General features: G+C 47.7%; 1 protein-coding gene and 1 long non-coding RNA gene across 2 annotated transcripts; both read left to right on the top strand.

Annotated features, from left to right (window-relative positions):
* The first annotated feature begins 2,716 nt into the window (after nucleotides 1–2,716).
* Nucleotides 2,717–3,810, top strand: LOC146193507 (uncharacterized). Its single transcript, XM_084600567.1, is given in 2 exon segments — nucleotides 2,717–3,040; nucleotides 3,607–3,810. Coding segments are annotated over 2 exon segments (528 nt in total).
* Nucleotides 3,811–5,305: 1,495 nt separating this feature from the next.
* Nucleotides 5,306–24,774, top strand: LOC146193506 (uncharacterized). The gene is made up of 3 exons (XR_014706466.1): nucleotides 5,306–5,384; nucleotides 6,996–7,028; nucleotides 24,490–24,774. It is a non-coding gene; the product is annotated as an uncharacterized LOC146193506 (long non-coding RNA).
* Nucleotides 24,775–65,802: the final 41,028 nt, after the last annotated feature.

Below are 65,802 nucleotides of genomic sequence, written 5' to 3'. Positions count from 1 at the left end.
TACAAATAAAATGAACCAAGATCCGATCGAAAGATTCTTTGGCAAGATAAGACTTGCTGGAAGCCAGAATGACCATCCTTCAATGCCAACATTTTTGCAACTGTACAATACAGTGTCCATTTACAGCCTTCTGAGGCCTCCCGAGTTTGGGAATTGCTGCGTGGTCGATGAGAAGCCATTACTAGACGCATCAGACTTCAGAGCCCTGATCGAACTAGCCAGTACAAGCAACTCTTCGCCTGGCTTCATTGATCCGCTAAAAGAAAAGCTTGATAAACTGATTCTTGCTGAGGACTGGGAATGTGAGGATGTTATCGCAGTAAACGGAAAGGATAGAGCGCAAGTCGTTGACTGCATTCTTCACTATGTGGTTGGATTCTTGAGCCGAAAGTTGATGAAAGCCACAAGTACGATTGTTGCCGGTCTGCTTTTACCATTCCGGAAAACAGCTCTGCTGAAGCATTCCTGACCAACACAAAGAGCAGGGGTGGACTGTTGCACCCCAACGTGAATCTCTTTGAGCTGTTAAGAGCAGCTGAGGAGCACTTTGCAAAAAATGCCGACAGTCAGTCTGTATTCTGGGAAACAGTGGAGCGTGTGCTTGACACAAAGACCTTGACTTTTCCATGTGCACAGCACAAAGAAGAGGTCATCGCACAAATTCTGCACTATTTCTAAACCATGAGAATGAGGCAGCACTGCAAAGCTGCAACCATGAACTTGAAAAAACAAGCTCAAGAGAAAAAAAAAGCTTGCAAAATTTTGTTCATCCTGAATCCTGTTGCCAAGTTTACAGAATGTACTAATTTTTATTAGATTTTTTGTGAATGTATGTTTTAAACAGTTTTTGCCATGTAATGTATAGTTTTGTGACAGAATAAAGTATACGTTCAGCCCCCCTTTCAGCATACCATTCCTAATATTCTACACAAATGTAAGAGCACTGTACACAACACCAGACCTACTTCAGCTCGGACATTTTTTTTCTGATATAAGAGCGCGCATTGTTCTCTTGAAATGACAGAGTAGGATAGAAAAATTATGCCCATTCATGGGCAACTAGCACAAGATATACCGCTTTGAGAGTTGCGATGGATTTAACCGTGTGACAAGCCCTTCATGCACACGGCTTGCTGTACTGGCGCAAAGTGTAACCGCCATGGCCTTAACACTGAGCAGAAGTCTGCGTAGGGGTTGCGTGTCGAGAGAAGTTTGTAACCGAGTACATGTGTAAGCTAGAGGTGCAATGGTTCAAGGTGCTTTGAGGACGTTTATTTTGTAAAGAGGAAGATGAGCAGCGGCGGCAGCCGCACCGCCAGCGCACAGCGCGAGATCACTGGGTTGACGACTGAAGCTCGGAACGGCATTTTGGCTAGCTGTCCTTAGGCTATTTCCCCGAAAATCCTGTTACAATTTATTTTTGCTTTAATTAGCTAACTTTGCTGGGCACAACTAGAAAATACGATTGATATACTGGCTTCAGCGTATGCTAGCTATCAGAGCAATTACAAAAACGCCGTCGAGAAATCAGTTGCACATTCATTTAGATAATCAGTCTTGTTACTGCAGAATCCCGTTGTATTCATGCCTGTGCATACTTTTCTATATACCCCGATATCGAGCGCGACAAACGAGCAACGCTTAGCATCGATAACCTACGCAGCGTGAATCCGAGAGCCTCCACCTACTAGCGCCACCTATCGCCGGGAAACGGAAGCAGCGCCGGCGGCGAACACAACCAGGACGGCACGCCGGCTGAAGTGTCATCACCTAAATTATTCTTACACCGTGGCCTATGCCCATTTCTTCTTCTTAATTTCGACTAGAATGTCGGTAACTTGACTTATTTCCCTGACTTACTCTGCTCGCTTCCTATCTCTTAATGTTACCCCTACCATTTTTCGTTCCATAGCCCTCTGGGTTGTCCTCAACTTAAGTAGAACTCTTGGTTAGCCTCCACGTTTCAGCCCCATAGGTGAGTACAGGTAAGATGCAACTGTTGTATACTTCCCTCTTGAGCGATACCAGTAAGCTGCTACTCATAAACTGCGAGTGCTTGCCAAATGCCCTCCATCCCAATCTCATTCTTCATTTCATTTTCACGGTCTGGATCTGCGTTGACTACCTGTCCTAAGTAGACACATTCGCCTACTACTTCCAGTACTTCGCTACCTAATGTAAACTTTCCCGAGGCTGTTGAACATTACCTTAGACTTCTGCATAATCATTTTCAAGCCTACCTTTCTACTTTTCCTGTCTAGGTCATCAATCATTATTTGCAGTTCACTCCCGGAGTTTATTAGCAAGGCAAAGTCATCAGCAATATTTGGATGATGGCAGCACAAATCCAATCGCCTTCGCATTGCGTACCTTGACCGATGTCAAAAAGATATAGTACCAGTTAAAGAAAGAGACTATTGCGATAATATTTGGTGTTAAGAAGTTTCATTTCTATGTTTACGGTCTTTCGTTCTCATTATTCACGCTCCGTAAACGATTTAAACAATCTTGGGCCCAACAATCGGCGTTTCAAATACCGCAGCAGCGAGTTTGCAGCGCTGGGCTGTCACATTGTCATCCTATCGATGTTAGCTTACCAGCAGAAAATCTAGCGAGAATGCTGAAGCCGATTTCTTTTCGTGCCTGCCGTTATCAGTGCTGAAAGACGGAAAAACAAGAAAGCGAGGAAACTTTTATTTCATTGCGGTTGCAATCAATGCCGGCTTCAAGCCAGGGCATTGCTCGAACAACAGCTTGGGACTCCTTGCTTTGTATAGTGATAGATTTTATAAATGTCGGTGGCCGGCATCTGTCACTTAAAACGATTGGCAGTCTTTTTCACAGACTCAACGAGCTCATAGTTCACAAAGACTGCAGCATGTCTGGGATGCGAGTGATCGTGCCGGCAAATTTGCGACACTTGCTGCTAGACGCACTCCACGAAGGGCACCCAGGCATCGTGCGCAGCAAGCATCTAGCGCGCAGCTACGTTTGGTGGCCGTCCATCAAGGCGGACCACGAGCGCCGAGTCAAGTCCTGCGTAAGTCGTCAAGAGCAGCGTTGCGAGCCGCGCAAAGCACCCCTGCCTCCTTGGTCTTCGCCAACAGCACCATGGAAGCGCGTACATATAGATTTTGCTGGTCCCTTTTTGCACGCAATGATTCTTGTAGTCGTGAACGAGACCTTCGAGCGGCCGGAAGTGTTTGTTATGCACTCTACTACTTGGGATGATACAGTTGACAAATTGAGATAGCTGTTCAGGCACTTAAAAATGCTCGTAGAAATCTACCGGAGCGGACAGCATTACACCTGAGGCTTAACAAGCTTTTGTTGCATATCGCAACTCGCCCCATGATACAACAAGTGCGCCATCAGCAAACTTGTTACTAGGACGACGGCTGCGAAATCGACTCTATGTTGTGAGGCCAACGGTGGGAGGAAGGATTGCATATAATCAGTTTAAGCAATCCGTGGCTCGCCCACGTCGTGATCGTGGCAGCGCAGTCGATCTCCAAAAGATGGCTCGCAGTTATCGAGGAAGACCAGTCTGGGTCCCTTGTGCTGTTGTGGGGCAGTCCGGCCCTTTGTTCGGGCTGCCACACCCAGAGGCAGTTTCACCTGGCATCGTCAGTAGACCCAGCTGCTCGCGCGGACCACAGATCTGGAGTTCGAGGCATCTGACCAGCATGAATACAAGTTCCTGGCGTTTTCCCCAAGCATCGACCCGGCGACATCCGCCACTCCTACCCCCAGTGGTCCTGCCATTTCACAAGAACTCCAGATGACAGGTGCAAGACGGTACCCGACTAGAGACGGTCGACCACCGGGCAGATATCAAGCTGGAGTTTAAGTTGGTAAATTAGCCAATATAAAAGGGGAGGGAGGTGGTGTCCAACGTATCGCCGCAGTCCCTAATGCGCAGGCGCAAAACGAATAAAAGGCGCGCTCCGCAACCTGCTATTGGGCTCATTTCGGCCAGCTACGCACCGACGAACATGTGGCAATAAACGTCGCTTAGCGCCTAAAAACTTGTCTGGTCCTTCGCATGTGAACCACGCAACACGACAGAGGCCGCTAGTGTTATTCTGCGGAAGCAGAAATTAGGACTCACAGCCTCAGCCTTTAAGTATTTGACCTGTTGATTCATTTGTGATGTTCTTCCTGCGAATGGGTATTCCATCTATGCAATTGGTGCTAGTCGTTTCACCGTTAAGCTAAGCTAAACTACGCAACCAAGTTATGCAAAAGACCAGGTGACATAGATATAAAGCCCGCTGTAGCAAAGCCTTAAGAACTTGCCTGCTCGCAATTCCAGATTCTTCTCTGTGTCCCCACCTCTCTTATCTTCTCGCAGTGGCTGCTCGAGTCTGCAGATCCTTGCAATGTGGCTATTCATTTATTGTAAACCTCATCGTCATAGAGGCAGTCAACACTTTTCGCTAACGTCGGCACAAGATCACCTGCATATTATGGCATTTATCTCAGTGGCGTTAAACACTTCTAGCAAAAAATACTTAAGTCAGAAAGCCTAACCGTCGATATCTAGGGTCCTTAATAAAAAAATAATTTATCTGCAGTCTGGACGTGTTATATTGAAAGCAGATGCAAAAATGTGGACCCCGAAATTACAATTTCTGCATCAAATAGGGCTAGTTCGAACGAGGCGCTACTAAAACAGAGCTAGCGATACTACCACGTTCGCAATAATTGAGCTCGACCATGTGGCTTCACAGTCTCAGCCTCTTTAGTTACTCACAGGCATTTCGGTTAGACAAAGAATTAGGAGGACGGATGCTTTAAGCGAAGCGATGTGATCTAATATTTCTCTTCGTATTTTAAGCTTCCGAGGTCTTTCATCTAATAGCATGATGTATTCCGGTATTAAACTATTATAGATTAAAATATATTCCGGTATTAAACGATTATATGTATTATATATTAAAAACAGGGTTAGTCACCATTTCTCATTAACGCTTGCAGGAATAACTTCCGTATTTTATTTTCTTGGTTACCATAATATACTTTGCTGAAGCGTTATTTTTAATGCATATTATTGCCATTACTCTGCCGAGTACTATTTTGCATTTCATGACCTTAAGGCACATTGCATATCTTTAAATTCAATGTCTACATCGTAAAGTCTTATGAAATAAAAGCACGAATGTGTCTAATAATGTTTCATGCATGGGCATTGGTTTGTTTTCAAAATTCCAAGAAAACAAGTTTCTGCTGTGACGTCTTTGCATTTTGAATGAACATGTAAGGTGTGTATAAAAGATATGTGAATTCCGTCTCCAACTAAGGGCCCCAAGACTGTTCAGTTGAGCAGAGATGGAACGTGTCACATTTTCTGCAGTACGACTTTCGCTTTTCTTGCTCTTACTGTGAGTATCAAGCTTTTCACGGGACGAAGACGCATTTTGCTTTAATTTTACACTTCCACGTTTTCGCACGTTTACCTAAACCAGCAAACTAAAAAGGCACTTCTAAAGTGGCGGTGTTTGTTTGTCAAATGGCAGATTAATTTCATTGAGTGAATCATGCACTATCCACTGTAAAAAAGATAATCCAGGATGGTATTGCACGGAAATGTTTATGAAGGATACCTTAACGCTGCAGTCGCAGAAGGAGTAAACAAGCCTACATAAAGCGCCTAAAATGAGCCTGCAGTGTGAGTTCGTAGTTCTCTGAAATCATTAAAGCAGCATAATTTCTTACTCTGACCAAATATGTACTTATTTCTAATACCGACAGTAAATAATTGCGAATAACGATGGGAGAGGTACCTTCTCAGAAAGGCTTCTACCCAGCAACTCCAGTATTTTGCGTATTAAATGCTGTTTGAAGGGGAAGGTCACGCATAATGCTTTTATGAGCATGAAACTAAAATACGTGAAGTGTTTTTCCGAAAGTTAGTATGAATATGCAGGTAGTTTTGATGTTCTATCATATGTATTCGTAAAAACGTTTTGCTTAAGAGAAATTATACCTATCAAAACAGGAATGAAATAGCTCCCGAATAGGCAAGCTGTGTTATTGAATGCATCAATAAGAGCTGAGCTTAAGATAACAGATTGGGCACGTAGAAGTGCACACAATGTAGTGGCAAAATGCAGCTTAAGAAAAATGAAGCAATAGTACGAATTTCGCACAAACAATGCGTGAGCGGCGCACTTCAGGTAAGATAGCAGAAACAGAACAAATGCTTTCAGTGTTTTTTATCGCAGACGCGTTTTATCCTCTAAATGTACAGATGTGCTCGTTGTCTGGGGATCATCTTAGCAAAGAGTGTGAAGGACGGACTAGAAAGAAAACAGCGGAAGTGCTTACCAGCAGCGTTGTGCATAAGTTGGGTTGTGAAAAGCATGAGAGACGTGAGGAATTAATGGGCCCGATGTAGAGAAACATGGAGCAAAATGGTAAGCAGTCGAGCTTACTTAAGCAGGGTGATCTTAACAATCAGCACTGACGACCCCTAGAAGCGAAAGCGACCCTACACCAACAAGCCGAATTGTCTACTTCTATGCATTAGATTTCTTCTACATTGAGCCCTTTCATTTCTCTGGTTTCTCATGCACTTGACAACTTAGGATGTTGCGCCGATGGCGAGTGGCTACTCCCGCAATTCCATAACCATAAATCCGCCCAGAAACCCGTATGTGGCCCATTAGTGCAACTATTTGGTTCTTGACCTCTTTTTCAATCGTTTAACCCCAGACGAGCGGCGTACAATGCCGGGGAAAAGCTTTCGCTCATATAAATTCGCTGGATACCCATGTGGCGGTGGGAATTGAACCTGGCAGTTCAATAAAGCTTCAACTGGGGCACAACGCTGATTGTCACCGCTTGTTTCGTTGTATTTGTTCCCAGTCCTTTGCGTCACCTATGCAGACTTGGCTGTATTTTGATCTATTGGACCATACTGCCTCTGCCGTTTTAGAATTTATGTAGAGTGGATGCCAGAAACTATATCATAGTTTGTTTTGATACTGCAGGACAATCGCCTGGTGCCATCATCACGCAAATGGGTAAGACTGCGCGTATCCGGTAAACATACAATATTTTTTAACCTCAACTTTCTGGCTTCAAAATTTCAGAATTACAACAGTTGGTGATTAGCTATCACAAGGGAACTAAAAACACGCACCAATGTATCTAACCGATACGTGTAGAGTAAACACGCGGTTTGTGGTGTGGCCAGGCCTGATCTGAGCATCAGCAGATGCTTAAGCTTTCTCCGACGCTCGTGAATGCATCACATTTAAGTAGTGGCAGACGTGGATCATACTGAGTATGATAACAAAGACTTTCACATCCTTTGAAGAAAGCTACCAGGTAACAGTAAATATCAGTTGCTTTTTTATATCAGATGAAGATGATGCAAACATTATAAAGATAGACGCAAAAAGGGTTTTATGAAAGAGGTTGGCGTCTCTATAGAAGTCCCCATTGACTATATTCTATAAAAACAGGGATTGTCGTTCTGTTTAGAAAACATGTGCCCGGTCACATTGAGATGTTCTTACACAGTCATTTACAAGTAGCCTGCCATGTGATACACGAAAAACAGTTTTATTTGCGCCATCATCGTAAATAGAACAACCCAAAAAGACAAAATGAACGGAGAAGAGGAAGGTTGCGGTGGTGCCATATGTACAAAGAAATTCACTTGGCCTCAAAAATGTTGGCAAGAGGTATTGATGCAGCATTGACCACACCACTCAAGATGAAGAGGATTTGCCCGGCTATTTAAAGGGAAAGAGAATCGAAGAAGCAAGAATATGGAGTGAAACATAGAGGCCCATTTGTTGGTGTTGTGGTGTTGTGTACAGGTTCCACTCTCTTATGGAGCCTGTTATATCGGACAAACAGGGCGCTGTATTAACAAAATACTACTGGAACACCGGAACGACTTGGAAAGTGGCAAGGATAAAACATTTCTGGTCTCCCATTGCCATTCCTGTAGAACAGTGAAGGAGAAGTGTACTCCCCTATTTGACCAGGATAGGATTTTGTATCACCACAAAGAAACCTTTGACGAGTGAAGTAGTGGAAGCATATTTTATTTCAAGGAACATTAAGTGCGTCAGCAACACTCTATTGCTCTGTCAAGCAAAAATATTTTTTTGAGTAACGTTTTGTGTAGCAGGGGAACCCAGGGGTTGTTTGACATGAATACTTTGTTTTCGTCATATTTGTTTTATCTGGGCCTTGGAGTAAAGGCTTAGGCTGAGTTGTGAGTAAGCGCTGGTCCTGGGGATTCCTTTTATCTTGTCCTGTGTGTAACTGTTCGCGCTGTTTATATTAGCAGTAGTCGCAAAAGCCTACCTCTCTCTCTCTCTCTCTCTCAGCGCTCTTTCCGTATAAGCGTACCTTATTTAAAAATATGGCACCGGCAGAAAAACGGAACCATCCTGGTGACTCAAGGAGACAGAAAGATAGCAGTATCCTAGTGGGGTCGACGTGAACGCCCTCACGCCCTCGGCGGCGAAGGTCGGTAGAAGTGGCTAGCGGTTCAGCTAGATAAATTACGAGAGACGCCTGTTGTAGCACACGATAGTGTCCGTGATACATGGCGATAAGCTTGCTGGACAGACCAGGTGGTGTCGATTAGACCCAGAGCCATACGTAAGCACCGGGAAAGAACTTGTGGGCAGAATGGCTGCTGTCGCTATGCGCTTGCTTCTGGGCTTGCTCTTTGATGCAACCGAAAGAACTCACTGGCTGAATTGTTCAGCATGCCTGGCAGCTGCTGAAAGTGGGATATACTATCAGATATCAGTATGGTAAGGGAGGATGGTGTCTAGGGTAGACGAAGGTTCTCGGGCATACAAAAAATGGTGAGAATGGGATAGCTGCTTGAACAGTGATGCTGTAGACAAATGTTAGATATGGCAGAATTTTGCCCCAATCTCAGTGAGCGGAGGCTATGTGCTAAGACATGTCACCCAGTGGTTTATTGGAGCGCTCTGTGAGGCCGTTGTTTTGAGGGTGGTAAGCGCAGGCAACCCGGTGGATTATCTGACATTTGTGTAGAAGCGCCTCATTATTCGTAGGTAAGAAAGATTAGCTTCGATCACTTACAAGTTGACGGGGTGCCCATGCCGCAGAATGAAGTGGTGAAGAAGAAAGGATGACATTGGGTGTGTTAGCATCCGGAAGTGCTTCTGTTTCCGCGTAGATAGTAAGGTTATCGATGACCACGACAATCTAATGATAACCTGTTGGTGCGTGCGGCAGAGGTTCACATTATTCAATGCCGATTCGATCAAAGGTTCGGTCTGGGCATGGAAGAGGCTGTTGTGGGGCCGGCTGATGGTGGGAAGGAGGCTTGCGATGCTGGCAATCCATGCACGAGCCCACATACCTCCTGACGAAGGTATACACACCACGCCAGTAATAGTGGTGTCGAAACCGTTCATAAGAGTAGAATGCACCCAAATGGCCACAACGGGCGTCATTATGGTAAGTTGCGCAGATTTCCTTGCGGAAGTGGTCAAGAATGACCAGCAACTTGCGACCATGGTGTCGAGAGAGGTCGGTCATGAATGGCGAAATGCTGCGCATTTGAGAACAAAGTGCGCGAGCGGCCGACTAAAAGGACAAGTTCGTGAGAAGATCGATGAGCAATGCCAGCCACGGGTCCTTGCTATGTTACGATGGCATGTTGTCGGTGGACAAGAAAGACAAGGTTGAGTTGAAGGCAGAGGGCAACGGAACGTCAGACAGCACAGCTGAGTGAAATAAAGCGTCTTCGTCTGAATATTGCGCCCTGTGCGACGGATCACTCGGATATCATACTATTGTATAAGCCGCAGCGACCAGCAGGCGAGACGGCTGGCGGGACCGTTCAGTGAAGACGACCAGTACAAAGCGTGGTGGTCTGTAATAACATCGATTGGGCTCTTCTACCAGCTTGGCCGAAATATCTGAAGTGCCCAAACAAAGGCTAAGCATTTCTTTTCTGCCATCGAGTAATTTGTCTGTGCCTTGATCAACGTTGGATGTGCGTTGCCAGAAAGTATTTACCAACACCGGGTTTTTGTTGGGCAGGGACATCCCCGAGGCCGGCGTCGCTAAAATCAGTGTGCACTTTGATAGGAGCAGCCGGATCAAAATGGCGCAATGCAAGGAGTGAGGTAAGTATGGTACGAAATTTTTTGAAGGCAGTATCGCAAGCCGGCGACCAGTCAGAAAGATCGTTATGAGCGTCAAGAAGTCTCGTCAGAGGGGCAATGATGGTCGCAAAGTTCAGAAAAAGAACGCCTAAAACACAAACACAAGCCTATAAAGCTCCGTAGCTGCTTGATAGAAGTACGTTTCGGTAACGTAGCGACAGCTCGGAGTATAGATGGATCAGGAAGGACACCATATTTCGACACTGAAGTCTCTAAAATTTTGAGTTGGCGAGCGACGAAATGGCACTTTTTTAGACTGAGCTGCAGTCTGGCGTCCCTAGGACATTTCATGAAAAACTGAACTTGGGTCAAGTGAATAGCGAAGTGTAATCAAAATGCGGCGATATCATCTAAGGAGCTTCAAGTAGCGGAGGATATTGTCTCTCATGCCTTCAAAGGTGGCGGGCACGTTACACAGACCAAACTACAGGACGTTGAAGTCATAGTGCCCATCTGGAGTGAAAATATCGCCTCCTTCCTACCATTCTTAGCCATTGGAACTTGCCAGTAGCCAAACTGTGAATTGATTTAGGAGAAAACTTGCCCCCTATGTAGACTTCAGCATACTGTCTATGCCGGGTAGAAGATAGATGTCCTTTTATGTAATCACATTCAGGCGGCGGTAGTCCACATAAAATCAAATAGACCCGTCTTCTCGACTAAAACGACCGGCGACGCCCAGGGGCTACTGGAGGCCTGAATGACACCACTTCTGAGCATCTTGTTGACGTGCTCATCAAGCATGCGCGCTCCGAGGCTACGACACGATAAGGAAGTTGACTTATTGGGGCGTGCGTACAGTGTAAATGTGATGGGCCACAGCTGACGTCCAACCCAAAGATCGCTACTGAATGTCAAAAGAAAAGCAGAATCGGTTCAGCATGTCGAGGAGCTTGGTGCGTTGGTCAGGAGATAAAGCACTGTCAACGGCTTCGTCAAAGATAGCCGGAATTAATAATGGGGACGAGGAAAGAGGTGGGCTAAGGGCACAGAGGTTGTCGGAGGTTGTATCCACATAGGCTGAAAGAGGTAGAGTTACAGAAATAAATATCTGAAACGAAGACGTTCGGCGTGCCCACCACACTCACAAGGTCGCCGAGTGGGTTGAAATAATCGATACTGGTGGCTAGTTCAGTACTGCCGCTTGGTACACTAAGGATGGTGCAGGGCAGGGCAAGTTATATTCGCGAGACAAAAAGGAAGATGGTATTGTGATCGAACGAGCTGCGGAGAGAGCCGCGCCGGATCTTAAGAACGGCGACAACGGATCGAGACTGGAAGCAGGCGCCTCGGACCACCCAAGCAAGAGCTGGGGATTGTCCGGATGTGAGCGACCAGCATCGGCGATGGTGAGACGCCCTTGAATGCACCTGACACGGGCCAGCCGAAGGGAGCAGTTCGTCACCCGGCGGCAATTACCGTGTTGGGTCCCGCCAACAAGTCGGCGACCGGACAAAGGAGAGGAAATGACCAACGTCCGGTCCCTTCAAGTGTGGAACGCCGGTACGGACAGCGGGAGCGCATTCTTCCTTTTCATCCCATGGTCGGTCAATAGGACAGCTTTCGGCTTGTTTGCCTCTTTGAGTGCCTGCCGCCCACTTCGGGACTGATACCCCCAGGTGCAAGAACGCACAGCGACCACCAGCTCATGACATCTTGCCGTCTGGTCGACCACCTCCTCACCTTGAAGCCAGGAGAAGTAAAAGATGTTTGCGAGTGTGTGAGAGTGTGTGAGAGTGTGGAGCAATGAGGTGACGGAAGCCACTCCCTCGAATTCTGGCCCGCCCCTCATCTAAGGAACATAGGAAATCGACCCTATATAAACTTGCGACAAGTGTGCTTCGTGCGTCGTAAAAAGGAGTCTCCTCCTCTAGTCAGTCTCCGACTAACCAAACGCTACCATATACTTATTGTATATAAAGTTCTCCCTCTCGCGTAAAGTCCGTTTTCTACCACCCCGTCCTTGTTCCTGCCTCGACAAATTAACCGGCCCTACCACACGCATCCTGAGTAATGAGAACTGGATAGCAGCTGTGAGATGGTCTGCGTGGTGTCCTTTCTTCGGCTTGGTGAGTGTGTCGCCTTCTGTGCTTAAGTTTTGCCAGGCTTAACGTAAGGTGTTCGTCCTGGTAAGGAAACTTGGTTGTAGAGGTCTGTTCGATTTTGAACCCTGCTTTACACCAACTTACTTCTGAGAGACTTGTCACAAATAAGGGCTGTCATGGATAGAAGAAATCTGCGAATAACGGAGTTAACTGTGATATATGAGGGTATGTGGATGGATTGTGGTAAAAGAGAAAAAAACAAAATTGGCAGCGCGATTGAAACCAACGGTTATGAAGACCAGAGTACTGTGAAATGCTGGGGTGACATGAACCGAAAAGCGCAGGAGGAAATTGAGGAGCGAAAAAGAAAAGAAATAGAGGGAACAAAGTAAAGAGGAAATGAAGCCAGAGACAAAGCGATTGGAGGTGAGACGAGCGGAAGCACGGGCACAAGTGGCGAAAGCGGACAGGGCAGCTGCTGGGAGCCGTCAGACGTCTAAGCCGCCTAAAACAAGACCTATTTTGCAGCTGTAACAATACGTAAAAATGTACTTCGAACGCATATGTGAGAAAAATGAAATTCTTCGTTCCTCCTGGCCCCAGCACCTCTTGAAAATTTATCCGTGCGAGGCGGCCAATGGGCTTGCTCTGCTTACCAAGGAGGAGGCGGACGATCACGATAAAGTAAAAGCAACTTTTCATAAAAAGTATCTCCTCTCAGCCGAATTCCCTCTGTCGGCGGTTCAGAGAAGTAGTTAAACAGTCTTCTGAATCTTTTCCGGATTTTGCTTTGCTTACTATCTCAAGGCAAATCTTATTGAATAGCTCAAGGCCCCTGAGGTTAAAAAGGTCGTCGACCAGATCTGTTTAGAACAATTTTACGATTGTCTGGATGAGTAAATGCTGCTGTGGGTGAAAGACAGGCCGGAAAAGAAAAGCTTGGAAAGCGCCGCCGAACTCGCAGAAGAGTTTCAAGTCAGATGCGACGCAGGGAGAGAGGGCGCGCGGGCAGTCTAAAACCTCACAAATATTTCGCGAGGCATCCATCGCGGAACGAGAGCCTGGTATCTCCCACGCGGAGAGGGAAAGGGACAAGACACGGCGACCTCGAAAATGGCGCAGCTTTGAGAAATGACGTTTGCAAAGAAAGAAGGGAGAAGGACCGTGATATAATCTTTGAGCCGAGGAAACCGGCCGCTTGCTTTCGCTGTAAGGAACCGGGCACATCGTGAGCAGCTGTCGAAGGGCAAAGGTAGTTTTTTCGCTCACCACCCTAGACGAGGAAAACATGCTCTTGTTGACGCCGTACATGCGTGAAATGACCGTAAAAGGGAAACATTGTCATGTTCTGCGCGACCCCGCCGCTACGATGGATATGGTGCACCCCGCGCTCGTTTCCCCACAGGATTTCACCGGTGAGTGCGCGTGTGTTAGACAGGTGGCGCAGGCAGACAGCGTTTGCCTGTCTGTTGCACGCATCAAAATTGAGAGTCCGTTTTGGGGTTCTGCATACAGAGGCGGCGGTGTCAGTGGCTTTGCCAGAGCAGTGCCCGTATCTTTTTTCTAACCACTCAGAGGGCCAGCTAAAGAAAGGGGGCTTGAGCTACGGGGACTATTCTGTGCAGGTGCTTAGGTGTACTTAAGCCCGCGAAATCACAGCGCAGTTAGATGATTCGGATGAAGGTAAAGAGCATGCACTCTGCGAGAGAAATTCTGACGTACATGCCTCGGCGTTTCTTTTCAAGAATGTGATGCCTTCTGCGCCGCTTAGTGAGTCCAGTGAGAAATTTGAAACCTCTTTGTTGCCTCCGCCATTGGACGGCTTCTCTGACCTTATGAGGGTGCACCGAGATCCTATAGCGGTTGAGCAGGCGAGCGATGACACTCTCGAAAAGGAAATGTCAGGTCAGTGAAGGATCGGCGAGAAAGCAAATTGTTCTGAAGGAACGCGTAGGTATGTTCTACAGGCAGTACAAAGACGCCAAACGCGTGCACTGCGAGCAGCCAGTGGCGCTACAGAACTTTTGGGAAGTATCCTAAAGCTGTGTCAAAAGAGGCGGCTGGTCCGGTAATCTTGGCTTCAAGAGAACAAAGGCTCTGCTGTTGAGAGAATGTTATTAGCCTTGGAGTTTTAGGAATCTTGAGTGGTTTGTGCAGACACATGACACTTGTCGAAGGGTGGGAAAATCACAGGATAAATAGAAGGCACCTCTGAAGCTCGTGCCACTGATCAGTGAGCCGTTCTAGCGTCTTGTGGTAGATGTTGTCGGTCCACCACTTGCGATCGCTTCGGGCCATTTCCACATCCTAACGATCATCTGCCCAGCGACGAAGTTTCCTGAGGCGATTCCCTGAAGGAGTTGAACTCTGCAGGAATTGTGGATGGTCTAACAAAGGGGATGCCTTTGGTGGGTTTCCCCGCTGAGCTGCAAAGCTACCGAGGCAATGCTTACACGAGTGCGCTGACTAGCACCTTCCTGGAGAAATGCGGCATTTGCATACTACACAGCTCTGTAAGGCACCCTCAGAATAACAGCATAGAGGCGTACCATTCAGTGTTCGAAAGAGTCCTCAGGGCATTGTGCTACGAAAATCGCAGAGAGTGGGAAGAGTGTTTGCCGGCTACCATGGTTGCACTGCGCTCGGTGCCGCATGGAGCGACAGGGGTTAGTCCACCTGAACTGGTATGCGGTCGATTGCTCATGTCACCCCTTCGCAAGCTACGCGAATCCTGGGAGAGGCAGGGCGGCGACCCCAATGTTCTCGAATATGTAATTGACCTGCTGGAATGGCTTCAGTCTTGTAGAAAACTTGTCGAAGCTAACGTGAGGTCGACCCAGAAGAAAGCGAAAGTCTATAACGACCGTGGCGCGTGGCAGCGATCGTTTTTGGCAGGAGACAAGGTAATCCTGCTGGCCGCGTCCAAAGCAAACAAGCTTGATAGGGTTGTGAATAAAATTTTGGAAGCCAACTATGTGGTAAAGATGTCCGGTAGGCAAAAAGGGTAAATATTTACCACTGCAATTTCATGAAGCCGTATTGACAAAGGGAGGCGGTCGTTCAGCTATCCTGAATGCACTCAAAGAGGCAGAGACAGATTTTGTATTTCCCGTTAGGGGTACAACCTCTTTCAATGAGGTTCTTAAGGGTGTATCTAGTGATTGAGATCTCGTCCTGCAGTAGCATAATTTTTGAGGTGCGCTACCGTAGGGGCAAGGAAAACGGCAATGTTGACGGTATCAGCCAAGAATGTTTCCTCGGGCCAACCAGATACCGTCCACGCGCTCCTCTGAGTGTACCTTTCATGCTTAAAGGGGTCTATTTTCTTGGCCATATTCCTTTCAGACTTTTTTTTCTTTAACAACACTTAATCATATAGATTAGTATATGCCTAGTTTAGTTTTACGATGTAAATTTATCTCTCTATATTCACGTTATCAGCTGTTGTCCGGAGATCGCGACGGCAGCTGCGGTCCTTAGTTGTTACCAAAATTTATCCAAAAGTGCAAGGACTGGCTAAATAAATCGCCCGCGTAGGTCTGGTCAGCACCTCTTTTCACAGGACACCCGTAGAGTGACCAGAAAGGGGAGGCAATTCTTGGGCCTATAGTTGGGCCTATTCTTGGGCCTTTGGTCGCATGGCACAGCTAAGGAGATGGCGGTGCTCCTGCCTCGGCGGGGTGGGGGGGTTGTGCAGACATCATCAATGATGCCCTACTTGAGACCTTTGGCCTGCAAGCATCTCACTTCTGGATAAAAGAGGGAACCGGAGACTAGCCCAGCTTATGCAACCTCTTTAGAGGAGATACTTAGTGGCTCGATGTGCAGTGCAGAGTCGGTGCGCTGTGAAACTCCAGTAAGCGGCAGGGCGACGTTTTGTAGTAAGCGACAAAGTCGAGATTCAATAACGGACACAGCAGCACCACTGTCTATAAGCGCAAGGGCACAAACATTTTCAAAGGCAGTTGAATTAAATTGTACGGTGTGGAACCATGAATTTCAGTGGTCGACGAAAGTGCAGTTCTTGTTTGCGGAAGTACGCCTAGTGGTTTTCCGGCGAAGGTGAGCCAGGATTGCGATGAAACAGCGACTGCGAGCGAAGACGCGAAGAGGTTGAGCGGTGCGCAGGCAAGAACTGGTAACATTGGGATAAGGGTTGGCGTGGGCCTCAGTGATGGGGCGACAGATGAGCATAGGTTGTCAGGCTCTGTTCGGCAGTGAAGGAAATACGCAAGCTGGGGCGAATCCTACGTAGGAGGGGGTGTTCATGCGGCGACTTCCGCGTAAGATAGTGGAGTGCGTCCTGATGTCGGGACAGCGTCAGCATGAGTGAGCGGAGTTGTATAAGGAGTTGGTTGGCCAGCAGACGGAAGTGATTTGGCAACATGTTCCTTAATAACCTGAGGTACTGTTGGACCTAGGTGTTAGGTGGTTGCGGAATGTTTGGAAGTAGGGACTATTGCCAGCAATCTCTTCCCGCACGAGGTCTGATCACTTGAATTATTGTGTAGCGGAATGTGGCATCAAAGACGCTATTGTGGCTTCAAGTTGTCGAACGACAACCCGTTGGCGACGAAGGTCTTTGTAACTTTGGCACATGGTGACCACATCAGTTACAGTACGGAGACGATTGGCCAAAAGCATTTGGGATGCGCCTTGGTTGACTGCGTTCATGACGAGGCGAGTCTTGCAGGTTTCAGGCATTGATGCAATGACACGATGTCACAAATATAAAAAGTCCTCGATGTAGCTGGTGAACATTTCTTCTGTTTGCTGAACCCCTACAACGGTGCCCTTGAATTGACTGATCCAGCTACCCGGGCCCGTGGTTGGTACGGGCTATGCAACCGGGTGTGTTCTCGAGGGGTCCAAGATTCGCCCTCCCCCCTTTCTCCCCGTTAGGATTTCTCCCATCTGTGGGTCGGTGCCCGAGTGCGCCCGGTGGATGAATGGCATTCCAGCGAGGGGGGGGGGGGCGTATTGGAAGACTCTTGGTGCTCTTCCTGACCTGGCCAGGGAGAAACAAATGAGAGTCAGGCCTATCAGGATCATATGGCACAAACTCGCTGTCCCCGTTTCCTATCTAAACGCCCATAACCTATTCCTCAGCCAAAATCCCAGTTCTTTTATATCATCCCGCACCGCTGCTTCTAGGGGAGATCAGAAAAGTCTCACCGGGTTCTCTCCCCGGTAGTGGGTTACTATAGGAGCAGATCACATATATTTATTAACTTCCTTACGAAATAGTTTCTTCGTTTGGACCTGTTCTTTTATATCTATCATTGAAAAATCTTTCTCTACCCGTTATACATATGTGGTACGGGCGGAGTCTGTCTATGACCTCCAACATACTGTCTGCTGCACCCGCTCGCGCAAACGACCTTCAGCGCGCAGCTTGTGGTTCGCTGGCGACCGAAGACATCAACGAAGTGAGATTTGAAGGAGGCCAAAGTTGGGACGTCAACCTTGGGATATCTTTATTGGCGTACCATAAAATGGCTACTTCCCTAAGATAGGAGAGTACGTTATGGAGTTTAAAGACGTCATACTATTTATTGTCGGCGTTTACGCGTTCCACAACCAAAGCCAGTTTTCAACGTCTTGTTCGTCAGTGCAATTGAAGATCGGTGAGTCCCGCTGGCGAAGCACCTCGGAGCGTAGAACTGAAGGGGCCGAGGACGCGAGGATGTATAGGTGCTGTAGTCAATCATCGTGACAGGATTACAGTGGCTGCGGAGCTCCAGCACGAGGAAAGGGAATATAAACACCTGAGACAAGTGTTAAGCAGGGGGTCGGGCTAGTAGCGGGTAGGACTAAGCGGTGGTGGTTTATCTTGACGACATCTAGCCCGCAATAATACTTCTTATTTTTCTCTCTCAGCAATCTGTCCTCACAAACATTACTTCAATAAATGCAAAGCTGCATTAGGGGCTAGTTGGTTAAATAGTTCAAAACACTTGCGCGCTACGCAACACACACACACACACACACACACACACACACACACACACACACACACACACACACACACACACACACACACACACACACACACACACACACACACACACACACACACACACACACACACACACACACACACACACACACACAAGAAAGCAGGAAACACGTACACAAGACAAGCGCCCCATGTGCGCGCTTGTCGTGTGTACGTGTTTCCATGTTTCCTGTGTTTCTGAGCATAGCGTAGCGCGCAAACTTCCTAAATTTTTGTTTTCATTACATAGCCATCATCATCATCACCAGCAGCCTTACTATACCAACTGCAGGGCGAAGGCCTCTCCCATATTTCTCCAATTTACCCGGTTCTGTGCTAGTTGCATCCACTTGACCCCTGCGAACTTCTTAACCTCATCCGCCACCTAACTTTCTGCCGCCCCCTGCTACGATTTCCTTCCCTTGGAATCCAGTTTGTTACCCTAAGCGAACATCGGTTATCCTCTCTTCGCCCTACATGTCCTGCCCATGTCCATTTCTTCTTCTTAATTTCCACTAGAATGTCTGTAACTTGAGTTATTTCTCTGACCCACTCTGCACGCTTTCTATCTCTTAATGTTACCCCTACCATTTTTCGTTCCATAGCCCTCTGGGTTGTCCTCAACTTAAGTAGAACTCGCTTGGTTAGCCGCCACGTTTCAGCCCAATAGGTGAGTACAGGCAAGATGCAACTGTTGTATACTTTCCTCTTGAGCGATAGGTATCAGTAAGCTGATAGTCTTAAACTGCGAGTGCTTGCCAAATGTGCTCTATCCCAATCTTATTCTTCTTGTTATTTCCTTTTCATGGTCCGGATCTGCGGTTACTACCTTTCCTAAGTTGACATATTCGCCCACTACTTCCAGTACTTCGCTGCCTAACGTAAACTGCTGTTCCTTACCGAGGCTGTTAAATATTACCTTAGTTTTCTGCATATTGATTTTTAAGCCTACCTTTCTACTTTTTCTGTCTAGGTCATCAATCATTATTAGCAGTTCATCCCCCGAGTTACTTAGCAAGGCAATGCCATCAGGAATTCGCAAATTACTGATGTATTCTCCGTCTACCTTCATCCCTAACTGCTCCCATTCCAAGTCTCTGAATACTTCCTCTAAGCAAGCTGTGAATAGTAGTGGAGAGATCGTGTCTCCTTGACTAACACCTTTCTTTATAGGAATTTTGTTACTTTCTTTATGCAGAACTATGGTTGCTGTGCAATCTCTTATATATCTCTCAGTACTTTCACGTACGGCTCGTCTACCCCCTGATTTCGCAATGCCTGCATCACCGCCAACGTTTCAACATAGTAAAATGCGTTTTCGTAATCAATGAATGCTATGTATAAGGGCTGCTTATATTCTGAACATTTTTCTATCACCTGGTTGATGGTATGACTGTCATCGATAGTAGAGTATCGTTTCCGTAAACCTGCTTGATCCTTTGCTTGATTGCAGTATAAGGTGGTCATGATTCTATTAGCAATTTCCTTAGTAAATACCCTATACGTATTTGACAGTATTCTATTTGGTCTGTAATTTTTAAGGTCCTCAGAGTCCCCTTTCTTATGAATGAGGATAATGTTTTGCATTCTTCCATGGTTCCGGTAGCGTAGATGACACCAGGCACTGCGTATACAGGGTGGCCAGTTTTTCTAGAACGATATCGCCCCCGTCCTTTAAATAATCTGTAGTTATCTGATCCTCTCCAGCGGATTTCCTTTTTTTCATAGTTTCTAATGCTTTCTTGACCTCGTGCTTCGTCACTGGTGGAACGTCTGACTGTTTTTCCTTAGCGGCAATCTCATTACGGTCCTGACTACTTTGGCTACTGTAGAGATCTGTATAGAACTCCTCGGCTACCTTGACTATCTTGTCCATATTAGTGATGACGTTGCCCGCCTTGTCCCTTATCGCATAGATCTGGGTTTTGCCTATGCTCAATTTCTTCTTTACCGCTTTAAGGCTTCCCCCGTTCTTTACAGCATGCTCAATTTTCTCCATGTAATACTTCCTGATATCGGCCACCTTGCGCTTATTGACTAGCTTTGATATATCGGCAAATTTTATCTGGTCTGTTGGATTGAAATCTTTCATATTATGGCGTTTCCTAAATCTTTCGTCTCCTTAGACAGCTTACCGCTATCCTCTCTAACTGTCATACCGCCTACTTCTACAGCGTACTCAGTAATGATATCTCTGAAATTATTGTTAATTGCTTCTAGGGTAATGTCGCCATCCTCGGTTAGAGTTGAATATTCTGTAGCTAGATCCTGAACTCTTCTGCTCTCCCCCTCACCGCTAATTCGTTGATGGTTTCTTACTTACCACCGTACGCTGGAGCATCTAGATGGACGCCCATTCAGTGAAATTAAGATTTTAGGCCCCCGGCCACGGCGATCGTCTACGCTGAAGGCCTTCCAAGCACTGCTCCGCTTTATGAGATGCACAGGCCTAATCGAAAGACTATGAGTGTGCTGTGACATGACTGTGACGTGATGTGATGTGGCGTGTCTATAATGTGACTGCACTAACTTCAACTATCCCTCTCTCACAACTTTTATATCCACTTATCCCCTTCCCCCAGTGCAGGGTATCAAACCGTTTGCTTTCACTGGTTAACCTGCCTGCCTTTCCTCCTCCTCCTTTCTTCCATTTTTCTAATTAATCTGTTGCGTTCCTTCTTCAGATTTAGGCTAATTCGAGACGTCACCATCCTGTGGTCACTGCATCGCACTTTCCTGATTACCTCTACATCTTGCATAACGGCGGGGGTTGAACACAAATGAAGTCAATTTCATTTTTAGTCTCCCCGTTAGGAGTTTTCCATGTCCATTTCTGGTGCTTCCGTTTGCTGAAGAAAGTATTCATGATTCCTAACTTATTGCGCTCTGCAAACTCAACTATAGTCACTCCCCCCTGCTATTCCTAGAACCAATGCCATAGTCACCTACTGCCTGGTCTCCTGCCTGCTGTTTCCCTACCTTGGCATTGAAGTCGCCCATTAGTACATTATACTGCGTCTTTACTTTTCGCAATGCCGATTATACATCTTCGTAGAAGCATTCAACTGCCTGGTGATCATTAATACAAGTGGATGCATAAGCCTGTACAACCTTAGTTTATAGCGCTTATTAAGCCTAAATACGATGCCTGCCACCCTCTCATTTATGCTATAGAATTCATCTATCGGGTCTTGAATATTTGGGGGCTGGGATTTAAAAAATTCCTGTGCAAAATCTACTAACCCATTCGAGCTGAAATAACGTTCACAAAGTAGCAAAACATAGTCTACGTTATCTGATAAGTGATTCAACATCGGTACTTGCCTAGATTTCTCGAAATCGAGAAAAAACTGCTCTCGGTAGCGAGCACCATTTTCGCAGAAGACAGTCGAAAAGCTATTTTAACATGATGCGCCATCTGTCGAGGAGTGAGACAAGCTCCATCCCGGCCGTCGGCGCCCTTGCCTCGCTGCCCGACAGATGTCGCACCATGTTAAAATAGCTTTCCGACTCTCTTCTGCGAAAATTGTGCACGCCACCGAGAGCAGTTTTTTCTCGATTTCGGAAAATCTAGGCAAGTACCGATGTTGAATCACTTATCAGATAAAGTAGACGATATTTTGCTACTTTGTGAACGTTATTTCAGCTCGAATGGTGTAGTAGATTTTGCATAGGAATGTTTTAAATTCCAGCCCCCAAATATTCAAAGCCCTGTATATTGCCTGCTATATACTTATTGACAAGGAAACCTACTCCTAGTTCACGCCTCTCCGGTGAACCTCGATGACACAGTACATGCAAATCCTTCAGTACAGTATATGCCTCATTCGGCCTACTAATCTCACTAAGCCCTATTACATCCGATTTCATACCCTCTAGTTCCTCTAACAGCCACTGCTAAACCAGCTTCACTAGCTACGGTTCTAGCGGTAAACGTTGCCAGGGTCGGTTTCCAATGGCGGCCTGTCCAGCGGAGCCAGGTATTCTTAGCACCCCCTGCTGCGTCACAGGTCTGACCGCCGCCGTGGTCAGTTGTTCCGCAGTCACTGGTGACTGAGGCCGGGGTTTTACGGATATAATCATGAGAGGCTGCGGCCAATTACTGCACCAGGGTGGCTAACTCCTGTTCTGGTGATGGCAGTGCGTTTCCGGGGCTGTTCACCGGCATCAGGTCGCACCCCAAACCTGTTTATGCAATTCCATCGACACGCTGACTTTTTTTTCCGGTGGGAAATTGCGTGGTACCGATATTTGAACCCCGGTCCTCTTGCATGCGAGGCGGATGTTCTACCGCTACCATTACATAACCATTCGTTCATAAACGCTACAAGTACGCGAAAGACAAAGAGCTAATTGCAAGGCAAACGCATAATTCTAAAATGAGTGATTTGTTTTAATATTCCATCGAACAGCAAGTAAGAGGTACTTTGAATGCTCAGTTGGAAGGAAAAAAGCATTATTCATTGTTAAGCGCGACCGCAACAATTTTATTGTTTCTGGCCTCTTATTAGAAATCATTTCACTACTGCTGCAACATGCGTCTGCCTTTGATGTTACAAATTATTTGCGATAATCATTTTTACCTCGTCTCATTATTGCGCCGCCTTGCTAATATATTTCGATGCTAGTCTAATCAAGCTTTTGTTTTTATACTGAGGCCATCGATAACTAGGCAGCATGTAAATTATTAATTGCTCAGATGGTCAGAATGTACTTACTATGGTTAAAATAAAATAAATGATTGGAATGCTTTGCTGAATGGCGTTTATAAATAGTTCAGAAAGATTTTAAATGCATGAATCATTGAATCAATTTTCTATCCTCGCTATATTCAGCATGCGACCCCACTCCTCCATATGTCGTTTGACTTATTTGTTTTAACAACTTGGTATACTGAAGTAGTGGCAACGGGAGTGATAACAGCTTGATTACTAAACAGATTCAGTAAATAGTGCTTGAACAGTTGCACTGGCTTGTTTGTTTTCGGTGTTCTGAAGCTTTCGCCATTTCGTGCATTACCATTATTTCACAAATCAATAATTGAAGTTTACGGAAAAAAAGGTAACTTCCGAGCTATTCGCTTATAGACTCGGTGAAAAATATGTGAGCCATCACTATTTTGTACCCGAAGCATAGCTTCAATTTAAGGTGTTTCTGCTTTATAATTATTGACATTAAATTTTTATGCCATACCGAAACCTCAAATATTTGGTCATAACCAAGAAAGCGAACTGGTTATATATATTTTAAGAAATTACCCATTGAAGACGAGGTGTATACGGCTGTTTTCATTAACGTCCTCCCAAAAGCAAGCATTAAACTACAACGGGAATAATACAGCTTGCTCACAGAGATTATAGTTAGAACAAAAACTGTGCCCAGTCAAAGGCACTGACACCAGGCAGTCTCTCTACCAAAGTCCCTAACCACGATTGTCAATAAATGTGACGGCAAGGAGAGAACTAAACGATTGCCTTTTCGGAGTGAGACGTGGTTCGTTGTACTTTGAAAGAAATACGTATTAGAAATGTAATTTCTAATACGGATTTCGTTGTTCATAACATTCGTCTCAGAGACTACCCACGGCTACAAAAAGTAGCTAAGGCTAACTAGGTTAGCTGAAAACTTGTCCTGGTCAAGGGCTCGAACCCAGAGCACTTTGCCCTTTGTTAACACAAAGACTTCAAGCAGCTCGAAACTCTTGCGATGAAACTTTTTCTACTGGACCAAAGCTTTCTTGCGTAGCTTCTAGTGGATTTTATAGATAACGTAAGTCATTTTTCGCCATGTGACACTAGAGCAATTTGTATCTAGCCACTGCAACGAAGGCAGAGCACGCTAGCCGGTCCGGGGCGTCTGCTTCGGAGTGACCCGTCTTCATTGCATCGCTCATACCACAGGCACTCAAATTGATATTTGCGCCATAAACTGCTCCCATTGTGTGTGTAATAATTGTGTGTTGAAAATTCGTAAAACAAACTAATATAGTAACATTTTTCGCAAGATAAAAATGTTCGAAATGTCTTATGTTTTAAAACGTTTACTAAAATTTACGAAAGCAAAGCCGGAGTTAGCATTATTAATGTGCTCGTTTGTCCACCTACATGACTAACATTGCCTTACTACATACATTGCCTAATTGGCTTGTATTCTTATTGAAACAGGAAGTAAAATAAAGTATTTTTTACCCTCATGTTCCAGAGGACACTAATATTTTCCTGAAACATACAAAGACAAATATATATATTGCTTTTCTTTTCTTTTTAAGTCATGCGCACATTCAAAGGCCGAAAATTCACCTGAAGATGCACCACATGTGCCAGAAGCTTTATTGGAGCGATCTGGAAGTCGTCCTCCTCCAAACCCACCAAACCCTCCGTTTCCACCACCGCGAGTAGGAATTCGCCGGCCACCTCCACCGCCTCCACCGAGAGGTTAAAGGTCAATAATGACCTTTCTAACCCGCGCTTTAAAAGGGCCGCAAAATTGGAGGTCGATTATGTTTGGGCACGCAATAAAGAAAGAAAAAATCATTCACTACTCTCACATCCTACTCCGAAGTGTTTTGTATTTTCTCGTGCCGCAGTTCAAGGAAAACAGGTATTTTCGTTGAATGGCCAGTAAAAATAATCGTGACAAATCACGCAGATGTCTAGCACGAAATAAGGGTGGAAGGAGGGAGCCTCAAACTGCAAGTCGAGCCAACATTTCAAAACGGGGATTTGTCTTCTTTGGGTGAAGAAACGTCCACTTCTCGAAACGTTAGCTCGACTTGTAAACTGAGCCTCCCCTCCCTTACCTTTGCTCAGAGCTCTTTCGTAAAATGTAGCCATCTTCTTTCTGTCGTTCTACACTGATGAAGTTGACAAGGTGAATGAAACAAGATCTTTAAAATAGGTTTCCATTTACGCATAGCCTAGGCTTTCGCGCTAACGTGTGGCCGCATAGCTCAGATAGCAGCCTGGTTGGGTGCAGAATTGCTATACGCCGTTTGTCATATGAATTTTTTGTGGGAACTCATGAGAACAATTTTTCGTTGTTTGCTGATTGCATTGCAATGTCTTTAAAGCCCTTAATTTAAAAAAAGTTCATGGTCTCTGCAAGAATTGTCTCGCTACAGTGGGAGGATTGCGATTCAGCACCCATCAAAGGTGCTATGAGATCTACAAGACTACAAGCTTGAACGCATGCCTTGATCAAGTGTAAACGAAACTATTTCAAGGGTAAGGATTACTTCCGAGCAGGATATCTTTGTATGCTGCTTTGCGACAGCTGTGCGCATTTGTGTATTAGCGTAACTCATGTTTTTCCTAATGGTATTCCATCTACTACATCAGTAAATTCCCATGGTGGCATCAGAAATGAGAGCGACCATATATTTTGACCATGCTGACCTAATGTCTGAGGGATTTAACGGCCAGCTCTCGCTAAGGTAGCGAACACATAATGCTGGTCATTTGATTTCTGCCACCTCTTGCAGTACATTGATTTTTGCACATATGTAGATCATCTACAGAGCAGTACTACGGTTGATCTAAAACCGCACGCATTGGTTTGTGGTTTATGCGATCACGATGACTGGGTTGGGTCACGATGCTTCGATTTACAAATATAAATATATCCTTTTGTTTCTACTTTATGACGTATAGGGCTCTCTGATGGAGTCCCTGATCAGAAATGCTCCTTCACGGGCAGAGATCCGCTGCAGGAGGTGTAGTGTTTATGGGAGCTGAGTGTTGTGCTGTGAAGCCAGCTCGTGCCTCCTCCATGATCATCAATTAGCAAGCTCGGTAGACAGGTAGTTTGTTTCCGCCGAATGAGTGCAGTTGCTGAAGGGACATAATGTTGACGTCTGCGCCAGCGCGCATGCCCAGTTTAATAGCAACTGCTATATATTCGCTTTTCTTTCTAGAGAGGTTTACGTGCTATGCTCCTTAATATAGTCACGTATGAAATATAAGCAAGCCTCTAGAGTTCGTTCGTGCGCCTGTCAGAAGTTGAGATTGTCTCCAGCGTTATATCGTCCGCATATGCGGCATTTAGATAGGGTTCCTATGCTAGGATTCGTGGGAAGCTTGACATAGGAATGTTAGAGTGGGAGTTATAACACCACCGTGGATAACGCCCATTGCTCTATGTTCCCACAAACCTCGAAATTTCACGACCATTCCTGAGAATGTTGTGTAAGCAAGAAACACTTTCGAAATGAAAGAGGTACCCACCTACTCCTCCGCCTGAAGCCGTTATATGCTCAAATGGGGCTAGGAATGAACCGCCCATTTGTCGTCAACACCAACCAAACTTCGGAGCCTCGCTTTGATAACACGTTCGAGAACGTCATTATGAATCCTGTTAATATTTGTTTGAGCCCAGAATCATCGCTCAGGACGTTGCAATTGTCCTAATGCCACTCAAGTCTACGTAAACACATGGGTTCCTTCACATTGCAAAGGCTGGACGTTGAGGAAATAAGCCTCAGGTCTTGCAATGTCCAATTGCAGTCGCAAAATATTCCGACGGCTGCGGCACGTTACAAATGGCGGAAAGTTAATTGCAAATTTCTGCAAGCCATGTGCATAGTATCGACTGTTTTGGTGGCGAAAAGAAAATTAACCTCGAACCGGAGCGTGCAGCGTCGCTCCTCTCTGGCATGCGCGGACGCGGTAACAGCAGAGGGGGGGGGGGGGGGGGGGGGGCGTAGCATATGTATACTGCGCAGAAAGCACGCGTTTTGCGCAGCATTTTGCGCAAAAAGCGTATCATAAAGACACAAAACGTCTAAGCTATTCAGCTGTTCTGAGCGGTGCGCAATGTTTATTGTTCTTTCTATAACAAATGCTTTCAGATACCTTACCCATGCCCTTTTTTTGTTTCGCCCCTTTAGCCCTACCATTTTGATTCAGTGATTAGGGCGCTCGACTACTGCGACCAAGAATGCGAGATCGAATTTCGGCCACGGCGGCCGCTTTTAGACGGAGGAAGAGCAAGGCGCCGATGTGCTCTACGATATCAGTGCACGTTAAAGAGCTCAAGATGGGTAAATGTCCGGAGCCCTCCACTACGGCATCTCATAGTCTGGGGACGGTAAACCCCGCCAATCTAACCGAACCATATTTTGGCCCCTTTTTCTCCTTCCCCTCTCTGTTCGTTTCATTCCCACCGGCCGAAGCTTAGCTGCCAACATTGGTCTTGGCTTCCAAGATATTTTTCTTTACAATGTTGTTTGAATGGAGATCAAAACCTGCCTTGTATTGCTTGCTTCACCACCCTCGCAGTTGTCCGCCACCTCCTCGGTGTGGCCCATAAGTTTCAAACATGTTAATTTATTCAGGCTTGTATTCCTAGGCCAACACGACTAGCCTTATATATTGCGGTAATGTTTGATCGAATGCTTTCATTGCTGCTGAAAACATCTTTCTGTCAGGAACTTTCAAAACAGAAAACATAATTCGAAAATTCCTAGATGCCGATGTGCGCTACTTGTCTGCTGTTCTGCGGACGTGACTGCACATACCAAATTAGCGGCTGGCCTCAGCTTGCAAGGACACCACCTACACAAAATGGCAGCGCCCATGATTAAGTCTATGGAATCCGTAACGCGACAATAAGTGCAGGTCTATGACGAGCTATACGACCAGATCGACGACAGGCCTTCACTGCGCGAAGCCTACGATTCTAGAGGCTCAAAAAGTGACAGTCCGTCTTCAGGGCCTAAAACTCGACTGGAAACATTCTTTGGGCTTTTCGTTCGGCATCACTGATTAGGAGACCAAATATGTCGTCGATGTCACGAAGCATCTCATGAAAAATTCTGTCGGGATATACGCTCCTCTACCCGATTGCCTTGTTGCGGTAATAGGCCGCAAGAAACCTGTCACATCGTCAGCCTGCGCCATTATGTATTCTTTGAGATCGTAAAATCCGGTAGGTCCAAAGAACTGTATCGGCCTATATAGCAGCCAGGTCGAATGGGCAGCGTCAGTTCGTTGGAGGTGTAAGCTTGGCTTGGACGATTTGCTGCCTTAGGTGCCCCCCTCACTCCATCCGAGCATGCGAACTCTGAACCCCCAGCAGGAGCGCGTAGCAATGGGTCGCTCCGGAGCGAGCCGGATCTTCGCAGCCGCTGCTTTCAAAGAGCGGGTGAGCCATTTGGCTCCGAGAAGTCGGAGCCGGATCGGCTGGAGCCGTCGGATCTTTTGGACAGCTGGTTGCCGGTATTCTCGTTCAGTGACTCTTTCCGTCACAGGTGGGCATGTGACTTCCGCGCCATCTATTAGCGACGCGAAAAAGCAATTAACCTCTTCCCCTTTCTCGCAAGATTCGCAATAATGTCCTCGCCCTTGGCTGTCTTTTGAGCGGAGTGCGCCGATATTTTGGAGAGCGAGGGAGGTGGTGCTTTTGCTTTTGTTCTATGGAAGGAGATCTGCTAGATGGCTGGAACGGTGGTTGTTTTGGAAAGCCGGTTATCTCTAGTTCAGTAAGCCTTGTCTGTCGGAGCCGGGTGAGAGTTTTTAAAACGCAAAGAGAAAAAGAAATTATACCGCCATTCCTTGTCAGTGTTACAACCAACCCATTGCCTTCGGATCTTCCCGCGAGTACCGCGGGCGCACTGCTGCTGGTGCCCGCACTTTTTTTTTCTTTCAGTTTTGTATTTCGTTCCATGCCGACGAGTGGGAATCGGCACTCGTACTCGTTCGCTGTATAAACTGGTCCGCGGCAATCCCTTTGGCTTTGTATGCGTAATAGAATGTGACACCCGGCGCCATTGAAGGGGGGAGTAAAGAATCCTTAATTGGAAAGAAATGGCGCCATTCATTGCCATGCTGCTGTTCGAACGATGTCTCAGGATACTTATCGATCGTGCATTGCTCGCTGGTGCAAAATTACTATTTGAAGACGAAGAATTTCGTGTCTCAAAATACAATCGAGCTTGCGTTTACTCATTTGATGAAATAGCACATAGAACGAGGACGAAGATAGAAGGAGACACAGAGAGCACTGACTACAACTATATATCTAGTCGGAAGAGAAGAGAAAGAAGTCAGTGGAATGTAAGAACAGGGAAATAATAACCATCTACCCGTCGCGCTCGTCGCACAACTGCAGTTCGAGCCAAAAACAAAGGAGAATCGGACCGGCAGAAACAAAATAGTTGCCGTTCTGCCATCCAATGACTCCTTACTGACGGCGCGCGAACAAGGAGACTCGCCGAGAAACCAGCGTGCCGAAGCACGGTGAAAAAAAGAGAGAGAGAGAGAGAGAGAGAGAAAATGCGAGCCAGCGTTTGTCCTCCTGGGAATTTTGTCGAGACGAATTTAACAGACTGTTATTCATAAATTCTGGAGAAATAATAATAATAATACTATAAGAACCCGTCAAAAGAAAATAGTGCCCATGTTTCCGTCACGGCATTAAAGGCGAAAGATACAGCAAGATCTTTGTTATGGCTTCTTTATCATTCAGGCACCGTTCTGTTTATTCCATTTACACCTTTCCCTGAAACAAAAGAATCTCATTTACTAGTCCCTAAGTGCATTCAAAAAATTGGTTTTATGCGTCGTGTTGCATCCATGAGTTGGCTGCGTCACGGGGTTACTGACGGGGCTATAGTACTGAAGCATGCAAAAAGTGGAGAAGGATACTCGCATCTCAAAACGTTGCTCTAACTATTTTCGATTATTTGAAAACGTCTGTATGAACTGAATACAACTGTCTTTCACTGCTTGTTGTAGTTATCAGTAAGCTGGCTATGCCCACCTTTTCGTTTCCTGCCCAAGCACGGACAAAGTTAGAAATATATATGAATATGTATGAACCCCCGGTTAGCTGCAGGGAAAGCGAGAAGCAATGACGCCATTTTCCACGAATTGGAAAGCGCCAAACTGTCGTCATGGGGAGCTACACCTATGCTTTGCAATTCACTGGTTGCTGCAGGAAGAGCACCCGGTGCCATTTTCGGCAAATTGGAAGCTCGAAACTGACATCAGGGTGAGCTAGAGCTATAGTGTGCGATCCACGAGTTCTAGCACGGAAAGCGCCTGACGCCATTTTCGACAATCGGAAAGCTCAAAATTGACGTCAGGCCCAGGGGCAGTGATGTGTTCTATTTAATCCCCACCGCCCAGCCAAGCGTGCTTGGTACGCGGTTTTTTTGTAGTGTCCGGAGTGGAGCCATGATCCGGAGAGGAGAAAAGCAGAGCGTAGATGTCCGAATGTTCCGCGTTCTTTCATAGCGCCTTCCTCAGTCGTCTCAACGGACAGAAACGCAACTGTGCCACGTGAGGCCAAATTGATTTTACTTATCATTACTACTTATATACATGCATATATATAATATTCGGCTCTTTTTGAGCTACCCACTCACCTCTACAGATGTATGAGCCATTGAGCCGTTCATGTTAACCGGCTCACTTCAGTAAGCGAAGCCGTTCCGATCCTCTCACTAAGGTTATCCGTCTTGCTCCCAACTATAAAGCGATTCTGTTGATATTTTCCCCAGTAGTCCTAAGGAAAGAATAGCGCTATCCTTTTTCTTAAAAAAAACGGAGAGCTGTAGACGAACGTGATCCTAAAAAAAATACTTTTTATCCCTGACGGCCATTACCAGTTCAAAGTTATGCCGCTTGGCCTCTGCAATGCTCCTGCGACTTTCGAGCATATGATGGACCCTCTTCTGCCTGGCTTCAAATAGACCACGTGCGTGTGCTACCCCTGCGACTTTGTAATGTTCTCACCGGGGTTTGAAACCCAACTCACTCGCCTTTCTACGATCCTTTCTGTCTTCCACATTGCTGGTCTCCGGATTAAATAAAAAATGTGCCGTTTCGGCCAACGCCAGACAAAATTCCTTGGCCATATGTTTTACGCTAAAGGAGACAAGCCTGACGCTGATAAAGTCGTGGCAAATCACGGCCGTGATTTCAAAATCAGTGTTTCACAGCTGATATGCGCAGTTTCCTCGGTTTCTGCTCCTATTTACCTCAGCTCATCTAGAACTTTGCCGATGTTGCTGGTCCGCTCACCGCCCTCCTCAGGAAGAACACGCCTTTCTCTTGGGTCCGTGATGAAACTCGCACCTTTCAATCCCTGATTTCGGCCCTCGCCGCTCCACCTGTCCTGGCCGATTTTAACTCTTTGGCACCTACGCAACTTCGAATCGATGCCAGTGACCATGACATTGCCACTAGTTTTGCCCAGTCCCGGCATGGTGGCTCCGTTATAATTGCTTACGCCAGCCGCCTATCTCAATAACGAGCGCAACTACTCAATTACCAAACGGAAATGCCTCTCATTTGTTCGGGCGCTGAATAAATTCCGCCCTGATTTGTTTAGAGAGACCCTTTTGCGTAGTCACAGATAACCATGCCTTGTGTTACATACACATTTGATAATGTCTACAAGTCAGGACAATTACATCAAGACGCTGACTGTCCCGCCTTTCCGTCGATCCTCCTGAATTACTTGGCGGTACTGCTGACGGCTACATGTTGTCCATCACCGACTTTCTGCACATAGGTGGCGACCAACATCTTGAGCCTACCCTACGACCCATTATAGACCAGCGGGCTGCCGACAACTCCGATCCTTCAAGCAGTATGTTGGTATTGCGTGCCGATACCCTGTTTCAACGCAACATGCGCCCTGATGGTGCGGAACTTTTCCTCGTTGTCCCTAATCAGCTCGGTTCTACTGTTTTGCCCAGGTTTGTGATGCCCCTAAAGCAGGGCACCTGGGAGTGTCACTCACGTATGATAGTTTACACCAGCGGATTTTCTGGCCAGGCCTTCATCGCTCTAGTCAGCGCTACATTTCAGCTTGTGAACCGCACCAGCGTCGGAAGAAGCCGCAGCTCATCCTGGTAGTCACCTTCAACCAATTTAAGTTTTTCTTGACTCGCTTTCCCGTGTCGGTCTTGACCTACTTGAGCCTTTCACGACAACGACTTCTGGAAACAGATGAATTGCGGTCGCCACTGATCGTGCCCCGTGCTTAATTCCGAAAGTTGTTGACGATTTGCTGTGGTCATGCTCTACCTGCCACAATTTAACGACGATCTAGCATCCCCAAACAAGTGGTCTCACTGAGCGCCTTAACCGAACGCTTACGGACATGCTGTCTATGTACGTTTCTGACCACCATAGTGACTGAGACGTCAATTTGTCATTCGTCCTATTTGCATACAATTCGTCTTGTTAAGATACAACCGGCTACTCACCTTTTTATCTTTTCTTCGGACGCGACTCCTCTGCTCCCTTTTTAAAGTGTGCTGCCTGCTTTCGACCATGACAATAGTTATTTTTCCCATGCCATAGCATGCCATGACGCAGTTATGTTTCTCATGCCATAGCATGCCATGACGCCACCAGAAACATTGCTCTGGTTTGCCTTAGAGCTTTGCAGACGGTCCAAAAACATCGTTACGATAATCACCATCGCGATGTGTGCAATACGCCTGGCTCCTTCGTCCTCCTTTGCCTCCCGGCCCGCCGCATTGGCCAGTGCGAGAAACTCGTGCTCCGTTACGTGGATCCCTACCGCGTCTACAAGATCATGCCCCTGGATGCAGTGCAGTCCCTCCAGACTGCATTGCATCCCATACACAAACTGTTTACGTCGTTCATATTAAACTCTACTATTTTCGCTCCTCGATTTATCAAGCACATGAACCGTGCTTGCCCAGCACGGGGGACGTATTACGATTTGTATTCGAGATTTCTGCGGACGACGTTGATGTTTTGGGTGCTGAGCCGCACAACGACGACACTGAAGTTGTTGTCGTGGTGCACTCTAGTGCTCCTGACGTGCTCCTGGCGTTGAACTCAGACTCCTACCGCTCCGCGACGCCCCGTGACAGTCCGACGTCACATACGTCACATACTCCGACGTCACATAAGAAGTTGAATCTGTGCCTTCGAAATCTTCTTTCAGAGCGCCATCCAATGAAATAGTGCATTTGTCCCTCCTGAAGCCCTATTATGCACGTTCTGTTTCACAAACGCACCAGAACGCACCGGGACTGTGCTTTTCCCGAGAGGGGGTAGTGTTACTGAGCGGTATTCGCTGGTCGTGCTGACGAAAAAGAAGTGCGACAGACACCCAGAAGAAGAAGACGCAGACGAGTGCTGTGCTATGCTGTGCGAGTGCTGTGCTGTGATCATCCTCAGTGGTGTAGACAACTGCCGTACTGGGAATATTTCCCTTAACAGTATTATTCCTAACATGAAGGCGTTCCCTGGCAGTTGCCCATATCGCAGTAAAAACGCTGTATTTGAAAATATCTGTGCGAGCAGAGTACTTCTTAATGTTTAGAATGTAATTAATCCTTGAACGGGGAATATCCGGTGGCGTACAGACGTTTTGTAACACAAGATAAGAAAAATTGCAAAGGAGTGCCGACGTTTCAGTCGCTCCATACATAAAATAGGTTTTAAAACATAAGACACGAGTGGGGGACAAGTACTGATCATAGCGACTAGATATAAACCAAATTTACGATGCCTGCTATGAATGAGGTTAATATCTAAATGCATATAATCATTCTTTATATGACAGAGAAAATACAGTATTGGACAAAATAGAGATTTATACTTTAATAATCAATCTATTTTTGAAAATTTGTGAAGTGGCATCGCAAAGAGCAAGGCAATGGTTTAGTTTCAAAATACAATAATGTGCTTCGACAAGGACATCCAAATGCCAAACATGAAGCCAATATATTTAAACTCTGTGTCCTTACCGCTTTTTGGGATAAATCATTAAAGGTGTAATAAAAAAAGAGAGAGACCTACTATAACAAAATGACGTTGCCACAATATTTGGTAAATTTATTTGGTTTTGACAGATTTTACACTAGGTTCCGATACAGTCAAAGAAGGCATGGCCTTGTGCCGTGTTAATTTTCGATAAAATAGTCTTCCGCTTAAACAAATATTGATCAGATGGGATTGTGAGGAAATTGATTATTGTATATTGTGAAAGAAGGCTAGGCTGAAACGGCAAGGTCGTCACGGCAAGGCTAGCGATGCCTTGTCTAGCGTTTTACTCCGATCACATAACCCAGGCGCATGCCGGAGCCGGCGCCGCGGGACGATGATGATGGTATGTACAAATGAAAAAGGAAGAGCATGGCATGTACAAATTAAAGAACGTCCACGGAAGGCTCACACAATCTGCCCGGGGGGTCGGAAGCGGCCAGCCTGGCCGCTCCTAACTAACCGATGCATCGCGGCGCACATACGGTTTCAAGCGAGACACATGAACAATTTCAGTTCCACGGTGGCGTCGATCAGCTGGGGGATCAACAGGCGTCACTTTGTAGTTCACTGGGGAAGTTTGGCTTATGACCTCATAGGGACCTACGTAGCGGTGGTGGAATTTGTCACTAAGGCCAGGGGTGCGCAGTGGTGTATAAAGCAGTACTTCGTCACCAGGACGAAAAGAGACCACTCAATGTGTAGAATCATAGCGAATATTGCGGTCTTCCTGGCACGCTGCCGTGTTGAGGCGGGCACGATGACGGCATGTGGCCACACGAGATCAAAAATGGGTAGGTACCGATGTGGAGTAGTCGGGCGTAGAGAAGAAGGAAGCGTCGAGAATTGTAGTGGGAGGACGGCCATAAACAAGTAAAAATTGAGAGCAACCGGTAGTTCGCTGTTCTGCGGTATTATAGGCGAATGTGACAAATGGTAGAACAGTATCCCAATTTCGATGATCTGGTGTGATGTACATGGATATCATGTCCGACAAGGTGCGATGAAATCGCTCAGTCAGACCGTTAGTCTGGGGATGGTAGCTTGAGGTTGTCTTATGAAGGGTGGATGACGCGTGAAGAACTTCCGCAACGACTTTCGATAAGAAGGCTGTACCGCGGTCACTTAGGAGCACCCGAGGAGCGCCATGACGCAATACAATTGATCGCTAAAAGAAATTTGCTACTTGTTCAGCGGAACCAATTAGTGCAGGTGCTGTCTCAGCGTAGCGTGTGAGGTGGTCGACAGCCGGAGAGAGGTAGGGGACCATATAAGTCGATTCCGACTACGTCGAATGGCGTGGAGGGACAAGGAAGAGGTTGTAGAAGGCCAGCGGGCGAAGAAGGCAGCCGTTTGCGACGTTGGCACAGAGGGCAGGATACGACATATTTGGCAACGGTGGAAGATAAGCCAGACCAAAGGAATCGTTTTCTCACGCGGTCGTAGGTTTTGTCAAAACCAAGGTGACCTGGCGTAGCGTCATCGTGGAGAGCCGCCAGTATACGTGGGCGAAGCACACGCGACACGACTGGGATCCAGCGAGTTCCATCAGGGCAATACATGTAGCGGAGTAGGATGCCATCTTCGAGCTTGAAATTGCAAAGCTGTCGGCGAACACTAGCATTGGGCAGGTCCGAAGCGCCGACAAGGCGGTCGATGATAAGAGGGCAGTAGGCATCGGCTAATTGCTGTGAGCGGAGAGCGTGTTTGTTATCACAGTCGTCAAAACAAACGGTTGTGATATACGTCGGGAAAAGAGATGGTCGGCTCTGGTCAGGGGCGGAAATGCACTGGGAAGGAGAACAGCGAGTTGATTCCGAAAGGGGACAGCGAGAGAGAGCGTCGGCGTCTTGGTGTTGGCGGCCAGATTTATAAGTGACGTCGAAATGGTATTCTTGCAGGCGTAGAATCCAGCGGCCAAGTCGGCCTGTCAAATTTTTGAGTGAAGACAACCAGCAAAGAGCAGGTGGTCGGTCACAACTGTGAAGTGCCGACCGTATAAGTAAGGGCGAAATTTTTGGACAGCCCACACGACGGCAAGACACTCCTGCTCGGTAATGGTGTAGTTTTTTTGAGCTAGAGTCTGAGTCCGACTGGCAAAGGCAATTACATTCTTACGCGATGTTGCATCACGCTGCAGAATTACAGCGCCAAGACCATGACCACTGGCATCGGTGTGCAGGGTAGTTGGAGCGCTGTCACTGAAGTGGTCAAGAACAGGATCTGATGTGAGGGCGTGCTTTAGGTCATTAAAAGCAGTTTCGCACTGTTCAGTCCGCACGAAAGGGCTGCGTGCTTTAAGTAGCTCAAGAAGTGGTGCAGCAATAGTTGCAAAATGCCTTATAAAACTCCGGAAATAAGACGCGAGGCCAAGGAAACTGCGCAAATCTGTAGTCTGTTGTGGACGAGCAAAGTTCAAGACCGCGATGATTTTTTCAGGAACTGGGCGAATGACATCACGGCTTACCAGATGTCCCAATATTCTAATTTCCTTCTGTGCAAAGTGGAACTTCTTGGAGTTGAACTAAAGGCCTGCCGAAGCAAGACAGGTGAGGACTTCATTAAGGCGCGTGAGATGGTCATTAAAGGTTGCCGAAAAGATAACAATGTCGTCCGAGTAACACAAACAGGTTCTCCATTTTAGGCCACAAAGCACAGTATCGATCATTCGTTCAAATGTCGTTGGTGCGTTACAAAGTCTGAAAGACTTCTCATTAAATTCGTAAAGGCCATCGGGAGTTGCGAAAGCGGTTTTTTTTTTATCGTTCTCGTGCATAGGTATTTGCCAATAGCCTGAGCGGAGGTCCAAGGTCGAGAAATATTCGGAGCCTTGGAGAGAGTCACGAGCGTCATCAATTCGCGGCATGGGATATACATCTTTGCGGGTAATTCTGTTGAGTGCGCGGTAATCAACACAAAAGCGTGCCGAGCCGTCATGTTTTTTTTTTTTTAACTTGCAATACTGGGGAGAACCATGGGCTTGTTGAGGGACGAATTATATTGCGATGGAGCATGTCATTTACATTTTCTTCAATTACTTTTCGTTCAGAGAGGGAAACACGATAAGGCCGCCGGCGAATGATAGAGTTACCTTCAGTAATGATGCTATGGTGCGCAACACTAGTCCGTCCCAGTGGTGTAGAAGTGGCATCAAAAATGCCTTGGTGGTGTCGAAGCAATGTCAGCAGTTCTTGGCGTTGGTTCGGCGTGAGTTTAAGATTAATCATCTTTATGAGAACAGAAAGAGAGCCGTCTGACAAGACACGTTGCTGAGGCGGAGGGGCAGTGAGCCCCATCAGGGAAAAAGGTTGAACATCCACCATGCAATGCAGAGAAGTTCCTTTTGGGAGCACGAGGGATTCACGGGAAGTGTTAGTGGCCACTACTGTCGCTGAGCCGTTGTGGAACCGGACAAGACGGGAAGGCGACGCCGCGTGCAAGATGACTATATTGTCACGTAGTGGTGACGAGGTCGACGACACAAATGAAGGGAGTCGATGATTGCACTAAAGAAACTCTTTATTTGGGCTGACTTGCGCCCGCAAAAGAACTAAGCAACTCGGCGGCGGCGATAGAAACAAACGTGCTCGTCGATCGTCGAACAAAGAATTCTCGTCACACTCGGCAGCGCTCAATTTAAAGTCTGCACAGAACAATCTAGATAACGTCGCAAACAGCTACCAGCACGGGCTGGAACATTGCGGAAAGACACCCGAGTGGCCGGAACCTTCGAGACAGATCTCGGTGCATCTTGCGCTACAACAAAACTGATAAAGGTGTGACTCGCGACATCGAGCATTAACAAACAAAGATTACGGAACTGATACGCGGTCCAGAATCAGAGTGATACGCCTGTATGCCGGCGGCTATTAAAAAAACAACTACTGTTTCGAAGGTTTCGCGGCATTACTCCCCCCTTAAAAAAACATCGCCTCGATGTTCCAAAACAAAGAAACTTAAACATAAACACTGCAAAGTTTAAACACCACAGATTCTTTAAAGCGCGTAATATGACTTCAGTCGCACAACATGTACAATTTCTGAGCGTGCGCGTCGCCGTTGTGATGCTAACGTTCCGTCGGGAATGACTTCATAGTCCAGTGGTCCGACGCGGCGAAGGATTTTGTATGGCCCAAAGTGTCGACGCAACAACTTCTCATATAATCCGCGACGGCAAATTGGTGTCCAAACCCAAACTTGGTCTACTGGATTCTACTCTGCGTGGCGTCATCGTAAATTGTATCGTCGGCTGTCGGTGCGCTGTTGGTCTTTAATACGCAACCGTGCGAGTCTTCGGGCATCCTCTGCACGCTGCTGGTAGGCCGCGATGTCAAGGTTGTCCTCGTTGGTTACGTGCGGCAGCATTGCGTCGAGCGTCGTCGTGGGCTCCCTGCCGTACACAAGCCTAAACGGGGTCGCTCTGGTCGTCTCCTGGACTGCCGTGTTATACGCGAAGATCACGTACAGCAAGATGGCGTCCCAGGTCTTGTGTTCAGCGTCGACGTACACAGCGATCATGTTCGCGATCGTTTTATTCAGGCGCTCCGTAAGGCCATTGGTCTGGGGATGGTACGCAGTTGTTCGTCGATGGCTTGTGTGACTGTATTCCAGGATGGCTTGCGTCAACTCTGCTGTAAACGCCGTTCCCCTGTCCGTGATGAGCACTTCTGGGGCGCCGTGTCGCAAGAGAATTTGTTCGACAAAAAATTTGGCGACTTCTGCCGCGGCACCATTTGATAGTGCGCTTGCTTCGGCGTTACGGGTAAGGTAGTCAGTGGCCACGATGATCAACTTGTAACCCATAGACGAAGATAGAAAAAACCCGAGGAGATCCATCCCTATTTGTTGAAAGGGCAGGGTTGGGGGTGGAGACGGGTTTAGTAGTCCTGCTGGTCTGATCGGGGGCTTCTTGCGTCCTTGACTCGCACGACACGTCTTCACGTAGTGGGAAACTTCGGCGGGCAGTCGCGGCCAGTAATACTTCCCCTGGATTCAACGCAACGTGCCCGCAAGTCCGAGGTGGCCTGCTGTGGGCTCATCGTGCAACGCCTGCAGAATTTCTTGCCGAGGGTGTTTAAGCACTACGAGAAGCTGCGCGGTCTTGTTCGGTGCAAAGTTCTTCTTCACGAGGAGGCCATTGCTTAACGTGAAGGATGACAAATGTCACCTGAACGCACCAGGAGGGGAAGCGGTCTTTCGTTCCAAGTAATCGGGTAGCAATTTCAGCTCAGGGTCTGTCGCTGTTGTTCTGCGAACCTACTGGCGCTTACCGGTCCCAAAAAGGCGTCGTCGTCATCGTCCTTCGGGGAAGAATCGACGGGAGCGCGGGATAAGCACTCTGCGTCAGAATGCTTCCGGCCCGACCTATAGACTACAGTCATGTCAAATTCTTGAAGTCGTAGGCTCCATCTGGCAAGGCGGCCGGAAGGATCTTTCAAAATCGCCAGCCAGCTGAGCGCGTGATGGTCGCTTACCACCTTGAATGGTCGGCCGTATATGTATGGACGAAACTTAGAAGTAGCCCAGATGATCGCAAGGCACTCCTTCTCGGTCGTCGAGTAACTGACTTCGGCTTTTGTGAGGGACATGCTAGCGTAGGCGATTACTTTTTCCTGTCCGGCACTCTTCTGGACGAGAATGGCTCCTAGGCCTACACTGCTCGCGTCGGTGTGAATTTCGGTCTCGGCGTTTTCATCAAAGTGGCAAAGTACAGGAGGGCATTGCAGGCGACGCTTAAGTTCGTCAAAGGCTTTTCCTTGCGGCGCTTCCCATTTAAAAGGTACGTCAGCCTTTGTAAGCTGCGTCAACGGTTCGGCGATCCACGAAAAGTTTCTGACAAATCGTCGATGATAAGCGCACAGCCCAAGGAATCGGCGCACAGCTTTCTTGTCGGCAGGTGGTAAGAATTGTGCGATTGCAGCTGTTTTCTCCGGGTCTCGGCGAATACCGTCCTTGCTAACGATGTGACCTAGGAATCGGAGTTCTTCGTAGGCGAAGTGACACTTCCCTGCTTTTAGCGTTAGCGCCGATGACTTGATGGCTTCCAGCACTGTCTGTAGTCGTTTTAGTTGGTCTTCAAAGTTTGACGAAAAGACAGCAACGTCGTCCAAATATACAAAACAAATTTGCCACTTCAAGCCTGCCAGAACTGTGTCCATTACTCGTCGAAACGTGGCTGGTGCGGAGCAGAGGCCTAATGGCATCACCTTAAATTCACAAAGGCCATCCGGTGTGATGAATGCGGTCTTCTCGCGATCTCTTTCGTAGACCTCAATTTGCCAATATCCGCTCTTCAGGTCCATCGATGAGAAGTACCTTGCCTTGCAGAGCCGGTCGAGAGTGTCGACGATGCGGGGAAGCGGGTAGACATCCTTCTTCGTTATGCTATTCAAGCGGCGGTAATCAACGCAGAAGCTGTCTTTCTTTTTGACCAAAACGACTGGTGCCGCCCAGGGGCTGTTCGATGGCTGGATTACGTCATCACGCAGCATTTCCTCAACTTGATCGCGAATGGCCTGGCGTTCTCGCGGCGATACACGATAAGGGCTTTGGAACAGAGGTCGGGCGTCTTCGTCCGTTATTATGCGGTGCTTGGCCAGTGGTGTTTGTCGTGCCTTCGATGACGATGAGGAGCATTCCCCGTAGCTTCGAAGCAGACTGAGAATCTGGTCTTTCCTGTTGTGGGTCAATGCCGGGTTGATGTCAAATGTGGGCTGACGGAATAGGTCCGGTGCGTCTTCCAGCGTTTGGTCGTGGAGGGCGAATACATCTTTGAGGTCCGCTAATTCGTCGAGAAAAGCGATCGTCGTACCCTTGTTGAGATGCCGGTATTCTTCGGTGAAGTTTGTTACCAGAACCTGAGCTTGACTTCTCCGGAATTTCGTGATGCCTCTTGCGATGGCGACACCTCGTTCTAAGAGCAACTGGATATTTCCTTCGACGATGCCTTCAGCGGTTTCGATGTTGGCGCTACCTACGCAGACTGCGATACATGATCGGGGCGGGACGTTCAATTCTTCGTCGAGGACGTTTAGAGGGGTGTGTTGCATCGACGTCGTCGTAGCAGGAATGGCTTTGTCTGCAGACAGCTTGATGAGCTTGGATCGCAGGTCGATGATAGCCCTATGTTCATTTAGGAAATCCATGCCTAAAATCACGTCGCGGGAGCACTGCGGCAAGACCACAAAGGTGGTGGGGTAAGTACGCCCATTCACGGTTATTCTTGCAGTACGTCGTCCCGATGGAGTAATCAGGTTGCCACCTGCGGTGCGAATCAGCGGGCCATCCCAAGCGGTGGTAACTTTCCTCAGCTGAGAGGCCAACAGTCCACCAGTGACTGGATAGTCAGCCCTGGTGTCTACTAGGGCAGTGACACTGCGACCGTCGATATCAACTTCAAGGTCGCTTGTTCGCGTCATCGCATTGCACGTGGGCCTTGGTGTCCGATCTCGGTTGCATCATTTCTTCGGGTCATGGCCGGGGCATACCGTTTTTAATTCGCTGGGCGGCGGTGTCGGCTTGCACGCTGGTCGTGTTGTCGTCGATGTCGTCGTGTGGAGCGGCGATGAAATGGTTGCGTCGTCGTTAGTGGTTGTCGGCGGCGGAGGATCTTCGTCTTTTCGCCGTTGAGCAATGTCACCTCCAAAGGCTGCTGCATTTAGTTTCCCCTACGGGGGCTAGGAGACCGTCCTTGCACGTAACTGTGGCCCGGCGACGCAAATCGGGCATTGTACGGTGATGGGGAGCGTGATAGACTCCTTGGCGACGAGTGCTCTCCCCTGCGCAGGAAGTCGTTGATTTCCTGTGGTCGTTCGGCAAGACGGGGGACGTGGGGCGTCGACAGCGAAACCACGGAGGCCGATCCGCCTGTACGGGCAGTGACGGAGAATGTGTCCTGCCTCGCCACAATGGAAGCAGAGCGGTCGGTTGTTTTCTGTTCTCCAGGCCAACCCGAAGGAGGCAGGCGAACGCCAGCGGCCGGCGTTCGCCTGCCAACGGGTCGGCGGCGGCGAACCCGTTAGAGCCCAACGAGACTGATGGCTGGGGAGAAAGAACTCGGTTTATTGTGTGGCTTGGGTTTTTATACCAAGCCAAAGAAAAAAGGAACGAACGGAAAGCTGCAAGCAGAGGCTGCCGTGACGCTTGGTGATGACGAGCAGAGCGGAGGCGGGCACACGTGGCGCTGACGAATCATTTAGCAGTTCGCAGCATCCCCCTTTTCTTGGAATCCATATCTTACTACGGGCCTCCTGACACGTGTTGACCGCCGCAGCACCGGACCCTCGATGTCGCTGGCTGTGGGAGCCTCCGTTCTCTCCAGCTCCACGTCTGAGTGATCCGCAGGTACTCCAGGGCAAGCAGGGGGATTTGAAGCAGCAATGGGTGCATCGGTGCTTCTTCTGCGGAGCTGGTCCATGTGCCGGTGAACAACCCCGTTGTCTGTCTCCACTTTCACGACACGCGAGCCCGTGGTTTCCTTGACCTTTCCCGGCGTCCATTTCTCGCCGCTGCTATAGTTGCGGATGCATACCGGATCTCCTGGGGCAAAGCTCCAGCCGGCGTCTTCCCGTGACTGGGCCTGGTCGACTGTCTTGCACCTGGGCGGGAAGCACATATCTAGTCTCGTGCGCAATCTGTACCCGAGCCACATTTCGGATGGCGAGCGCCCTGAGGGTAGCGTCGTGCTTCTATAGCTGCACAATATTCTTGCTAGGGCCTTCGTTATATCCCCTTCTGAGCACCTTTTATGTCCATCTGTAATGGTTCGTACAGCGCGTTCAGCCAAACCATTGCTTTGTGGGTGATACGGCGGTGTTCGAATGTGTGTCACGCCGTTCCGCTCCATAAATTGGGCAAATTCCCAACCGATAAAAGGCGTCCCATTGTCAGGGACAACTGTGCGGGGTAGACCAAACTGATTGAAAATTGTCCGGAGTGCCTTGACTGTGGTGCAGGAAGTGGCGTTGGATAGGGGTATGGCCTCAATCCACTTGCTATGCGAGTCTACGATGACCAGGATCATCTTGTTTTGAATAGGTCCCGCAAAATCAATGTGCAACCGCGACCATCTTTCCTGCGTCTCTGGCCAGCTAACAGGTGCGTGGGTAGGCGGCATTGGAAGCGCTTGAACACAGGTTTGACACCCAGCAGCCACCCGTTTAATATCTGTGTCGAGACTGGGCCACCAGAAAGTAGACCGCGCAACGGTCTTCGTGGAAGAAGCCCCTTGGTGTGCTGCGTGTAATAACTTCAAAAATCTTCCTCTGGCTGCTACCGGAATCACAACACGGTGGCCCCAGTAGAGCAGGTTCTGACTAACGGACAGCTCGTGTCGCCTTTTCGAGTATTCCGCCATCTCCCTCCCTTCCATAACCAAGTGCCTCGGCCAACCCTCCAAGACACACCTACAGACCTTCGAGAGCACTGCGTCTGCTTGCGTGAGCACTTGCAGCTCCTTTAGGGGCACGGCAGGCTGGTCCCAGGCGTCCAAGATCAACACGTACTCTGCCTCGTCCTCCGAATCCTCGGGAACCTGCTGAGATGGTAGCGGTAGGCGGCTTAAGGCATCCGCGACGAACATGTGCTTACCAGGCTTGTACTGTAACTTATACTTGTATGCGCCAAGCAGAATGGCCCATCTCTGTATTCGAGCAGCTGCCATGACGGACGTTTGCCTGTCATGCTTTAGGAGACCCAACAAGGGCTTATGGTCTGTAATGAGCGTGAACTCCCGTCCGAGTAGATAGTCTCGAAAACGCTGCACACCGAAAACTAAAGCCAGGGCCTCCCGCTCAATGTGAGAATAATTCCTTTCAGCGGCGTTTAACGAGCGCGAGCGAAATCCGATCGGACGATGTTTGCCATCTATGAGATGGGAAAGCGTGGCCCCAACACCATAGGGTGATGCATCGCATTCTAAAAATAGCTCTTGTTTCGGGTCGAAGTGCGTGAGCACCGAGGCTGTGGACAGCGCCTCCTTCGCTAAGGAAAATGCATCTTCTTGCTTAGAACTCCACACCACTTAACACCCTTTTCGAGCAACCGGTACAGGGGGGCTATCAACGTAGCCATGTCAGGCAAAAACTTGTAGAACGTTACCATGCCCAGAAACGAGCGCAGCTCGCTCACATTTTGGGGGGAGGGCGCTGATTTGATGGCATCAACAGCTTTTTCAGTCGGATGCAGTCCGTCCGCATCAATACGGTGACCGAGATAAGTGACAGACGTCTCGTGAAATCGACACTTGTCAGCACGCAGCTTGATGCGATGCTCACGAAAGCGCTGAAGAACCGCCCTGAGGTGATTGCTTTCGCCATCATGGTTTTCCGCAATCAGAACGTCATCGAGGTATGCTTGTACCCCGGGCAAGCCTTGCAGAACAGTTTCGATACGCCTCTGGAATATGGCCGGTGCAGAAGCAATTCCAAAAGGCAAGCGATTGAAACAAAACAACCCTTTGTGGGTGTTGATTACGGCCAACTGGCGGGATTCTTCGTCTAGCTCAATCTGATTGTAGGCATCCCTCAAGTCCAATACGCTGAATCGCTGCCCTCCTCCCAACTGAGCAAAAATATCATGTATAACTGGCAGCGGGTACTGTTCCATTTCACACTAAGTTCAGCGTAACCTTAAAATCTCCACATATGCGCACTCGCCCATCTTTCTTGAGAACTGGTACAATAGGTGTGGCCGATTCTGTGTGAGTGATCGGTGATATTATGCCAGCTGCCACAAGCCTGTCCAATTCCTCTGAAACTTTATCGCGTAGAGCGTAAGGTACTTTTCTTGCCTTGCCGAACTTCGGCTGTGCTTGTGGCTTGACCTGCAGGTGCACTGGTGGACCTGTCATGCTTCCCAGGGCCTCCGTGAATAAGTCTGCGTAGTCCTCCAGAACGGCAGTGTACAGCAGGGGTCAAGCTGCGGTCCTGTGGCGAACGCAGAACATGCAGCACAGCTGCTTCTTTGGTTTCGAGTTTCTGCAGCAAATCCCGGCCACAAAGTAGGGGTCTTTCGCAATCTAAGACGATGAGGTTGCAATCGACAGCTGCAGTCTTATAGCGCACCCGCATAGGCAACACTCCGAGTACCGGCAGTCTCCCCAGATAGCAAGACAATTTAATCGTCGGTTTCTGCAACTCTGGCCATTGATTACTGTGTGCTTCGTAGGTTGTCCTAGGAATGACACACACTGGCGATCCGGTATCTACATCCATTAACAGCTTGATGCCATTCCAGCTGAAAGTTTTTCTAATTGGTGGCACCAACAGGTCGTTTGTAGTCAATGACCATAGCTGGGCTGCACTAGTTTCGCTATCGCTCTCTCTACGCGCTGTGACGTTCACCGAATGGTTTCTTTCCTTTCGGCACATTCGAGCCAAGTGGACTTGTGTGCCACAACTGTAACAGCGTCGGTGACGCATCGAGCAGGCGGCATTATCAGGACCGCTGTTTCCACAACGCTCGCACTGCTTGTAACTCGCTTTCCGCTTCGCGCGCCAAAGCCGCGGCATCTTTAATGCTAGCAAGTCAGAGGAGGCGTCTTCGTGGCTTATCTTCTGCGAATCAAGCTCTGCATGCTCGGATGCTATCGCAAGTGCTGTCGCTTCAGCTAAGGTAAGATCTTTTTTTGCTAGCAATTGTTTTTGCAAGTTCTTCGAACGGACGCCACATACGATGCGGTCTCTCACATCCTGTCGAGTATTGTTGCAAAGTTGCAGTTCTGAGCAATTCGTCGTATTTCGACAATAAAATCTTGTACTGGCTCCCCTTTGTGCTGTTGCCGGTGAAAGAACTTGAAACTTTCGGAAATCTCGTTCGGCGTAGGGTCGTAGTACTTGCTTAACTCGTCTACTACTGACTGATAGCTCAAAGAGTTTGGCTTCTGTGGGGCGACTTGTCCGTAAAGAATATCAATGGTTCTTGACCCAAGCGCGGCGACTAGCAAGGCTCTTTTCTTGGCATCGTCAGTTACTTGGTTAGCTTCAAAATAGGCTTCAACTTTGACGAGGTACGATTGCCACTTATCTTTCACGTCGTCGAACTCAGGCAGGTGGTGGCCCATGGCTGCAGGAAGGTCCGAGGCCTGGATACTATCGACAGACCCTTGTGTTATGGGAACCCTCGTCGCCACTGTTACAAATGCCAGCGGCCGGCGTTCGCCTGCCAATGGGTCGGCGGCGGCGAACCCGTTAGAGCCCAACGAGGCTGATGGCTGGGGCAGAAAAAACTCGGTTTATTGTGTGGCTTGGGTTTTTATACCAACCCAAAGAAAAAAAAAGAACGAAAGGAAAGCTGCAAGGAGAGGCTGCCGTGACGCTTGGTGATGACGAGCAGAGCGGAGGCGGGCACACGTGGCGCTGACGAATCATTTAGCAGTTCGCAGCACTCGGGCTTGTGGGTCGTTGGTAGGCTTGGCGGGCGGGGGCCAAGGGGCGGTTTTCAGGAGCAGAACGGTAGCGGCGAGGGCTCGGAAAGTCATCACGTCGGGGCGCAGGGCGACGTAATGCACCAGCGTAGTTCATCGCTGTTACCTCTTCTGCTGGAACAGTAGTTGCAGCCGTCACTTGAGGAAAGCGCAGCGCCTGCTGGACATCTTCACGGAAGACGTCCGCGAGCGTCGCCACCTGGGGTTGTTGCGATGATGGCAGCATTCGGCGGAGCTCCTCTCGCACGATCTCCCGAATGAGGTCCCGAAGGTTCTCCCCGCTTGCAGATGCGCTGGGGTAGTGGCATGAGTAGTCTGGTTGAAGTGGTCGCTCGTAGTGGCGCACCCAGGTGTCCAACGTCTTCTCGATGGTCGATGCTTCACTTTCAAATTCTTCCACAGTTTTCGGCGGGTTCCGGACAAGCCCCGCAAAAAGCGAATCTAACTTCTCGCATTAGGAATTTCATTCTCTCACCTTCGGTCATGTTAGGGTCGGCGCGGCGAAACAGGCATTTCATCTCCTCTTTGTAGACCAGGACGGGCTCGTTTGGTAGTTGAATTCTTGATTGGAGGAGGGCGCGAGCTCTTTCTTTTCGGACAGAACTTAAAGGCCATCAAGAGCTGTGCTTTGAATATCTCCCAATCCTTGAAAGAATTCTCGTGATTTTCAAACCAAATTCGGGCATGTCCTTGACGAACAAAGTAGACCTGCCTGAGTTTCGCAGCGTCGTTCCAGCCGTTGAAATCTGCCACACGATCCAAAAGGTCCATCCAATCTCCCGCATCTTCATCCGGTAGTCCATGGAAGCAGGGGGGCTCACGGGGTTCGACGAAAACAACCGGTGCTGTAGGCTGGGCCATTGTCAGTGTCGATGCCTTCCGAGATCGAATGGGGTCAGGCAGCAGACCATGTTCGGGTTGTAGGCCTTGAAGTCGGCGGCTGGCTCGGTGACCTGTAGGCTGGTCTTCTAGGGCGACAGGAACATGGCTTGGGCCTTCGCTTGAAGGATCAAAGTCAGCACCTCCACCAGATGTCACGTAGTGGTGACGAGGTCGACGACACAAATGAAGGGAGTCGATGATTGCGCTAAAGAAACTTTATTTGGGCTGACTTGCGCCCGCAAAAGAACTAAGCAACTCGGCAGCGGCTATAGAAACAAACGTGCTCATCGACCGTCGAACAAAGAATGCTCGTCACACTCGGCAACGCTCAATTGAAAGGTTGCACAGAACAATCTAGATAACGTCGCAAACAGCTACCAGCACGGGCTGGAACATTACGGAAAGACACCCGAGTGGCCGGAACCTTCGAGACAAATCTCGGTGCATCTTGCGCTGCAACAAAACTGATAAAGGTGTGTCTCGCGACATCGAGCATTAAGAAACAAAGATTACGGAGCTGATCCGCGGTCCAGAATCAGAGTGATAAGCCTGTATGCCGGCGGCTGTTAAAAAAACAACAACTAATGTTTTGAAGGTTTCGCGGCAATATTATGGTGCTATGAGTACGTCCCCGACAGTGATGTGGTCAGAAACAACAGTAAGCAGCTTTTCGCACTGAGGAGGCAAAACAGTATCAGAGGCGGCAACGAGGGGATGATGTAGTTCAGAAAAGTCAGATGAAAAATCGCTGTCTGTCATATGGATAACACGGTCACCGCAAGAAATTAACGCTGAAGCGGTTGACAAAAAATTCCTTCCAAAAATCATCAGATGCGCACAAGGTGAAAGCACAGTAAACTGCACATAAGGGCGGATGCCGTCGATAACAACTCGTATGGTGCAGTTCACTGAAGGGCGCAAAGGGAGGTCATTGGCTCCACGGAGTTCAGGCCCATCATTTGGGGTTGTCACTTTTCGCAAACGGTAGCACAAATCAGCGTGAATGACAGAAATTGCAGCCCCTGTATCAATCAAAGCTTCGACCGGTAAACCTTCATAGATAACAGTAATCACATTATACGGGCGCTCAGGAGGACTTTTAGCAAGTTCGCAGAGTGCAGTTTGACCTCCGGAAACTGCAGCACTTAGCTTTTCGGATGGCGAACCGGGAGAGCGGTTGCGGGGCGGAGATGGGAAACTGAGCGGCGGTATGGGGAAGTGGACCGGCGTCGGGATACATGGTTCCCACGAGGCTCATAGGAAGATACTGGAGGTGGGGAGGATCGTCGAGGTGGGCTTGGAATAGATCGGCGTTGATATTATGAGGTTGTGTCAGTTTCAAAGGCGTCGTAACCATGGCGCTCGTTCTGAAGACGGCGACGACAAAAGCGGGATATATGTTCTCTAATACCACAGTAATAGCAGACTGGTCGGGAGGGACGCCAAGGTGCGTAATAGGGTGGTGTAGGTTGAGCCATCGCCATTGCATTGACGTGATTGTAAGTTGGTGCCGTTCGGGGCGGGGGAATCAAAGAAGGAGGGGGTGCAGCGACGTGCGCGTAGGTCGGCGCTGGGCGGATTGCAGACGGTTCGGATGTCATAGGGTGGCTGGTGGTTGCTAACTCTTCTTTAATTATGTTGCGGAGAACGGCGTCATTAGACGGTGCGGAAGAATGATCACACCCATGTCGACAGAAAGAATTGATGGCTTCGAGCTCCTCGCGGATGATTGCTCGAATCATTGCCCGCAGATCAAGGTCAGCAGTGGTCAGACCAGGTGCGAAGCCGGGCTGTAATCGAGAGGACTGCAGCTGGTCGAGGCGTTGACAGGTCGTTATAATTGAATCAACACGTGAAGGATTCTGTGCCACTAAGGTATGATAAGCCATAGAATTGATGCCTTTTAAGACGCAGTGCACACGTTCAGGTTCTGTTATGGTGGGACTAATGCGCCGACAAAGTGCAAGAACAGCCTCTTTGTAAGACGCATATGATTCATCGGGACCTTGAAGGCGGGAAGCGAGCTTGTTTCTCGCGATCTCAGTCCAAACTGCCGGGTCAGCGAAGTATTGTCAGAAGTGCTGTTTGAAAGTGGTCCAGTTAATAGTGCGGAGTTCGTGATTGATGAACCAGTTTCTGGCGACCTCAGTGAGATAGAACGGAACATTGAGGAATTTTAAAGCGTCGTCCCACCGGTTATAAGCACTGCAGTGCTCATATGTGTCGAGCCAGTCATCGACGCCTTCGTCGCGACGACCAGCGAACAGCGGCGGGTCGCGTTGACGTGTGGGTAGAGTCGGAGGCGTCAGTGCAGCCGAGGTAGAGGGTCCGGCCGGGTTGGGATTGCTCTCGGTGGACATGATTATGGTGGCAGTTGCCAAACGGCGACCGGAACGTAGCTCCAGCGAGAGGCAGGGCCCAAGGCAGCAAGGGGATCAAATTTGACCTCCACCACTTGTGAAAGAAGGCTACGTTGAGGCGGCAAGGTCGTGACGGCAAGACCAGCGATGCCTTGTCTAGCGTTTTACTCCGATGACAAAACCAAGGCGTGTGCCGGAGCCGGCGCCGCGGGACGATGATGATGGTATGTACAAATGAAAGAAGAAGATCATGGCATGTACAAATTAAAGAACGTCAAGCTCACAATATTACAGTAATAAAGAACTGATTAATGACAATTGAGGCACACCTGAAGACATGTCAACAGAATAATAGCTCATTGAATTATGACATAAGAACTGTAACTAATGCCAGAGAAACAGGTAACCCAACTTGCCAACTGAGACTTGTTCAATACGAGGTTAAGTTTCAGTGTGAGATACGAAAACAGTATTTGTCAAAAGACTTGTGAAAGTCTATAAATGTAGTATTGGCTAGGGAGCCGCTATAAAATCGCATGAGGTATTCATATTCAAATATTCGTATTAATTTGAAACAAATACATTTTCTAAAAGTGCTTTTAAAGTTAAAGGCCATGCTAATAAATTCAACGATTTCTATTATATGTTTCGGTGTATGTTCTCTAGCAACATACTTAATTATGATATCGTTGAAGTACGTCTGTATATGGTAAACTATTTGTTAGCAGTTAGATACAATAAAAGCACTTTGTCCACATTTCTTTACGACGGCAAAATGCTAGTTTTAGCAACATTTGAAGGACGATGGTTGAATATCAAGCCGTCCAGAATAAAAAAAAATAACATGGTAATTGGTGAGGACATTATCAGGGTCACTGTCGATTTGCAAATTCAATGTAAAATTATTTTCCCACGTACACATGGTGAGAGCCGAAGAAAAAAAGCAAGAAACTGTAGCATAACATGCCCCTGGGTGCCTAAACTGCAGGGCAGCAGGCAAAATTCAAAATATATATAGGAGTAACATCGCGAAATCCAAACAATGGTTGTCAAACAACGGCTGACCTCTGACGCAGTTATATAGAGAAAAAAAACAACCCAAGAAGCAAATGAAGCGCACGAACAAATGATAACAAAAACAGCACCAGATCAAATAAGGGAAAAAGCAGGTTTTGGTTATTCAAAATTGGTAAACTCTTTATCTAACGAAAAATGAATAGAATAATAGAAACGGTTCCGAATATAACCAGCCCTTATTAAAAAAATCAATAATTGCGAAAAAGCAATTGACTCAATAGAAACCCGGGCGGTCATGCAGACATTGCCAAATCAGGGTGTAGACGAGCTGTACGTGAAAGCTTAGGAAGATATATATAGTGATTGAACAGCAACCATAGTTCTGCACAAAGAAAGTAACAAAATTCCTATAAAGAAAGGTGTTAGGCAACGAGACACAATCTCCCCAGAAATATTCACAGCTTGCTTAGAAGTATTCAGAGACTTGGAATGGGAGCAACTAGGGATAAGGGAAGATGGAGAATACCTCCGTAATCTGCGATTTGCTGATGACATTGCATTGCTAAGTAACTCAGGCGATGAACTGCAAAGAATGATGGTAGACCTAGACAGCAAAAGCAGAAAGGCAGACTTGAAAATCAATATGTAGGAGCCTCGGGAAGGAACAGCAGTTTACATTTCCTGGCGAAGCACTTGAAGTAGTGGGCGAATATCTCTACTTAGGACAGGCAGATCCGAACCATCAAAAGGAAATAATAAGAAGAATAAGATTGGTAAGGCGCCCGTTTGGAAAGCCCTCGCCGAGTATAACTAGCAGCTTACCGGTATCACTCAAGAGGAAAGTATACAATAGTTGCATCTTTTACTCACCTTTGGGGCTGAACGAGAAGGCTAACGAAGGGGGTTCTGCTTAAGTTGAGGCCTACGCAGAGGGTTGTTGAAGGAAAAATGGTAGGGGTAACAGAAGAGGTAGGAAACGTGCAGAGTGGTCAGAGAAATAACTCAAATTACTGACATTCTAGTGGAAATAAAAAAATAAATAGGCATGGGCAGGACCTGCGCGAAGAGAGGATAACCGATGGTCACTTAGGTAAAAACCTAAATTCCAAGGCAAGGAAAGTGTATCAAAGGGCGGTGGAAAGTTAAATGGGACGATGAGGTTAAGATGTTCGCCGGGGCAAGTGGATAAAGCTAGCACAGAACCGGGGTAATTGGAGGAATAAGGGAGAGGCCTTTCTCTTGCAGTGGATTGAGTCAGGATAATGAGGATGATGAAGGTGGTGGTTGAAAGAAAACAATAAAGAAGCAAAGAAAGCGTGATTAAATCGAGAAAATACATATAAATCCTGTATACCTTTGCGGCATGCTAGTGCTACTTCCCCGTTTCGGATAAAATTTGTGCGAAAAATCATGGCAACGTATTTGCCGTGCTATATGTACCATATATTGCGCGAAAGGTGTGCCGTGTACCACAAGCAATTGATATTTTGTTTCACTGCTTTCTTATATCTTTCAGCAAGACTGAAATTATACATTTCAGATATTTTTACGGCAATAAATCGACGGAATAAATCGCATGTGTTCATATCAGAATCGATGTTTAGTATCGCAAATATTAATTTTTGGGTACCTGTAGTTCCCCAAACTATGTGCGCATAGTTTACTTCGGATATAAAGGGTGAATTATACAGGAAAAGTTTAACTTTTCATGGAAGTATTATGCCAGTTGATACCTGTGACACGAGAAAGCTTACTAGTGACAGCAAGAACTTGGTTGTCCCGGCTTAGCCGGCCGTTGAAGGGTGCCGCGTATATTTTACATTGTCTACAACCTCCATTGTTACCAAACCTAGCTTAAGATAACATTGTATAATAATGTTTAAATTTTTTAGCCTGAAAATAGTAGCCTTAGTTTTAGTTACAATAATTTTCAACTGATTATCAAGAAACCATTGATGGAATTTGCTTAGCGTCCTATTTGCCTCCTATATTACATCTTCATATGCGCTTGATGAGAGGAACTGTGAAACGTCTTCTCATACATAACACACTTTTGCATGCAGGCATTGTTTAGGGATATCATTTTTGTGCAAGTTAAAAAGTAGGGTTCCGAGAATGCGTTCTTGTGGTACGGCAGCATTTACCTTTAACGTGAAAGCCTTTATAGACTCATGGAAATAAATCTCATCCGCGAGAGTTGTGCGCGAGATTTGTCATATTCTGTGAGATTCTGCGAGATGTGTTCTTCTCACGCATTCCTGCCATCTGCAATTCCACTCTTTAACGCGCGCCAAGGTATGCCACGGGACAGGAGCGATGGTCAGTGTCCAAATTCACACTTGCCGGAGACGTGACAGACACTGTGCTTTACCTTTCCTATAAACCAATCATATCTAGCATTGCAACGATTACTGATAAGAAAAAGCGATGAGGTGCAACCAAGTGGCAAGCCTATGGTCGGCCCGCGCTCAGTCATTGCCAATATGGCAGACCAAACCTTATCGGGCAGACATTGGCCACCCCGCTCTACCTGAGGTCGGGGATTGACAATGGCCTTAAAACGGCCGATCGTCGGCAATCGACCTCGAGCCAACGAGTGTGGCTGACTTGGCCAGCCTACTGCCACGCTAGGGTCATACATGAGCTATGGCTTACCGACACATGGGCCAACTAGTTCGAAGCGACTCGCTGCTCGGTGGTGCTTCCTTTGTCAGCAATCGACCTCAGGCCGACGAGTATGGCCAACTTGGCCAGCCTACTGCGGCGCCGTGGTCATCCATGAGCCATGGCGTAATCACAACTCGCCGAACCACTGTGGCGGAACTCGCTGCCCGGTTGTTGATCCATGTATATTTACCCAGGTAGCAGACAGTGGGCTATGAAGAGTGGGTCGCGGGGGTCCGATGCAGGCACTACAGGAGAGCCGCATTGGGCTCAATGGGGGTGCTGCAAGTGGGCAGACATAGGCCTGAAGGGGGCTATCGACAAAGTCCCGATGGGCCCACATGAGACAGATGCAAGCAGCCTTGAGGGACCGCCCACATTTTTCCCGCATTGCCAAAAGTGCACACCAGGCCAACTCCTCCCGGCGGTCATACTTTGAATAGATTCGGGAAGCCGGTCTGGGTGCACATTTATTTTTTATTTCCTTCAACCCCTCTGATAATGATATAGGACCAATGAGGGTTGCTTAGTGCAAGCTGCACTTGGGGTTGCCGACATTATTCTCTTAGGAGTCCGAAGCAGATAATTGATGGGAAGCCTTAGTGAGTCAGGCCCTAAGATAATGACATAGGACCGATACGGGTTCTCAAGTGCAGGCCGCATTTGGGCTTGTCCACAATATTCCCATAAAGTTTTGATGTCAATAATTGATGGGAAGCCCTGGTACAAAGTCTCCCTTAACTATGTCCATTTATGGACGTAATTAAGCCATTATTTTACACATGTCTGCCCTTTCCAATCAGCCATAAAATTAAATATCACAATTCTTCATAACATTCTAGCTATTAAGCTAGAATGTTATGCCAATGCCAATCTTGTTCAGGCTGTGGAGATGTGTGTTCTGAACAGTAATATTGCCGCGAAACCTTCAAAACTGTATTTATTGTTTAACAGCCGCCGGCATGCAGCATTATCACTGTGATTCTGGCACACGTATCAATTCTGTATCCCGTGTTTGTTCATGCTCGTTGTCGTGATTCGACGCGTTATCATTTTCTTTGTCGCGAACGATGCGCTGACATCTGTCGTGAAGATTCCGATCACTTGCGTATGTTTCGACAATGTTTTAGGTTGTACTAGTAGCAGTTTGTGACGTTATCTAGATTGCTCTGAGCAGCCTTTAAATTGAGCCTTGACGAGTGTGACGGGCATTTTTTCGACGATCGATGAGCACGTTTGTTGCTATCACCGCCGCCGAGTTGCTTAGTTATTTTGCGGGCGCAAGTCAGCCCAGTAAGGAGTTAATTTCAGTACCATCAAGAATGTGTCTTCTTTTGGTGTCTACGATCTTGTCACCACTACGTGAGATCTGGTGGAGGTGCTGCCTTTGATTCTTAAAGCGAAGACCCCAGCCTTGTTACTGTTACCCTGGAACACCAGCCAACAGGCCACCGAACCAGTCGCGGACTTCAAGAGCTCCAACCTGAACACGGTCCGCTACCGGACATCATTCGATTTCGGAAGGCATCGATGCTGACAACGGCCCAGCCTACAGCACCGGTTGTTTACATCCAACCCCTTGAGCCACCCTGCTTCCATGGACGACCGGACAAAGATACGGGCGACTGGATGGACCTTTTCGACTGTGCGGCAGAATTCAACGGCTGGAACGACGCTTCGAAACTCAGGCAAGTTTAATTTGTTCTTCAAGGACATGCCCGAGTTTGGTTTGAAAATAACGAGACTTCTTTAAAGGATTGGGAAATACTGAAAGCACAGTTTTTGATGGCCTTTGCAAGTTCTGTCCGAAAAGAAAGGGCTCAGGCCCTCCTGCAATCAAGAATTCAACTCCCAAAGGAGCCTTTCCTGGTCTACGTAGAGGAGATGAAGCGCCTATTTCACCGCGCCCACCCTCACATGACCGAAGGTGAGAGAGTAAAATTTTAAATGAGAAGAGTTAGAGTCGCTTTCTGCAGGGCTTGTCCGGAACCCGCCAAAAACTGTGGACGAATTTGAAAGTGAGGCACTGATAATCGAGAAGACGCTAGATGCCCGGATACGCCACTACGAGCGATCACTTCAGCCGGACTACTTAAGCCACTACCCCAGCGCATCTGCAAGCGGAGAGACCCTTCGGGACCTCATCCAGGAGATCGTGCGAGAGGAGCTCTGCCGATTGCTGCCATCATCGCAACAATCCCAGGTGGCGACGCTCGCGGACGTCGTCCGTGAAGAAGTCCAGGAGGCGCTGGGCGTTCCTCAAGCGACGGCTGCGACTGTTCTAGCACAAGAGGCAACAGCGATCAACTACGCTGATGCATTACGTCGCCCTGCGCCCCGACGTGTTGACGTTCCAAGCCCTCGCCGCTACCGTCCTGCTCCTAAAAGCCGCCCCTTGGCCCCCGCCCGCCAAGCCTACCAACAGCCCCCAAGCCCCAGGAAGTGCGATGCCTGGAGGACAGCAAACAACCGGCCGTTATGCTTTCCACTGCGATGAGACCGGCCACATTCTGCGCCACTTCCCGTACCGACGAATCGGTCTCCACGGATTTGCAGTCGACGCTCCACGACCACGTTCAGGTGAACAACCCCAAGAAATCGACAACTATTTGCGTAGCGGTGAGACCAAGCCGTCGGTTCAGGTCTGCATTGCCCTAAAGGGCCCGCTTTGCGTCGCCAGGCCGTAACTACGATGAGAGTATGCGCGGAAGGTCCCCAAGCCCGCGCAGGGAAACTAAACAGAGCAACCTTTGAAGGTGAGGTTGCTTCACGGCGAAAACACGAAGATACTCCATCGCCGACGATGAGTGACGACGACGCACCCATTAAATCGCCGATCCACAAGACGACAACGTCGACGAGATCCCGACTACACTTCAAGTTGACTTCGCCGCCCAGCGACATTACGATGGTGTGCCGTGGCCGTGACCTCAGCCCAAGACGAAGCAGAGATCGAACATCGAGGCCAACGTGCAATAATAGAACGCGAACAAGCGACCTTGAAGTGACTGTCGACGGACGAACGGTTACCGCCCTAGTGGACCGGTGCCGACTACTCTGTCATCAGTGGAGCTTTCGCCGCCCAGCTCAAGAAAGTGACGACCACTTGGGACGGCCCACTAATCCGTAGCGCTAGTGGTAAACTTATTACGCAGTCGGGGCGATACACCGCAAGGGTCACAGTAAATGGACGTACCCACCGTACCAGCTACGTCGTGCCACAGCAATCTTCCAGTAGAGTGATTCTGGGCATGGATTTTGTGAACCAACATTGAGCTACCATCGACCTCCGATCCGAACTCATGAAGCTCTCGACCGACAAAGCCCTACCTGGTACGAGAACTTCGACGCATTATGTCGCCCTCAACGTCCTCGACGGAGAATTCACCATATCGCCCCGATCAAGCATCATCGTCCCTGTGGTTACAACAGAAGTCGAAATAACGGGAGGGGTTGCCGAAGGAAACACTCAGTTGTTACTGGATAGAGGATTTAGCATCGAAAGAGCGATCGTTCGTTTCCGTCATGGAGAAGCTGATGTGCTTGTCACAAAATTCACCGCCAAATACAGGCACCTGAACAAGGGCATTACGAATGCTTTCCTTGGCAAGCTAGCGGACGCCCAAGAAGGCTTCGCGCTTACCAGCCAACTTGAAGATGATGCACCCGACCTGGCCAAGCAGCCCAATTTCGACATTAATGCAGCGCTCCCCCGATACAGACAAGACCGGATTCGCACTTTTTCTTGAAAAATAACTGCGAGTGCTTTTCTTCAGCGTCGAAGCTGTGGAAAACTACGTTGGCAAAGCATCGCATCATCACGGACGAAAACCCTCGTCCGCTACGTCAAAGCTCCTACCGTGTATCGCCACGAGAATGGCAGGCCATACGCGATCAAGTTGAGGAAATGCTGCGTTATGACGTGATCACGCCACCTAATAGCCCCTGGGCGGCACCAGCCGTTTTTGTGAAGAACGACGGCACACTTCCCTTCTGCGTTGATTAACGCCGCTTGAATAGCATAACTAAGAAGGATGTCTACCCAATTCCCCGCATCGATGACACACCGGACCGGCTCTGCAATGCAAGGTACTTCTCATCGATGGACCTGAAGAGCGGATATTGGCAAATTGAAGTCGACGAAAGAGATCGCAAGAAGACCGCCTTCATCACACCGGACGGCCTTTTCGAGTTCAAAGTGACGCCATTTGGCCTCTGCTCCGCACCAGCGACGTTTCAACAAGTAATGGACACTGTGTTGGCGGGCTTGAAGTGGAAGATTTGCCTGGTATACTTGGATGATGTCGTTTTCTTCTCGTCAATTTTTTAAGACCGCCTAAAACGGCTGAAGATAGTGTGGGAAGCCATCAAATCATCGGGACTAACGTTAAAACTAGAGAAGTGCCACTTCGCCTACGAGGAACTGCGGTTCCTAGGTCACATCGTTAGCAAGGATGGTGTTAGGGCAGACCCTGAGAAAACGGCTGTAATCACACAATTTCCACCACCTGCTGACAAGAAAGCCGTGCGCAGATTCCTTGGGCTGTGCGCTTATTATTGACGATTTGTCAGGAATTTTTCGCGCATCGCCGAGCCGTTGACGCAGTTTGCAAATCCTGACGTATCTTTTTACTGGGAATCACCGCAAGGAGCAGCCTTCGACAAACCTAAGCGCCGCCTGCAGTCCCCTCATATCCTTGGCTACTTTGATGAAAACGCCGAGAACGAAATTCACACCGACGCAAGCAGTTTAGGCTTTGGAGCCGTTCTCGTCCAGAAGAGTGCCGGACTGTAGAAGGTAATCGCCTACTCTAGCAGGTCCCTCACTAAAGCCGAAGTCAATTACTCTGCGACCGAGAAGGAGTGCCTCGCGATCATCTGGGCCATGTCCAAGTTCCGTGCATACCAATACGGTCGACCATTCAAGAGGGTAAGTGACCACCACGCGCTCTGCTGGCTGGCTAATTTAAAGACCCCTCCGGCCGCCTTGTAAGATGGATATTAAGACTTCAAAAAATTTGACGTTACAGAAGTGTATAAGTCGGGCCGCAAGCATTTTATCATCATCATCATCAGCCTGATTATATCCACTGCAGGGCGAAGGCCTCTCCCATATTTCTCCACTTAACCAAGTAATGTGCTAGCTGCATCCACTTGACCCCTGCGAACTTCTTAATCTCATCCGCCCACCTAACTTTCTGCCGCCCCCTGCTACGCTTTCCTTCCCTTGGAATCAAGTTTGTTACCCTCAGCAACCATCGGTTATCCTCTCTTCGCACTACATGTCCTGCCCATGTCCATTTCTTTTTCTTAATTTCTACTAGAATGTCGGTAACCTGAGGTATTTCTCTGACCCCCTCTGCACGCTTTTTATCTCTTAATGTTACCCCTACCATTTTTCGTTCGATATCCCTCTGGGTTGTCCTCAACTTAAGTAGAACTCTCTTGGTTAGCCTCCACGTTTCAGCCCCATAGATGAGTACAGGCAAGATGCAACTGTTGTATACTTTCCTTCTGAGCGATACCGGTAAGCTGCTAGTCATAATCTGCGAGTGCTTGCCAAATGCGCTCCATCCCAATCTTATTCTTGTTATTTCCTTTTCATGGTCCGGATCTGCGGTTACTACCTGTCCTAAGTAGACATATTCGCCTACTACTTCCAGTATTTCGCTACCTAATGTAAACTGCTGTTCCTTCCCGAGGCTGTTGAACATTACCTTAGTCTTTTGCATATTGATTTTCAAGCCTACCGTTCTACTTTTCCTGTCTAGGTCATCAATCATTATTTGCGGTTCGTTCTCCGAGTTGCTTAGCAAGGCAATGTTATCAGCAAATCGCAGATTACTGATGTATTCTCCATTATACCCTTATCCCTAACTGCTACATTTCCAAGTCTCTGAATGCTTCCTCTAAACAAGCTGTGAATAGTACTGGGGAGATTGTGTTCCTTGCCTAACACCTTTCTTTATGGGAATTTTGTTACTTTCTTTATGCAGAACTATGGTTGCTGTGCAGCCACTATATATATCTTCCAGCACTGTCACGTACGGTTCGTCTAGACATTTTAGACGCAGCAAGCATTTAGACGCAGACTGCTTATCGCGCGCTCCCGTCGACATTCCTCCGAAAGACGATGACGACGATGCCTTTCTGGGAGCAGTAAGCGCCAGCAGCTTTGCACGACAACAGTGATCAAATCCTCAGCTGAAAGACCTAGCGGATTTCTTCGAAGGTAAGACCGCTTCTGCTCCTGCTGTGTTTAGCGTCAGTTTTCGTCGTTCACCGTAAGCAGTGACGTCATCATAAAGAAGATCTTCGCTCCCAACAAGGCAGCGCATCTCCTTGTTGTGCCTAGAAACCTCCGGCAGAAAATTCTGTAGGCGTTCCACGATGAGCCCCCAGCAGGCCATCTCGGATTTGCACGCACGTTGCGTCGAATCCAGGAGAAGTACTGTTGGCTGCGACAGCCTGCCGAAGTTGCCGACTACGTGAGCAAATGTCGTGAGTGCCAACGACGCAAGACGCCGCCGATCAGAACAGCAGGACTACTAAACCCAATTCCGCCCCCAGACATGCCCTTTCAACAAATTGGAATGGATCTCCTCGGCCCCTTTCCAGCTTGGTCTATGGGTAACAATTGGATCATCGTGGCCACTGTACACCTTACCCGTTACGCTGAAGCAAAAGGACTGCCTAGTGGTACCGTGGCAGAAGTTGCCAAATTTTTTGAGGAACAAATTTTCTTGCGACACGGCGCCTCAGAGGTGCCCATCACGGACAGGGGAATGGCTTTTACGGCAGAGTTGACGCAAGCCATCCTGGAATACAGTCATACAAGCCATCGATGAACTGCATACCATCCTCAGACCAATGGACTTACGGACAGCCTGAACAAAACGATCGCGCACATGATCGTCATGTATTCGACGCTGAACACAAGACCTGGGCCGCTATCTTGCCTACGTGATTTTCGTGTATAACACGGCAGTCAAAGAGACAACCAGAGCGACCCCATTCAAGCTTGTGTACGGCAGGGAGCCTAGGCCGACGCTCGACGCAATGCTGCCGCACGTAACCAACGAGGACAACTTTGATGTCGCCGCCAACCTGCAGCGAGCAGAGGAAGCCTGACTCGCATGGCTACGTATTGAAGACCAACAGCGCACCGACAGCCGACGATGCAACTTACGACGACGCCACGCAAAGTACAATCCAGGAGACCAAGTGTGGGTTTGGACCCCAGTTCGCCGTCGCGGACAAAGTGAAAAGTTGTTGCGTCGATATTTTGGGCCGTACGAAATCATTCACCACGTCGGACCATTGGACTATGAAGTAATTCCTTCTGAGATCGAATGGGGTCCGGCAGCAGACCGTGTTCAGGTTGGAGCCCTTGAAGCCGGCGACTGGTTCGGTGGCCTTTTGGCTGTTCCTCCAGGATAACAGGAACAAGGCTGGGGTCTTCGCATGAAGGATCAAAGGCAGTACCTTCACCAGATGTCACGTAGTGGTGGCAAGGTCGATGACACAAATGAAGGGGTCGATGATTGCACTGAAGAAAGTCTTTATTGGGCTGACTTGCGCCCACAAAATAACTAAGCAACTCGGCGGCGCCGATAGCAACATACGTGCTCGTCAATCATCGAACAAAGAATGCCCGTAACACTCGTCAACGCTCATTGTAAAGGCTGCTCAGAACAATCTAGATGACGTCGCAAAGTGCTACTAGTGCACCCTGGAACATTGTGGAAACATATGCAAATGATCGGAATCTTAGAGACAGATCACAGCGCACCTTTCGCGACAAAGAAAACGATAACGCGTCGTATCGCGACAACGAGCATGAACAAACACGGAATACAGAATTGATACGCGTGCCAGAATCACAGTGATAAGGCCGCATGCCAGCGGCTGTTAAAAAAACAACAAATACAGTTTTGACGGTTTCTCGGCAATATGATGGAATTCGGCTTAGAGACCTAATCATCAATTATGATAAACTTAAAAGCTGTCATATTGTACATACTATCAGAAATCATGCGTGCTGGTAAAATCCTGTGTGAAATGAAGGTATCGTTAATAAGGCCTGTTTATAAAGACGGCGACAAGCAGCAGTGCCTAAATTATAGACCTATAGCCATTATATCGTGTCAAGAATGCGTCCTAGAGAAAGTAATACATAAGCGGATGACTTCATTTTGTAGTGAACACCACTCTTACCTGAGTCTCAGCTTGGTTTTGTATGTGGGAAAAGCACCACCACATTACTTGAAGATTTTGCGGAGAATGTGAACAAAGCCATAGACAGTAACAAAATTGTCCTGGCGCTTTTCTTAGATCTCAACAAAGCGTTTGATACCATTGACCATAGTTTATTAATTGAACAATTATATCTGATGGGATTCTGCGGACCATACAGGCAGGTATTTCATGACTACTTCAAGGACAGAAAACAAGCTGTAAGCATAAATGGTGTTAGCAGTGCTTTACTTCCCATAAATTATGGTGTTCCACAAGGATCCGTCCTAGAACCCTAATTTTTTAATGTGTACATAAATGATGTTACGCAGCTTCATCTACGTTCTAGTATGTACCAGTATGCTGATGACAAGGCACTAATCCTGGCTGGACCGATGTATAATAAAGGGGTGTGTTTATTGAAGCAAGACATCTGTAAAGTCATGACATGTTTTAATAACAATTGCATCCACCTTAGCAAAAAAAACATAGTTAATATGCTTCCGCAGTCCTCATAAAGAATGTTGTGTCATCCAAGCTTAATATACATGCACAGCGATAATTGCCGAAACTGTAATTGTCCCGAAGTCGCCATCTCTAAAAACGTGAAGTATCTAGGATTGTATTTTGATCAGCAGTTCTCTTGGACATCCAACATTGAATACCTAGCGAAACGATTAAGAGCTCTTCCGCTGTTATATACAGATTAAGATCAGTCGGCAGTATAGTATTACGATGAAGCATATATAAGGCACTTGGGGAATCAACACTCAGACACAGGACAACCGTCTTTGGGTGGGCGGCGCAATGTCAGTTGAGTGTCTTAAACGTAATATTAAAGAAGATAGCACGAAAGATGGCTTACGGAACTAGCACGCAGAGTAAAGATATTGCAGAAATTATGAGACAGCACTTGTACTTACAGTGCAGAAACAGATGTCACGAGCCATTTGTTCCACAGTGAATTCAAAACAAGGAATATAAAACACACGACCTTCGCGCTATAGAAACTTCTGTCGTGCCAAGAGTGTGCACAAACTACGGTAAACGAACGAAGGAATTTTACATTCCATTTTATTTCAATAAGTTTGCGGTGGATCCGGGTATAACATACGTTACATTTCTAAAACGTAAGGTGTACGAATGGGTTTGGGAAAATATCCTGTAGAAATGGCTAACTAAATGCTTCCTCTTTTTTTTTTGGCGTGTGTGTTCCGTTGCTTCAAAGTGTGCTTTGTATTGTGATTTGCGGTTTTCTCTGGTCGGTTATCTTCTTCGTGCGTGTAAAGTTAGAATTTTGCTTTGTATGGTAACAGTGTTGCTATTGCATTTTTCATCCCCTAATCATGGGCTCTTTATGGATTTTCGTATTCTGACTGATTGTTTTCATGGTTTCTGCCTGGCGGAATTGTGGAGCCAAATGGATGTATCCTCCAAGAGATCCCGCTCGGTGTCTGTGATCTCGGAGGGCTGTGTGATATGGTGGCTTGGTTGCAGAAAGAGTTGTGTTACGTTCTTGTTTTTCTTTTGGTTTGTTATATTTGTTGTTGTTTCTTTTTTTTTTTCATTTTCATTCTTGTAATACTGAGCAGTTAATTTATGCTTCTTCTTGAGTATATGTACAGAGGTCCTATATTCTTCTCAAATGTTGTCAGTGTCAAAGGATTTTCTGTTTCAGTTTTTTCAGCTGCTTGCAGAGCCTTAAAATGTTTTGTAAAGCAGTGATCTACGCTGCAGATTTGCATATATAAGTGGCGTAGGTGTTGAACTGTCCTGTCTGCCTACAAGCATGCATGCTTACGCGGACAGGCAATGAATGTCAAACGCTAAAGCTTATAATAAACTTAGATACTTAGGTACACACTTCTACGTGTTTTTCTTTTCCTTCTTATTCCTTTCCTTCTTCTCTAAAGTTCAAAGATAAAACGTGGCTACCGGCCGCGTTTACGCCCCGGGCTGAAACCTCGCGTATCATTTCTTACGCAATAAAGCTTGATTTGTTGTGTGCAAAGGTGAAGGACGCGGAGCAGCTTTATCTGGTCTTGTTTTTCCCAGCAAAAACTCGCAAGCCAGACATTCTCTTTCGTGCGGTGGTCTCTGAATGGAACAGGTGGCAATACGAGGTGTCTGATTTTGTGCACAGACACCTAAAAACTTGAAGATCCATTGCTCTTCCCAAGTTCAGCGTCGGCAGTAAACTTCTTATCGCGTCAGTATCCCGGACAGTGTTAAGCGCTCAGCGCAGACGTCGAAGATCTCTTTTATTTCCTTCCACAGGCAGCCCATATGAAGTGAGTTCAAGAATTCATCATCAATCCCAACCAGGAAGTCGCTTGCAGGAATACTTGCGGCATTTCCGCGCAGTGCTTCTTTGAGCGTCTTTAATCGTATCTATCATCCACTGTCGTTACCTGATGCAACAAAGTCTTCGTACAAAAGTTCGGAGTGTGAATCAAATCTGGATTTCCTCCTATACTCAGTGACATCTTTCTTTATAAAGGTGAATAGGTTACTGAACGCCGGTTTGGAAGATATCACAGCTGCTGTTTTCAGGTACGTTGACGACTACCTTATGTTCACCATACGCCCGAACAGCGTCAGAAAAGCTCTCGAAGTACTTAAGATCTTTAAACTAAGATGCCAAGGGCTTAACTTCACACCTCAGTTGCCAATAAATATCAACAAATCTTTAGATCTTGAGTTCAGGCTGGATGTATGCTGGAGTTCGGGACCGATTAAGTCTGTAGGATGTATGCAGACAAAGCCTTTTCCTTCCTTTAGTTCGTAATATTCTAGTGTGATGAACGACGGATAACGCTTCGGTGAATGTCAACATACCTCGAATTGTCATGCCACCACCGGATGGTGGAGGGTCTGCACGGTCAGCTGGCCAGACTGCATGAAGCAGGCTATATTGAGATGGTCCTTGCATAGTTGGCGGAAAGACCCTTGGCCAAGCTGAAGTTTAAAGTGGCAGAGGATACCAGAGGGCATCAGGATGGGATCGAAAGAAGTTCTTTTGCATACTGTATTTACACGGTGTCTCTCACTGACTGAAGAATATCGCAGTGTGCCACAACGTGCAATTTGTGTTCGCCGACCATTACGCTCTAAAAGTGTGTGCTGTGCTGCATACGAAGCTGGAGCCTGCCTCGCTCACTAGGGACTGTATTCAGTACTCTGCGTTACACGTAGAAAAGTTCGCGGAATGCAAGAAAGCCGTCATATATAAGGTTCCCTTGGCAAGCGGAAAGATTTATTACCCCACACGGGCACGTGCGTAAATATCACATTGAAAGAGAATGAAAATTCTCTTAATGTGAAAAGTTCCCTCCTTCTAACCTCGTGCAGCCCTCCTGTGAATGCAAAAAGTTTAATGATGATCATTGCTTGCCTTATTTGCATAAGACTACGATCCATTATTACGCACCAGATAGGCATGACAATTGTAAAGACTACTGCATTCCTAAGAATGCGGACACGTGTGTGGCAAAACCGCTCGTTGCATTACAACAAATTGGGGTAGCCTTTATTTTAAAGTGACTAGCATTGCAGTGTAATCCTTTGATGGTTTGGTTTTGGTTTTGCGCGCTTCACCGTATTTATTTCCTGTGTTTTATGATAAATCTTTAGTAGTTAGACAGCGTCTGTGTCGTCCTCTCTGCTCGGTCCTCTGTGCCTTTGTGCTCTTCCACAATATGAACTTCCTCCAACTCGCCCAATACAGCATACTGCGCACGCTAGAGGAGGCGCACACCCAAAGTATAATGAGGATTTGTGTACATTACTCAATCACTGGAAACGAAAAGGCATACCTGCAGCCGCACATTCAACATCATTTTCTATCCGCTTGCCTGAATCGAGTCTTTTGAACACACAACGCCCCCCTTAGAGATAAAGAGGTCATCCTGCCAAGTGTCATTTTCGAAACTTTCTCCGCAATCTGGCCAACCCGAAGAGTCAATATCGATGACCACCCAGCACGTTCCGAAGGAAAGCGCTGGCCCTCCGCCGAACACCGACTGGCCAGCGTTTATCACCAGTACGGCTACACGTCATAAGCCCACCGTCACACCCGAGCTATGTATGTGCCCGTCAAGCTTGGAGACATTCACGGCCGGACACCGGCTGTGGACTTGTTCTGTTCTCGCCCCCGCCCGTTAAAGAACAATTCAAGTGCTCGGCGGGCAAGAACCTACATCATGCAGGAGCATATTTATGCGCTATTACGCATACAATTTGCACAT

This window comes from Amblyomma maculatum, chromosome 4 (assembly GCF_055883805.1).
Source record: "Amblyomma maculatum isolate TAMU_Amacu chromosome 4, ASM5588380v1, whole genome shotgun sequence".
NCBI lineage: Eukaryota > Metazoa > Arthropoda > Arachnida > Ixodida > Ixodidae > Amblyomma > Amblyomma maculatum.
This window is presented reverse-complemented; position numbering and strand designations above follow the sequence as displayed.